The following is a 72,089-nucleotide window of genomic DNA, read 5'->3' as shown; positions in this document are numbered from 1 at the left end:
ACAACCTTGTGAATGTTGCGGCTATCTCGCAGTCTTATATCACTTTCCACGCTGACTCCACTGAAGACCATGGTCTTACCGATGATTACTAACCCAAACCTAAAGTCGAGCATACATACACGATCTAATATCCCAAGCTGAACTCATGTCCTGACTGGAGTTCTCCAACCTGGTTCCCTAAAGCCTGCTAGCAAACATCACGAGAACGAGAATGCGATCGCAATGTTGGCAAGTTTTTCGAACTTCCAACTCACACTATCCCCAATCCATACAGCCGCTTGGATCGTCTTTCTCTTCCGACGAGGATGCAAAACTTATCCTAGTTTTACCTCTATTTCTGCTCCGGAATAAATGGTGAGCACATAGTGTTTCAACCCACAATATCATTATTATATGGTTGTAAATATAAATATTGTTGGATTAGTGTCTAAGTCCATAACTATTTTGGTATGTACTTGACCCGATGGTGCATGGTCCTTTTGGGTTGCCTTCACCAAAGCAACTTGATAGGATGAATTATGGAGAGAAAGGATTAAATATGATTTATTAATATATTATGAGAATGATATAGTAAAGGAGAAATCATATTGTTTAATTAATATTTGTCAAGAATTAATAAGAATTAAGTTTGTGACTAAAAGAGATTAATTAAACTTAAGGGACTGGAATTGTAATTATAAGATAATTGCAATTGGGCCATGGATTGCCTTATATTATAGGGTTGGACGAATTCTATGGGGAAACCCATTAGAAATCGTCCTACGCCTTTAAGGAAAGGAGTCCATGGGTTGCTTACGGCTTAAGCATCCAAATTAGGGTTTCCTTGTTAGATAACCTTAATAGTCTCACAATATATAGAACCCTTATGCTCCAAAAACGTGGTGAACTAATGATCTAGGGTTTCCACACGTTTTTGAGAGCCTCCTTCTCTTCTCTTATTCATCCTCATGCTCTTGGTGTTTGTGAACCATTAGAGGAGTGACATTTGTGACTCTAAGCTTTCTAAAGTCAATACAAGGAGGATTTGTGATTGTTATTGCTACATAACAATCAAGGTATGATCTAAACTCTAATTTATATGTTATATTGATTATCATATACTAGATCTAGGGTTTATAGTCTTGGATAAATTGCATGTACAATAGAGAAACCTAGATCCAAGCATTAGGGTTTGTATGAGCACATAGGATGTTCTTATGACCAACACCCATCAGTGGTATCAGAGACTTGATTGGTTTCTATTGTATTGATGCATTGTATGTTTATTCAAGCTGAAAATCGAATTCTGGCCCTCTGTTCGAACTGACTCGGCGAGTCAGCCCTACTCGGCAAGTTCCAGAGTGTGACTCGGCGATTCGGAGCGTCAGACAGAGGAAATTTCGGATTTTGTTGTTGCTTTGCTTAAGGATAATTACCATATTCGTTTTAAACCTATAAAAGATGATTTTTATTGTTTCTTAAAGAATATCCTTGCCAAAACACAAGATAATTACCAATTGATTAGATAATAACTTCCTTATATGATAAAGATTGGATTCTTTGTATTAATTGGGTAACTTATTTTGCAAGAAATTAAAATTAGGTCAAATATAGATAATGGCAAAATTAATTGTTTAATTTATATTATTTGTTATTTGATCCTTGTGTTATGAAAAGTTTTAATTTTCCCCTTTAGGTTTTATAGTTTAAATTTGAACTCAAAAGTTTAGTTTTGAAATTTAAATAGTTGAAACCCTAATGTTTTGAAAAGGTTTCAAAACTTGCCCTCAAGTTTTGGAATTTAAATTTTGATTAAAAGTTTAATTTTGATGTATATTTAAGTTCTAAACCTAAATGTTTTGAAATGTTTCAAAACTTGCCCTCAAGTTTTGGAATTTAAAAGTTGATTAAAAGTTTAATTTAGGAATGTTAAATTCTAAAACCCTAGTATTGTTTTGAAAAGTTCAAATCACACCCTTATGGTTTTATTAATTACTTAAGGTGTATAATTAAAAGAGGTTTAATAAATCCATAAAAGTTTTGGTTTACAATTTAATTGAATTAAAAGTATAATTGTTAAATTTGACCACCTAGTATTTTAAAATTGTAAAATACACCCTATACTATATATAACACTAAAAGTCTAACATTATATATATGTATGAGTAAAAGCCAGTCTTACCGTTAGTAGGCCTCATTCACGAAGCTGGTCTATAAGGGGTGTTTAAGGAAATTGCCTATAAAATGGCGATTGAATGGGTATCCACTCTTACCCACCGCACTCTTGACTAGTGGAGGGTCGTTAGCCGAACGGGTAGGATAGGAAAAAACCTTCCATTATAAGTATAATGAAGTACAAAAGTAACTAAATGTTTTACAAATTCCCAATCGTAGTTACTTAGGCAAAGTGAATTGATTCAATTCCATGAAATTACACTTTGTGCCCTTGCGAAGACGTTAGTGGAGCGTGTGTGGTTTACTGACACACTAAATGGTTCTAAGCAAAGGTAGCAAAGGGTGACTCAATGTTTGTCATAGTTCGGTGGAGCGTGTGTGGTTTACCAGCACATCGAATAGGTGACTGTAACATGTGAGGGCACCATGTAATTTTGCATGGTTATTCACACCCGCTTTGTGATCCTCGGCATCCCAGTCACAAACTAGAGGGGCATATCGAGATTTAAACATGCCATTGAAATGTTCAATGAATCTCAAAGGATCTAGGAGTTTTCATAGATTTAAAACTTAAATTTCTTTTTCGTTTTTTTTCATGGTGGAAATTAGTGAATCGTCATTCACTTACCTTCAAATATTCTGCAACTAGATTACGACATCCCTTTTCTAGGTTGTAGCATATTGTGTTGGGTCCTAGCCTTAGTATCTCATTTGGGTGATTTACTAAGGACTCAATTAATCAACTAACTTGAATTCGTTTTCTCCCGTTTTGTAGATGTCAAAGTACGACAACTATGGTCTTCCCAAATCCCGTTGAACAAGCATTCCACATGAAGATGATATTCCACGATTCGATCGAGGAACAAGAGATCATGCTTCTCTTCCTCCACCTCCTCCAATTATTCTCCCTAACCCACAAGTTCGAAGGCTTGAAAAGTTCAAGCTCACTCAAGCCCTTTTGGCAAGTAAACATAAAGAAGGAAAGTCGGTGTGTGCACACGTCCTGGGGATGAAGTCACACATTGATAGGTTAAGAATGTTGGGATCCGTTGTCTGTGAGGAGATGGCTGTTGATTGGGTTCTTCAGTCACTTCCTAACTCGTATAGTGAGTTCGTAAGAGAGTACTATATGATGAACCACGATGTGACCCTTATAGATCTCACTTATATGCTTATTGTTGCTGAATCAGCAATGGTTTGGCGCAATGGAAAAGAAAAGTTAATTGGTGAATCTGCCTTCCAGATCTTTATGGATATAGGCAATGGCAATGAAAGACATGCCATGATCGAAGAGTTTGATCATAAGAGAAAGGCAATGTCTGAAGTAGTTTCATGTGCTATTCCAAAAGAGTCAATTTCCTTTTATTGCCAAAAGAAGGGGCATTAGAGACGAAGCTGTCCTATTTACCTAAGAGATCTAAGAGATGAGAGAGTCAAAACGTATGGCTCTACTTTAGGTAAAATCCATTAACTAACTCTTTTAAGCTCCTATTCTAGATTCTTAATACATAATGTGATAAGATTACAATTGATGTTTTGTAGGATCGAAGAAAAGAGAGGAAGCTTAAAGGAAGAAGTGAGCAGAATCTAACCGTGAAGGAATGGATTTCGATCACATTACTTGAAAAAATTAGATTCTTGAGCTGCTACTTAGAATTAGAATTAGATTGCTAAGAAATATGTATTAGAACAGTTTTTCAAAGAATTGCATTGTAAGGACAAATTTTTCCGCAATAAAATAAATTTTCATTTTTATATTATTTATTTATCCTTGCAATGGCGTGTATGAAAAATTGATGTTAGAATGTTTGTATTATTAGCAATAATGGATTTGAATCTTAATTATGTTATTTGTGGAAATGTCGAAAATTTACCGAATAGGGAAAGTTTCTCATCGCCCAAGTTTCAATTGGACAGAAACTTGGAATCATGCAACTTGGTTGCACGATGAATGAGAAATTTCATATTTGGAAATTAGACTAATTCATTGACAAAGTGTCAAGTGAAGGACTAGGAGATCGAGTACACAAAGTTGTGTGCTGATCAAGTCCACCACAAGAATAACAAAGATATTCGTCATGATATACTAAAGGTTTAGTAAATATGATTATACTTATAAGATTAAGTTTAATTCTGAATTGATTGAAAAAGTTTAAATCAATAGCAGAACGAATAAGAAGAATCAAGTAGGCAGAAAGATAAAAGTTTCTCCATTCTAAGAAGAAGGGAGAGTACCTTTTATGCTTTATGATAGGTCTTAAGGATTAAGAACCATATCTCAATTGATCCTCTAAGTGAGTCTTAGTACAATTGTATGTCTAAGAAGAGGAATCAAGAATTGAAGAAATGGTTAAATCAAGAAGTCAATCATACTTCGTTCCAAAACAAGTCTTAGAGTTAAGATTGTGACATTGAGTGAAAAGTATTAAGAAGGTTTATAACATTCATCAGATGTGGAAAGTTGTGATGTCTTGGATAAGACAAAGACCAACTAGGACCAATTTATGAAGTGTTTTGATAAAAGCTACACTAACTCTTGAATATTTGTCAAGATATGTTTATTGACAAAGAGAATCTTATATGTCAACGAGTCAGTGGGAGTCTTAATGGTATTGAAAGGTTTCAAGAACAAATCAAAATAAGCCTTATCGATCATCACTAGCACACGAGTTGAGGTTTACAACCTATCGTGTTGACATTAGCTTGTTTTTGTGCCGTTCCAATTGAGTTAATTATGCATGTGAGCACTATGAGTTCTCATTTGAATGCATAAAAGGCAAGGACCTTGATCAATGAAAAGTACATTGATAGGAAAAGGTGAGCTGCTTAATTACTTAGAAGACATGGTGGGAAGCTGTGTTACCATAAGGCTAGAAATCAAGATTAAGAAAGTTCGGTCCATATGAGTTTGAATTTGTCGTAAACTTTGGTTTTGACAAATTCACTTGGATAGGAACACATACACCATTAAAATCTAAGTGTCATAGGATTCCCTCCTTCATGAAAATGAATGTGAGGAAATGCTTTCACTAATAGAGATTTTAAGTAGATAGTGATTGTGAAATTGTATTCTCGAATTCGATTATGGTTACGGTATCCCTTTCCATGATTTGAATTGTGAGATTTGGAAATTAGTCTAAATTATTTAGACACACATATGAGCTATCTACGGCAAAGGTGTATAAGCTTAGATAAAGGATTATCAAAGCATTAGGTATTAGAAACATGAATTTAAGAAATTCAATAAGTATTGTTTTTCTGAAAGTTAAGTTGTTTCTGAATACATGTCAAAGCTAGTGGGAGCATAAGTGTTATGTTTATAATAATCATCATGATAGTGGGAGCATAAATGTTATGATTGTATGATTATTATGGAAAGTATTGCAAGTTAGCAATATTAATTATAGAAAACAAGAGTTATACTTTGCAAAGTCGCAAGAGTTGTAAAGTTGTTTTGCTATAATTAAGGGAGAGAATATTATGCTTCATTTCAAATCTAAAGGCTTAGGTTGTGGAATGTTAATAATTTAGTCAAGGAAACATAGTGTGTTCTCAAATTTCGATTATGATTACGTCATTCCTCTTCATAGTTCGAATTTTGAGAACGTAGCACATAAAATATTATGGCAGAAGATTGATAAAGTATCAAATCTTTATGTAAGACATTATGCATCGTGTCCCATACGCTTCGGGTATAGGATCAATTGCAAATGCTATAATATTTGACCATTCTAAAATTTTCCAAATGTCTAGCGCATTTAGAGGGAAAAGGGACAAGAATTGGTTTTGACTAAGATAATTAAACAACTATCAAAGGACAATCCAAAGTTCACCGAGGATTGGTCGCTTGTGAGTAGTTGGAAGTATAGTATTAGATGGACCATATCGACATTATTATGAATAGATAAGATTCTATTAAGAATGAGTTGTCATATGGAAAATATGGAAACATGTCCATATTGGGAATTGAATATTGAAAATCTATGTCTACATTAGAAACTTTTATGCAAAAGGATGTTTAAAGGAATGTACTTTGAGTGAGAGACATCATATCTAAGGAATTGTCTTGTAACAATCTTCGATAGAGGACTTTGTAATTTCATTCACAATAGTCATTGTGACTTTAGGGCAGTGACATTACAAAAGGATCGTTGCATAAAATGTTAGAATCTAACATATTCCATAAGTGGCAAGAATTTGAAATTCTTTCACTTATGAAAAAGGATTAGGAGTTGTGAAATGAGTATGATTGGAAATGTGTTCATTTGATCTATTTCACAAAGTAAGAACCATAGGTAAACATTGTGTGCATGCTAGGAGCATGGGACGAGTGTAGTAAGAATTCAAGTAAGAAGTTGATTACCCAAAACAACAAATAATGAGTAATCGATATGGTGATAAATAAAAGGTGTTTTATTTATGCTCAAAGGTTTGAGGCCATATGGGATTAGTATTATTCTTGTGTTTCACTTTGCATGTTTTGACTTCCTGAATAATTTAATTGGTTTAGAACAGTCAAATTATTTGAACGGGCCACAGTCGTTCACATGTTGGAAGTAGGTATGAATGAAGACTGTCGTGAATTGGTGTGTGGATTGTCTAAATAGTATTAGACATAAGCAAATGTTTGCTGCAACGTTCATGAGTGCTTACGAATATGATTTGAGCATTGGATTAAACTCACGCTCACTTGGATCACTCCATGAATTGTATCACGAGTGATTGGTGAGACGATAACATCTTATATTCTTGAAACCGAGATGTGTGAGTTGTATCTTGCAAATCGGTTGCACATTGATAATATGTAAATGCACCAGTAACTTGGTGTTATGAAACATATTGTTGTGTGTGATTCGGTGAGTGAGTGCAAGCGAGCATTGAATCAAAGTTTATCTGTTCCTTTTATTCAAAGTAGGATAAAAGCGATATCTTTGGGCCCCTTGATGATTTAGTGATGACAAACGTAAATGCTCGGCCGGGCTAGGGCTAATTTGATTTGTTCAATTAGTCAGTCGTCATAAATCGGAAGTCGAGAAATAGTATAGAGAGAATGATTAGAAATCATGTCTTACGATATCTAGAATGGAGGAATATATGATCCCTTATCTAAAGTACACGCGTATCTGATAGGATCAGAGTTGACAGCGGCTTTGGAAAGCTACGATTGCAGATCAGGATCAGGAGTCATACGCATAATAGTTATTAGACTTATCCAAGTGGGAGACTGTTGGATTAGTGTCTAAGTCCATAACTATTTTGGTATGTACTTGACCCGATGGTGCATGGTCCTTTTGGGTTGCCTTCACCAAAGCAACTTGATAGGATGAATTATGGAGAGAAAGGATTAAATATGATTTATTAATATATTATGAGAATGATATATTAAAGGAGAAATCATATTGTTTAATTAATATTAGTCAAGAATTAATAAGAATTAAGTTTGTGACTAAAAGAGATTAATTAAACTTAAGGGACTGGAATTGTAATTATAAGATCATTGCAATTGGGCCATGGATTGCCTTATATTATAGGGTTGGACGAATTCTATGGGGAAACCCATTAGAAATCGTCCTAGGCCTTTAAGGAAAGGAGTCCATGGGTTGCTTACGGCTTAAGCATCCAAATTAGGGTTTCCTTGTTAGATAACCCTAATAGCCTCACTATATATAGAACCCTTATGCTCCAAAAACGTGGTGAACTAATGATCTAGGGTTTCCACACATTTTTCAGAACCTCCTTTTCTTCTCTTCTTCATCCTCTTGCTCTTGGTGTTTGTGAACCATTAGAGGAGTGACATTTGTGACTCTAAGCTTCCTAAAGTCAATACAATGAGGATTTGTGATTGTTATTGCTACAGAACAATCAAGGTATGATCTAAACTCTAATTTATATGTTATATTGATTATCATATACTAGATCTAGAGTTTATAGTCTTGGATAAATTGCATGTACAATATAGAAACCTAGATCCAAGCATTAGGGTTTGTATGAGCACATAGGATGTTCTTATGACCAAAACCCATCAAATACTACACCAAACAGATTACTCCCAATTACACATTCCCGTTATTCTCACTCTTCAATCCTTAAATGATAAATTCAAGGAACTTATCCTAAAGGATCTCTGTAACAACAAGTAGATAATGTTGCCTCGGGGATTCGTTGGCAATATATGTTAACAAGGCAACCATGAGGGGGCTAGAGTACTCAAATGAACGCACAATCCATACTCTCGGATTGCATGATTCAATAACACCTACAGATTGCGAGTTTACCAATGTTCCAATGGACTGTCTAGAAGAGATTGTGGTCATCATCCATACTCTGTTAGATGACCGAGCTCAATGGTACAATAGTATTGTGTTGGGTATGGTCTCTCACCCTAATCTCATTTCTCTCTTTTTCTAGTCTCAACGGTGCAGTAGTGCTATATTGGGCATGGTCTCTCACATTATCTCATCTTTATCTTTCTTTCTTTCTTTCTTTGTTTCTCTCTCTCTCTCACTCTCTCTCTCTTTCTCACACACTCTCTCTCTCTCTGTCTCAACCCTTTTTACCCCAATATAATAAGATAAATATATGATTATTTCAAATAAAATCATCTCATTTAGCACAAATATTAGGAACACATATAAATCATTTTATGCTATTTCACAGAACATCTTGGTCACAAATAATATGCACATATAGCATTTAATTATCTATATTCTTGATATTCTCTGTGTAAGATGAAAGTAACTAGAAACTCACTAGTTAAAAGTGGATGACTTGTGATGTGGGCAACGCTTCGCCTTCGCACTTAGATTTTCCCTTGACGTGACCTAAGTATAATTATCAGTAAGTTTGAGTCTGATATTCCTCGTGACTTATGACGTTCTAGATTCCTCAACAATCCTAATTTCTACATCAAGATCTATCAAGTAAGTAATAACTAGATAGGATTATATCATAAGTAGGGTCAGTTATGTATATAAAGTATACTGTTTGGAAATCCCACTTTAAACACCTCACCGGATTTAGCCTAGACATCACTCCCATAAGTAGATCAATCAATATAATAACTTGGAATCACTAATAAATCTTAGTTATAGATTCATAATAACGAATATGAATATAAATATAAGTTACACTCGAAATAAAATAAGTGTAGCTTAACTTATAAAGTTTCTAGCAAAAACTGGGAAATTACGCGGGCAGAACTCTAAAACCGAAAGCTTTATCTCTCAGACACTGCAGGGCCTCGCTAAAGTAACTGGAAACTAGAAAGTAAAGGGACTAGAGATATTAGAGAGTTCCAAAGGATTCTGGGAGAAAGTGGTGAAGAAAATGGCTTCAAAACGAAGTTTATATTTGGTTGCAAAGGAGGCGTCGTGCTTCTTATCTTGGTGCTCCGGTCCTCTTGTCGGGGTGCTCAAGTGGCTTCAATCATAGGGTGACACGTGGCATGCTTGGTGTGGTCCATGTCGGCTGTAAGAAGCGCCATGCCTATTGTCTGTGCGCACGAAAAATGAATGTTTTTTTTTAAATTATATATTCTTCACCCGAGCTCCGTTTTTGACATTATTTATATAAATGCGTAGCTATCGAAGATATCTACAACTTTCATTTAAAGTTATATTTTTAATAGACTTAGACTATTAAAATCCGTATAAAAATCATAACTCTTTCGTACGACCTCCGTTCTCGACTGTCTTGTAACATCCATAAAATTCAAGCCAATTTAAAACTTTTTAAATCATTCAAAAACCGATAATTATTACAAACATGTTTTCAAAATGGTTTAATGTGAAAGTATCCCATAATCAAATCATAAAACATAAAGAGGTGCATGATCATGCTTTCGCCTTCCCGCGATCATCAAAAGTGCCTGAAACAAAATCAACAACTGTAAGCCCAAAGCTTAGTGAGTTTCCCCAAAATACCAACGCCATACAATCATAATCATATCATATAACAAACAACATGCATAATGAGCCATCAACCTGATTAGACCGCCTTGCAGGCCATCGGTCTATCTGGACCGCTCTCCAAGCCTTCGGCACGTCTGGACCGCCTCTCAAGACCTTCAGCCTATCCGGACCACTCGTCGGGCCTTCGGCCTGACTAATATGCCCTCCCGGGTCTGCAGTCTATTCGGTCCGCCCAGGGTATGTTGGCCTTCCTCACAAATCAGGTCCGCCTTAACCCAACCCTAATCAAACAATCATGTTCACATAAATATCACATGCTAGCATGAATAATAGTCAAACCGATCTAACAGATCACTAATCATAGCAACATCCTATAACCAGGATACCGACCTAACCGGTCACTAACATAGCATTATCATATATACCAGGATACCGACCTAACCAGATCACTAAGCATATCACCATCCTAACTACCAGGATGTAAATCAATACGCATATCATGTAATGAACCTGGATACAAATCAGAAAAGGGCCAACATTAGTGCCTTCGACTCTGTTAGTATAATGAGGACAACTCACCTCACAAGTAGCTCGGAATGCTAATGTTAAACTGCTCCAAATACAACTCCAACTTCAGTACCTACACCCACCAATGATCCACTTCCATGAATTCCCAAATTACTAAAATACCCCCCAGAAGTCAAACTGGTCAACCCTTGGTCAAAGTTAAAGTCAACAGTCCATGTTGACCCAACACGTCGAGTGCAGCTCACTGACTCGTCGAGTCCTTCCAGAACTCGAGAAATCTTGAAAACCCTAGTTGACTCGCCGAGTTTCCAAACAACTTATCGAGTCCATGCATGTCCAAAATGTCGGGAAAACCTTAACTGACTCGTCAAGTCGTCTCACTGACTCGCCGAGTCCATGCAGAAACCCACAACGACAAATCTTCATCCGACTCGTTGAGTTAACCATGCAACTTGTGACAACCCGGAAATTTCTACCTTTTAAAGCCAAGCCAATCAACCAAAAGTCAGACTTAAGTTCATTGCCTTCTAGCCTTGTTAAGGGTCATTCTAATGAGTTCTAACCCTAGTACACTTAAGGATTGGGTGTAGGGTTATGGCAGCTTAAGTTCATTGGTTTGCAATCGAGTCGGAAACTTCATCACAAGGAGTTTACTGCCGCAAACTAGGAGTTTACGGCCGTAAACTCCTCCCATATACATGATATTCCCTCATTTTTCATCACTTCTCACATTTCCAAATCTAGAAAATCGATTATCTCTCAAGTATCATCGAATTCTTCATCCTAGATCTTCAAAAACGTAAGTGTTTCTTCCATCTTTGAGTTGTTATCCTTCTTAATCATGTATCATCCTTGATTTCATCCATGCATATCATCTTTTTGGGTAGATCTTCAAGATCTTCATCTTTCACTAAGAACACTAAGAACACACACCTGTTCTTGGTGGCCATGAACCCTCCTTCGAGCCTCCAAATCGTAAGTATCCTTCCCCTATGCTTAGTACACGTTAGGATCTCTTGTTAAAACACCTTAAAAACGACATTTGGATAGAACAAAAGGAGTGTACGACCGTACACCCTTGCATGACCGTACACACCTCAAACACCCCAAAAGGGCCTCCAAAGTGAGAATCTAGTTCCTATTCTTGTTTAGCAATAGTCCCACAAGCTTCCCTATCATTCAATCACCCACTTGTACACATTTTACCATGAGTTTACGACCGTACACTCCATGGTCGTAAACCCATGGCCATATACACCAAGTGGTGGTCGTAAACACCCATTTGATGAATCACATGTGATTCGAACACTTAGTACAAGTCCCTAAGGGTGTTTTCTAGCATGTTAGTTGTTTAAAACACTAAATTCATTCCTATATATGCCAATATATGTCATTTAGGACTCGTTTGTGTCTCGGGATTTCATTCGTGGAAGTTCTCATCCTTACACAAATCTGCAGTTGAATCACCCACATAAGGTGAGTTCATACCCCTATAATCAATCTTTTAAACTGTTTTAAATGCTTTTAAGGGGGGGGGATACAAGTTGGACACAATGATAATTGTGTAAATGTTTTGTTGTAAACATCTTTTAAAGGACTGCTTATGTATTTATAAGTGATCAAAACGTTTCAAAAACTCTTTTAAAGTTATGTTACTTTATAGTTTACAAAACTTTGTTTTTAAAGTACAATCATAACTCAGTAGATAAATGAATCTTTTATTTAAAGTCAGTATCAGTTCAAGTAATCATACTAGTAAACTATAATAGGTATAGTTTAGGGGTTCAATACATACTATAACAAGAAACTGAATGCACATACTATAAAGAGAATTAGGGAGGAACATACTAAAATAAGAACAAGATAACATTTATGTGAGACTACTTCACGGCTTGCCAATATACTTGTTAGGTCGCATTTTGTATCCAAAGTCTCTTGTAGGGAGAGCATAAGTTTGTGTATAGATCTATACGGTATTGACACCCTGCACCTGAACTGCTAGCTACAGTTAGGCAGATATGCCTGGGGTGACAAATATCACATCAGTTTTGGCGCCAGTAGGTCGTCATGTTATCACGTGTCATATCAGTATGGTTACAACCACATCACATATTAACCCTAAATTAACAAACTGGTTTTGAGGTTTTCAGTACTTCAGTAGTCGCTTTAAAATACTATTGTATACTTTCATTATTACAAAAGACAAATAGTACAGTCGAGTCTTAGTACATTCACTTAGAAGGGGGAGGCCTATAATGCTAACTTTATGATTCCTTAGTTTATACATCAGGGATATATATAAATCGAGTCCGACAGATAGTAGGATGTGTGCTTTTCGCTTCATTTCCTGTTCCTTGTTTGGTTGTGGGCTTAGAAGTCTACTAATCTATTCGATCTTACCTATATATATATATATATATATATATATATATATATATATATATATATATTCCGTATAAACTAAGTAATCATAAGGAGTACCAGGCATGGGCCAGGTCATAGTATACAAATTCGATACATCGTTTTCTAGTACAAAAACATACTTTTCAGATAGAACATGTAGTAGACTAAACTAGAAACTTATCAGTAAAAGGGTTTAATCCATTTTTTTAAACCAGTATAACTTAAAGGACCTTTAGTGGTTAATTCTATAATACCTTAGTTTATACATCAGAGTTATATATAATTAATATCCGATAGGCAGTTGGATGTGTGCTTTCCACCTTACTTCCTGTTCCTTGTTTGGTTGTGGGCTTAGGGCAGATTCACACAATTAACTATCCGTTAGACATTAGATTATATATAACTAGTATAAACTAAGTGATTATAGAAGGAACTATTGTGGTTACTATTTTTACTAAAGGAAATAAGGGCTTTTCTTAAAAAATGTTTTCATCAAATATAAAGAAACTATTACAGTTAATTCCGCAAGTACTGAATGAATACACTAGGGTTATATACAGTAAATATCTAACAACCGATGGGATGTGTGACTTCTGCCTCATTCCTTATTCCTTGTTTGGTTGTGGGCTTAGGGTAGATTCCCACAATCGATTGGTTGATTGCTCTAATTGTATATAACTTGTATCCATTTAGTACCTATAGGAAGGATTGTAGAGTCATTTTTACTTATCTTTTATCATATCAGAATATATAGGATCTTCTAGAGGAACATACAAACTTTGCTAAAAAGAACTTTCAAACTTACTTTACATCACTAAAATCTTATGAATTCACCAGCTTAAATGTTGATCTACTCATTTAAAATAACTTGTATTCTTAGGAAACTAGTAGACAGGTACGCGTGCTGGAATTCAGAAGATGAAGTATAGTAGCTTCATGTCTTATTTTGTTATTTACTTTTGGATTCAATCTTTTGTGAATCAATACTTGTAAACACTTTAATATTAATGCAATGGTTGTTTGTTACTATGATTGCTATGATACATGTTTTGTGATACTAAACATGACGTCCTCCGCCCCCAAGCGGTTCCGCCGTTCCGGTTTGGGGGTGTGACACAACTCGTCGAGTTCCTTAAGCCTATTTTTCATTTAGACGTTTTTAAGCTACCCCGAAGCTTCAAAATGTAGATCTAACCTCCTAGAGCATGGTTTCCACGTAAAGTTGCAAACTTTACGTACATAAATGGTCCTAGATGCCAAAACATGTTAAGGGAAAGGTTTAACCCAAATAGAAGGGCCCAAGCTTGCTAAATTTGATAATTTTATGACTATAGGGACTCAAAGGAGTCCAAATCTGAAGTTGCAACTTCAGATCATGACCAATAGCCGAAATGATTCACAAATATGATAAGAATGACCCTAAACCCATGCATGAATGAATCTAGCTAAAGATAAGTCAAGGTAACGACTTGTTACCTTCCAAATGATGCTAGGATGAATTAGAAACCAGATCTACAAGCTTCTCTTGCTCCAAGCTCCTTAGACTTCAAACTCTCTTCCCAATTTCACTTTCAAAGCTTCTTAACACACACACACACAAATGGAGAGTAGATGCAATTAGGGTTTCTGAGCTCAAGGGGGACGGTAAGGGAGGCAGATGGAGGCAAATAACCCTTTAAATAGGGTACAAAAACCCTGGAAATTAGGGTTTCATTGTCCAACACCTACTCATCGAGTTGGGGTCATCCGACTCGTCGAGTAGACCTCATAATTCACGCGGGCTGACTAAACTCTACACGATGAGTTGGGGCCTCCAACTCGTCGAGTAGGATTCTTTAATTGCATGAAATCCCTAAAATCTCATTCTCAGAAATCGGGATGTTACATGTCTTTATATCGACAAACTCCTATTCATGAGATTTTCGATTCTTGTTTAGAGTGTTTTGTGTAATAATCGATAGATTTAAAATTCTGGGTGGGGTTTATTGGGTTGTAAACTCTTATATAAGGTCCTTGGAAGCTTTAAACCCCTTTAGCCTTGTCCCATAACAACTTAGATGCAACCATTAGGACCTATAACACTTATACCAAGTGTTTACATGTTCCTAAGTGTCCCAACTTATTTCATTAAGTTATTATTTGGCTAATTAGTTATATATATGCTCATTAGATGATAACTAGGCTCGTGCGTGTGAACAAGTCTCCGTTTGCCACCTAGCACGGTATCCGACACTACAATCCAAACCACTCACCACAGGTGAGTTTATACCCCTTTAATTAACCTTTGAAATGCTTTAAATGTTTTAAATACTTTATGGGGGGAATACAAGTTAAATGCTTATAGTTATTGTATCAATCACATGTGATTACATTAATCATATGTGATTAATAACTAGAAAACCAATGATTTTATCACTGTTCAAATTGTTTATCAAACTGCTTTACTTCAAAATGTTTTACAAACTCTTTTACTTATCAAATGCTTTTATTAAACTTTGTTTTACTTCTTATAAATTGCATGCCCATATATGTATAGATATATAAGTAATGTTTAAAGGGCTTAGGAAGGCCATCCGCCCTATTTCCTTTTTCTCGATTTGGATGTGGTCTGGTGGGATTTTGGGTGACCGTCCGAAGGTCGTTTCAATATTAGTTATATATCAATTATACATATATAAACATAAAAGTACTTCCATATTCTTGCGTACTATACACATCACTAGTAAGTTACCATCGGGGTAACACAGGATCATACTACTACAACTTCTAGATCAATGAGTCAGTTCATTCATGAGTCTATACATTACATTACTATGAGAACATATACATTACATTACTACAAGAACATATACAACTATACTAGAAAGAGAACATATACAACTATACTAGGAGGAGAACATATACAACTATACTAGAACGAGAAACATTACACTACATATACAAGAATACGTTAACAATTGTGATCCACTGTATCGGAGCATGCCTTAAATGTCATGGCCTGAGTTGTAGCCAGAATTCTCTTGGAGGGAGAGCGTGAGTTTGCGTATAGATCTATACTGGATTGACTATCCTACACCTTGCTGCTAGCTACAGTCGGACCTGCAGGTCTACGGGTGCCAAACGTCATTCCGTTATTACGACCAAGGTTCTAAATGGCGTGAGGCGTGGTGTGGCGGCAAGGTCAAGCCTCAAGCTTAACGAGCCATGGCGAGCCATGGCGTTTTTCAAGGCGTGATGTAAGGCGGCAATTTTGTATTAATTTAAAATTAAATTACCACATAAATATAAATTTATATTAAATATAAGTACTTTTTATAAGTGTTAGATCAATAACTAGTAACAAAAATTTAACGAAAACCACAATACCTGTATCACCGATTAGAAAAGACATAACAAAGAGCAAAAGACCGTGTCTCAAACGAAAAAACACGTGCCATAACACGCCATAACGCGCCATGGCGCGCCATATCATGCCTTGCCACACGCCACGCCTAACAGCAACGTTATGAGGCTTTTCGTAACGGCGGAGCCACGCCTCACGCCATGGCGCGCCTTTTAGAACACTGATTACGACCATTCGTATGTCGTTGTTACCAGTCGATAGTATGGTGCAATTATCACATTATACCTTAATATAAATCCGGTTTAAGGTAGTTAGTACAGCAGTAGTTCCTATAATACAAAACTACAGTACTACAATGATTTACCCATTACATATTTTTAGTGATTATTTCACTTAAACATTAATGTACAAACTATATTTGTTAAATGATAGTTACACTTGGGAAATTACACACTTTTACAACAAACGAGCATACAAACCAGTTAAGCCTTGGTAGAAGGCTACTTTAATAGAAAATATAGGTTTTTCTGAGAGATTCAAACTTTTACAAACACTTACATACATTTTACAAACTTACACTTGAGACATGTTCAAACGTTTTGATAACAAACATCGACACTAAAATAATTATGAACTCACCAGCTTAATGCTGATAAACTCTTTCAAAATAAATTGTATTCTCAGGTCATCAGTAGACAGGTACCGATGGCAGCTTTAGAGAAGATGGAGCGCATTCAAGACTCATCTTATTATTTTGATTTACATTACATTTTTGGTGTCTAAAACTGTACAGAACACGCTTGTATTAAAATTATATATTTAATGCAATGGATGATGTTGTTTGATTATTTACATTTACTGTGTTGTGATACTATACATGACGTCCTCCGCCCCAGAACGTTTCCGCCGTTCTTGGTTTTGGGGTGTGACAGATTGGTATCAGAGCATTGTATATAGTGAATCAAGTACATCAACCCATAAAAGATATACTAAACTATAAACCCATTAGGGATTAAAGCACTCTGACCCAGAGTCTATACTTTAAATATTAAAATATTTAATTAAGTATACTAGTCTGCATTCATACTAAAATCAGTGTCACAATGACAAGAACAAAAGTATTACGATTGTTAAATATCACAAGTGAGCTCGGGGATGTATGGTCAGTCCTGGGAATGGCATAGCCTGATCAACTATGCTGGTCCGAGGAGTGATTAGCATATGCCCTAGAATGGTTCTGATGTGTTAACAAGTCTAAAAACTTACCAACAATACCACAAGAAGATCAGTAGAACTTAAACTTAAAATACTATAGGTGTATTTTGTACTACTAGTTACATGTATACTATATCCTTATACCTCTCTTCTCGCGTAGATTTAAATGGATGGATTCCATCACGGCGACCTGTACTTTCCAAATGAAGGCAATGTCGGGTGGATCGAAGAAGAGCCCGAAAATGAGCATCCAATCCCTTTGGATGATCACCTCGCAGAAGGCTTTTCTGATGGATCCGACTCCGAGCCTGAAGTCAACAACCTACCGCTAGTAGGTCAATCCCCGAACAACAACCCCCGACCAGCTTTTCCAGGTCCTACTCCCTTGTGGGCAACCAACTTGAATCGCTAGAGTGATGAACAGGGTCAACCCTTACCATACTTTGGGGACCGAACCTTTTACCACGTCAGTGAAGGTGGTTCTGCTGACCGAGCTCTGCCCGTCATTATCCGCAGAATAGCTCGTAATGTTGAGCAAGGTCAAGCAACCATCGACCGGGTCATGGAGATTGATGCCAACTCTGGTGTCAACACATTCCGCATCCGCCGTCTTGAAGAAGACATGGAACGGACCCGGAGAACCAATGAAACCCTGCAGCAACAGCTGGCTGCCTCCCGAGCTGAAGTCTTGGAACTTCGAGCCCGTCAGAGGGCTCAGGAGCGACACCTTCAAGAGGTGTTTCGTCAAGTGTCAGACCTCAGGGCTCGCCCGAGGAATTCCCATCGCCGTTAGATGATGTCTAGTACATCTCTGTCTTTTGGTTAAGGAATAGCCTTTAACATCTATGCTCTAAGTAGCACCTGTCTGTAAAATATTCCTAACTTTCAGTACTCTATTTAGGAATCTAAGAACTGTCAAACTTTTCTGTATGGTATGATGTAAGACCTACTGATAGGTCGATTTTCCCTGAACTTATTACATCAGTAATACCAGTATTATTGACATCTATCGAATCTGTGGGAAAAATCTGTACATTTGTGTTTCCTACTAATATTCTTTGTTGTGATCTCAAACACTCATTCAACTGTTGGGCTATGGTTAGTTAATCCATGTGTCACTCTCACGTTGCTTAGAAATTGATTCTTACCATTTTTCTTATCTTTATAAACTTATAGCTGAAAGATGCCTCCTTGAAAATCTCCCAGGAATAACCCTGCACCTCCACCACCTCCTCCGCCTCCGGTCATCGATACTGCAGCCCTGAATGCTACCGTAGCTACAGCAGTGGCAACTGCCATGACTCAGTATCACTCATCTGATGCTAGCAGAGGTGGAACCCCTGTGGAATCAATTCCGGTTGAAACCCCTGTACGCTCGAGAGAGTGCTCCTACAAGGATTTCACCAATTGCAAGTCGAAGCCTTTCCATGGCACCGGCGGGGTCATTGCTCTCTCGCAATGGTTCGAGAAGACTGAATCAGTCTTCGAAATCTGTTCATGCCCTGCTGCGAGCAAAGTCAAGTATGCCGCATGCACCTTTGAAGGAAAGGCCCTGACATGGTGGAACGGCCATGTTAAAGCACTAACCCTCGTCGTAGCCAACGACATGGGTTGGGAAACAATGAAAGACCTCATGATTGAGAAATACTGGCCGAGGGGCGAAGTCCAAAAATTGGAGCAGGAACTTTGGAACCTGACTATGAAGGGCACCAACGTGGTTGCTTATACTGCCCGATTCAGCGAACTGGTGGCCCTCTGCCCCAATATGGCTCCCACTGAGGGGAAAAAGATCAAAAGGTACATATGGGGCTAGTGCCTCCGTATCAGGGGAATGTCCTAGCATCAAACCCCGCTACCTTCGACAGTGCCAAGCGACTAGCACAGCGACTCATTGACCATGGAGTCAAAACCCCTGCAACAACAACCACCCTAACCATCCCGGAACCCTCCAAACCCGCTGACACTAAGCGGAAATTCTGGGAAGAAAAGAAGAGACAGCGGGCTGCTAAAAAGCAGCAAATTGTGGCTGTGCATGCCGCGATAACCCCTGCTACTGCTCCGGTGGGACAGTATGCTGGAAGTTTGCCTAAGTGCAATAAATGCAACTTCCACCACAACGGCCCCTGCCGTGAAATGCAGTGCTCTAACTGCAACAGGAAAGGACACACCGTCCGTTTTTGTAGATTCCCAGCGAAATCGATCACCCAGGTCCCCGGCTCTAGCGCGAGCCCGACCTGCTATGGATGTGGCGAAGCAGGCCACTTTAGGAGGGACTTCTCCAAAGCGAAGAATGCTGGAGGAGCAGGGAGGGTACTAGCTATAGGCCATGGGGAAGCAGTTGCTGACCCGACAGTGGTGACTGGTACGTTCCTCCTCGATAACTCCTATGCATGCATTATGTGCGATAGTGGAGCAGAGCGAAGCTTCGTAAACCATAAATTTGCTCGCATGCTTAAGCAACAACCACACGCACTCAAAGAACAATTCACAGTAGAAATGGCTAATGGAAAAACTGAAAGTACGAATAGCATATACTTAGGTTGTACCCTAACTCTAGATAACCATTGATTCCCAATCGACCTCATGCCGGTCTCAATAAAAAGCTTCGACGTTATCATCGGCATGGATTGGTTAAGTCTTCATCGCGCCGACATCATGTGCTACGAGAAAGCAGTCCGTTTAAACCTTCCGTCAAACGAAACTCTTATAGTCTACGACGACAAACCTGGTGCGAGTCTTCGTATAATATCAAGTATTCAAGCACATAAGTATCTGCGTAAAGAATACCACGCATTCCTTGCTCACGTCTTCGACACGAGCCTCGAAACGAAAGAACTAAAGAACATCCCAGTAGTGAGCGACTTCCCCGACATTTTCCCAGAAGAGCTACCTGGATTACGTCCGCAACGACAGGTCGAGTTCAGAATCGACTTAATCCCAGGAGCTACCCCAGTAGCCAAGTCGCCCTACCGTTTAGCACCAGCTGAGATGCAGGAACTCTCTGGTCAGCTTAACGAACTGCTCAGCAAGGGCTTTATAAGGCCGAGCTTCTCACCTTGGGGAGCATCGGTTTTGTTCGTTAAGAAGAAAGACGGATCATTCCGTATGTGTATCGACTATAGAGAACTCAACAAACTGACGGTCAAGAATCGTTACCCTCTGCCTCGCATAGACGATCTATTTGATCAACTGCAAGGGGCGAACTATTTTTCCAAAATTGATCTGAGATCCGGATATCACTAGTTACGGGTACTAGAGGAGGATGTGCCGAAGACAGCCTTTCGAACTCGTTACAGACACTACGAGTTCGTGGTGATGCCATTCGGATTGACCAATGCGCCTGCAGTCTTCATGGATCTGATGAATAGAGTATGCCGACCTTACTTGGATCAGTTCGTCATCGTTTTCATTGACGACATCCTGATCTACTCCCGAAGTAAGGAAGAGCATGGCGATCACCTGCGACAAGTTCTAGGGACATTACGAAAGGAGAAACTTTATGCGAAGTTCTCGAAATGTGAATTTTGGATCCGAAGAGTCGAATTCTTAGGACACGTGGTAAGCGAAGAGGGAATCCACGTGGACCCATCCAAAATTAAAGCCATTGAGAACTGGTCAGCACCCAAGACGCCTACAGAAATTTGTCAATTTCTAGGTCTTGCTGGCTACTACCGCAAATTCATTCAGAACTTCTCCTGAATAGCGAAACCCCTTACAACCTTGACCCAGAAAGGCGTGGCCTTTGACTGGGAAGAGAAACAAGAGAGAGCGTTCCAAACGCTCAAGCGAGCCTTGTGCACCGCGCCAATACTATCCCTCCCCGAAGGGGTAGAAGACTTTGTAGTCTATTGCGATGCATCGAATCAAGGGCTCGGGTGTGTTCTGATGCAGCAAGGTAAGGTCATCGCCTACGCCTCGAGACAGTTGAAGACATACGAGGTTAACTACACGACTCATGATCTTGAAATGGGAGCAGTGGTGTTTGCTCTGAAGATCTGGAGACATTACTTGTACGGAACGAAAAGCACTATTTTTACCGACCACAAGAGTTTACAACACATTTTCGATCAGAAGGAGCTCAACATGAGACAACGACGGTGGATTGAGCTACTCAGTGACTACGAATGCGATATTTGTTATCATCCGGGTAAAGGCAACGTAGTAGCAGATGCCCTAAGTCAAAAGGAATATTCTGGTTGCAAAGTCAAGTCATTGTCAATAACCATCCATTCACACTTATCTAAGAAAATTCAGGCGGCTCAACTTGAAGCCATGAAACCTGAAAATGGGACGGGTGAATCCCTTAGAGGAATGGAAAAAAATTTAGAAGCCAAGGGTGACGGAACCTTATATTTCATGAACCGGATTTGGACACCGAAACACGGTGGTTTCCGAGACTTGGTCATGACCGAGGCGCACAACACTCGGTATTCCGTCCACCCAGGTTCAGATAAGATGTATCTGGATCTTAAAAAGCTATACTGGTGGCCTAATATGAAAGCAGAGATTGCTACCTTCGTAAGTAAATGCTTTACTTGCGCAAAGGTTAAGGTCGAGTACCAGAAGCCCTCTGGTTTACTGCAACAACCAGAGATTCCAGAATGGAAGTGGGAGCGGATCACTATGGATTTCATAACCAAGTTGCCCAAGACAACGGGTGGACTTGATACCATATGGGTCATCGTCGATAGATTGACCAAGTCTGCACACTTCCTGGCTATCAAAGAAACTGACAAGATGGAGAAACTTACGAGAACATACATTAGGGAAATCGTGCGGCTACATGGGGTGCCTATGTCCATTATCTCCGATAGAGATAGTAGGTTCACCTCAAGATTCTGGCAATCACTACAACATTCCTTAGGAACAAGGCTGGACATGAGCACAACCTACCATCCACAGACCGACGGACAGAGTGAGAGGACCATCCAAACACTGGAAGATATGTTGCGAGCCTATGTGATTGACTTTGGAAAGGCATCTGATACTCATTTACCCCTTGTCGAGTTTTCCTATAATAACAGTTATCACACGAGCATCAAGGCTGCTCCATTTGAAGCTCTCTACGGCCGAAAGTGCAGATCTCCTCTGTGTTGGGCTGAGGTGGGAGATACCCAATTAGCCAGGGGGCAAGCTTCCGACAGTACTCTCACTGGTCTGGAGACCATTCGGGAAACGACAAAGAAAATCGTTCAGATTCGTGAACGATTAAAAGCTTCTAGAGACCGACAGAAGAGCTACGCTGATAAAAGAAGAAAACCTTTGGAATTTCAGGTGGGAGACCGAGTCCTTCTCAAAGTCTCACCCTGGAAGGGCTTGATACGTTTCGGCAAGCGTGGGAAGCATAATCCGAGGTACATAGGGCCTTTCGATATTCTTGCAAGAGTCGGCCCCGTAGCTTACATACTCGACCTACCCGACGCACTTCGTAACGTACATTCTACATTCCACATATCTAACTTGAAAAAGTGTTTGTCCGACGACACTCTTGTAATTCCACTCGACGAGATCGAGATCAACGAGAGCCTCAGCTTCGTGGAAGAACCAATAGAGATCATGGACCGTGAGGTCAAGCAGACGAAGCAAAGCCGTATCCCTATCATGAAGGTTCGCTGGAACGCTAAGCGAGGACCGGAATTCACTTGTGAACGCGAGGATCAGATGAAACTGAAATACCCTCATCTTTTCGCTTAATTGTTTGTAAATTCTTATTTGCTTAAATTCTAATTTCGGGAAGAAATTCCTTCTAACGGGGGGATGATTTGACAACTCGAAATTTCCATTTTGTATGAACAGTATCTATTCAATAGAAGCTAGTCCAGTTTCAATGAATTTCAGACTTTTACGAATAAGTTTGTGTACATTAGGGTTTACGTTTAAGGAGATATCAGGAGAGTGGATGCTCATGGGTTTGTGAAACTTGAGCATTTCAAAACTTCATAATGTTAGAGTCCAATTCCGGAATAAAAATATTTTCTGCCAAAATATTTCAGGACTATAAATAGATTTCTAAACTAAATTCATTCATTATTCACATTTCCAACTAGAGAAAAGCCATTTTCTCTCTCACGGATCTTCGGGTTTTCATCCCAAATCGTGAGTACACTTCTCTAGTTGTGTTATAATGTTTGTTTTATGCTTATTAACATAAATTACATGTCAAATATGTGAGATCCGGGAGTTTACCGCCCAAGAACGTTCTTGGGGAGTAAACTCCAAAATGAAGCTTTAAGGCTATCTAGTCCCATTTCCTTGTTAGGTAGCTAGCTTAGGATAATATGTATGATCATTTGAGACTAGAAAACAATCAAGAACACATAGTTTTAGGATTTTACGGCCCAAGAGTTTCTTGGACCATAAACACCATTTTCAAGGGCTTAATGTGCCCTAATCACCCCCTAAGGCTTTAGACTTTAACCCTCAATTACTTGTAGCTAAAATGGGGACTTTAACACATCAAAATCACCCCTAAAAGGGAGTTTACGGCCAAGAAATGCTCTTGGGCCGTAAACTCCAAGTAAGGGCACCAAAGTGTGCCTAGGGTTCCCCTTAGCCTAAATCAAAAGCCTAGAAATTATCCTACTTGTGCAAGAGACTTGAAAGAATTAAAACATCCATCCCATGAGAGTTTACGGCCGTAAACTCTAAGGGATATGGTCTTTAGGCCGTAAACTCCTCAAAGGAGTATTATCTATGCCCTAAACTACCCAAAGGATTAAACCACCAAGCTAGGCTTATTCTAGAAATCATTTAGCACCTTAAAACACCCAAAACCACCAAGATTGGAGTTCACGGCCGTAAAATCAAAGGTTTACGACCGTAAACTCCTTGGGTGGGGTTTATTGTGTTGTAAACTCTTATATAAGGTCCTTGGAAGCTTTAAACCCCTTTAGCCTTGTCCCATCACAACTTAGATGCAACCATTAGGACCTATAACACTTACACCAAGTGTTTACATGTTCCTAAGTGTCCCAACTTATTTCATTAAGTTATTATTTGGCTAATTAGTTATATATATGCTCATTATATGATAACTAGGCTCGTGCGTGTGAACAAGTCTCCGTTTGCCACCTAGCACGGTATCCGACACTACAATCCAAACCACTCACCACAGGTGAGTTTATACCCCTTTAATTAACCTTTGAAATGCTTTAAATGTTTTAAATACTTTATGGGGGGAATACAAGTTAAATGCTTATAATTATTGTATCAATCACATGTGATTACATTAATCATATGTGATTAATAACTAGAAAACCAATGATTTTATCACTGTTCAAATTGTTTATCAAACTGCTTTACTTCAAAATGTTTTACAAACTCTTTTACTTATCAAATGCTTTTATTAAACTTTGTTTTACTTCTTATAAATTGCATGCCCATATATGTATAGATATATAAGTAATGTTTAAAGGGCTTAGGAAGGCCATCCGCCCTATTTCCTTTTTCTCGATTTGGATGTGGTCTGGTGGGATTTCGGGTGACCGTCCGAAGGTCGTTTCAATATTAGTTATATATCAATTATACATATATAAACATAAAAGTACTTCCATATTCTTGCGTACTATACACATCACTAGTAAGTTACCATCGGGGTAACACAGGATCATACTACTACAACTTCTAGATCAATGAGTCAGTTCATTCATGAGTCTATACATTACATTACTATGAGAACATATACATTACATTACTACGAGAACATATACAACTATACTAGAAAGAGAACATATACAACTATACTAGGAGGAGAACATATACAACTATACTAGAACGAGAAACATTACACTACATATACAAGAATACGTTAACAATTGTGATCCACTGTATCGGAGCATGCCTTAAATGTCATGGACCGAGTTGTAGCCAGAATTCTCTTGGAGGGAGAGCGTGAGTTTGCGTATAGATCTATACTGTATTGACTATCCTACACCTTGCTGCTAGCTACAGCCGGACCTGCAGGTCTGCGGGTGCCAAACGTCATTCCGTTATTACGACCATTCGTATGTCGTTGTTACCAGTCGATAGTATGGTGCAATTATCACATTATACCTTAATATAAATCCGGTTTAAGGTAGTTAGTACAGCAGTAGTTCCTATAATACAAAACTACAGTACTACAATGATTTACCCATTACATATTTTTAGTGATTATTTCACTTAAACATTAATGTACAAACTATATTTGTTAAATGATAGTTACACTTGGGAAATTACACACTTTTACAACAAACGAGCATACAAACCAGTTAAGCCTTGGTAGAAGGCTACTTTAATAGAAAATATAGGTTTTTCTGAGAGATTCAAACTTTTACAAACACTTACATACATTTTACAAACTTACACTTGAGACATGTTCAAACGTTTTGATAACAAACATCGACACTAAAATACTTATGAACTCACCAGCTTAATGCTGATAAACTCTTTCAAAATAACTTGTATTCTCAGGTCATCAGTAGACAGGTACCGATGCCAGCTTTAGAGAAGATGGAGCGCATTCAAGACTTATCTTATTATTTTGATTTACATTACATTTTTGGTGTCTAAAACTGTACAGAACACGCTTGTATTAAAATTATATATTTAATGCAATGGATGATGTTGTTTGATTATTTACATTTACTGTGTTATGATACTATACATGACGTCCTCCGCCCCAGAACGTTTCCGCCGTTCTTGGTTTTGGGGTGTGACAACTTAGGCTAATAAGCAACCTATATCTGATTCACTTTTTATGACACACATAGTCGTGTCGGTTTAATCGCGAAACTTTGAAGAAGCATAAATTCTTCATACGAAGTCAGATTTAAGCACTCCTTATATCTACGAGATAGTCATTATGATTACTACATCTTTAGCTAAGATTATCTATTACATCTTAAATGTCTATCCCGAATCTGTGGGCGTTACACATCAACATAACATAAATAAAGCATACATAATTTAAATGTCAATACATTAATAAACTAAAAATGTCTCCAAAATACTCGAGCCAAAACCTTGCATCCTTGACTTCAAGTGTCCTTAACTTCCCTTACTCGAGACATATATTAAGATAATGCATCAAACTAACACATATCAGTACATATAGTATTTCGAGTAATTTATGCACATAATAGAGTAAAACATTGAAAAATTTTAATGTACAATGTTATAATATGAGACATGAGTTCATATGTCATGAACTTACCTCAGGAATGTGTAGACTAACATCTAACAAGATTCTCAAAGTGTTAGAAGGATTCTTGAACACCTAAAAATATATAATTACGTAAAATAGCATACCCATTTAACCTTAGTTAATCTATTTAGGATCACATAAACTTAAGGTCACTTATTAACCTCTTAAAATATCATACTGACTTTAATGAACCATAAGGAACATCCATATGATATCTAAAATTAATTTACATAAAATTACATAAAATACCTATTGTATGGATAGTTTGTACTAGATAATTACATTTTAGTTAATTGATCTATATTTGTAATTATCAACACCATCTTTATATGAGTTATCTTTGTAAATATGTTATTATTATCTATTATATAAACACATAAACCACAAGATAATAGGGTGTGGTTTAATTTCTATATGGTATAAGCCTAACCATCCCTTTTCTTTCCTCTCGTTTTTTCCCTAACCCTAATCTTATCGCCATTCTTTTCCTGGTACATTCTCAATGTCGACATCACAAGATGGTACCTTCTCCATGGAGACGGTGCTTCACATGATCCCTATTAAGCTTTACTCCACTAGTTATATTCTCTGATGCAATTAAATGCTACATCTCTTATCCGACCATAAGCTAACATATCACATTAATGGTTCTGCAATTGCACCTCCAACCACCATTACAGTTGAAAATAGGGATGAGTTGAATCCTACCTTCACCACTTGGCATGATCTTGATCAGAAAGTCGTAATCCTTCTCAACTCCTCCCTTACTTAAGAGACAGCTGCTGAAGTCCTTGGTTTCACCATAGTTCGTCAAATTTGGATCTCTCTTGAAACAACCTATAATAATTCATCTGTTGAACAAATCCATTCTCTTAAGGATTCTCTTCGCCAACTTAAAAGCGTATGCAATAAACTTGCTACCATATGTCAATTAGTTGATGAAATAGACAAGCTCCATTGGTTTCTTTATGGGTTAGGATCCTCTTTTGAAATGTTTTCCATCGCCATTCAGACAATAGAACCATCTCCTACTTTTTGTGATTTACTATCATAAGCAGAAAGCCATGATCTCTTCTTATTATCTTTGCACGGTTCTTATACACCTCCAGTGACATTTATTTCACAACAATATCATTCATCTTCTTCCCGTAGACGCCAACCTTCTTACAATGGTGGTAATGTTGGAAACAAGTGTCAAATGTCATAACTATTAACTAGTTGGTATAACTTTAGGAATAATAACAAAGCTCTTTTTGGGTTGCCCTCAAAAACTATAATAGCTAGAAAAGAATTAAGAAAGTGATATAATTAGTTAATTGATTTATTATAGGTTAATAAACTAATTAGATACTAATTAGAATTAATTAGAATTAATTTAAAGGTACAATGACTGAATGTTAATTGATCAGTAGTTGAACAAAAAGAACTTTTTTGATTCTCCGTAGAGATGAAAGATTTTAGAGAGCTCTTTGAGCCTTCCAGAATCAATCTATGTAACAGATCCTCTCTAATAAATGAAATTTTTTTTACCACTTGTTACACTCTCATTCAATTTGTCAAATGTCATTTTATGATTATTTTGAATTAATTTTTTTTCACATGTTATTTTATGACTGTTTATATTTTATTAAATTCCACATAATATTTTAATGTAATACTTGCAATAAATGTATATCAATTTTATTAATAAACTTACATTTTAATTTTCAATTTCCTAAATTAAAGCTCATTAGTTTATTTTATTTATTTAAATTATTTGTTTAAAGTTAAAAGATAAAAAATATTTTCATTATAATAATTCATTATTTTTCTTATTTTCTTTATAAATTTTAAGTTCTCAAATATTTTGACTTTATATTTAGTTTTTTTTAATTAACCCATTTAATACATGAGTCTTACAATTAGTAATGTAAAAACGTAAAATTTAATTAAAATTGACTTTTAATCAAATATTAACCAAAAGTCTAAAAATAATCAATTACGGAAAAAAAAGATAAAAATATGAAGCTGTTCATTAAATAGAGGACAAGATTTTTTTGATATTGTGTACGGATTTTTTGAAAACCCTAAGACAACTAAATTTCAAACTCGAAGCTTCATAAAAAATACATCCACATGTTAAAAATTCTTATAAATAAGTGATACTCATATGCTAAAACCCCATTTTAACGTCCATGAGGTTTCATGTTTTTTTAGTTTGAACAGGATGAATTGTACGAAATTACAAAACTGAAAGCTATAATTTCCATATAATCAGAAAATAAATTAATTAAATAAAAAAGCTTATGAAAAAAAACACAAACATCACCATCTTTACACCTATGTTCATGAAATTGTCACCCTCTCATAGGCCCACATAATTTTTTGAAGAATAAAATCAATATGAGATAATCAGTTATAGTAAAATAACAAAGTTTATATAATTTTATGATATCGTAAGTTTTGTTACAAGTAACTTTTTTCGAGTTTTTATTTTTTATTTTTATAAAAAAAGTAATTAAAAAAACGAAACCTAAACATTAAATCAGAATTGTGAAACTCCAAAAACTTGATTATTTTCTTCATATCCAAACGTCCTTTATTTAATTATAAATATAAATAATCATCATAGAATATCTGTCATATAATCATATTGATTACCTACATATTTAATTGTGAAGTAAATATGATTATTAAATATATTAATTTGAGCATAAGATATTATTTATTTTAAATTCTTAAATTATTAGAGAATGAAGAAATTCAAGAACATTGAAAATATAGCTGGCTGTCTAAAGCTACTGCAACTCTCTCTCTCTCTCTCTCTCTCTCTCTCTCTAAGGTGCTTCTCATTTCTCTCTGCACACAAAACACACACAATCACACACTATTTGTTTGAAATGTTCCGAAATCGATGAATGTGCTGCTGATTTTGGTCCTTATATTGTAGTCAGTGTGGAAATATTTTAGGGTTTTGATGTTTGGGGAGAAATTTTGCAGCTTTTTTGTCTTGAAGTCTGAAGGAAAGAGAAGTTAATCAAGAGAGGAGAACAAGAATATTTGTTGAAGTTGGTCGTCGGAGGTCAAAGTCAAACTCCGGTTACCGGAAAAAGTCAAGAATGAGCGCATCTCGGTTTATAAAGTGCGTGACAGTCGGCGATGGAGCTGTTGGGAAGACCTGTATGCTTATTTCTTACACCAGCAACACTTTCCCCACTGTAAAGTCAATTCAACTTCATCTCGATTTAATTTCTTCAATAATTTTAATTGTTCTCATTTCGAAGAAGCTAATTTTGCCCTAAATTGACGATAATAGTTCTATTCCGACCTAATTTTGATTCAATTTGAATGAAACGGTTCAAAACGATGATTTTTTTCGATAGGAAGACATTTTTTCGTTGAATTTTGTTATAATTAAATGAAAATTTCAATGGTGGGGAAGTTTTCGCTGCAAAAACCTTACTGTTCTTGTTTTTAGTTTTTCGTGAATTGTCTTTCTTTGATAGAAGACATGATTATGTGTTTTTTTGCTGTTTTTATCGTGTGAAAGAAAGTTTCCTTTTTCATTCTTGAACTTTTTATGCTATAATTCTGTAGGATATTTTTTGAATTTGGATTTGTACTTATTTTCATGAGAATTGAATTGTTGTGGTATGTTAGATGCAACTACATTTTGGATCTGTAAATGCACAAGTTGTATGAAATAAATAGGGATAAGATTAAGATGAATGGGGGATAGACACCTATTACCCTTTGTCTGTATGAATGGCCACCTGTCCTCCCTACAAAGCTATCTCTTAATGAGCTAATAGGGACAATACTTAATCCATCAAGCCATATACATATACAAGTGTTTCCTTTTAAAAATAATGACTTAATAACAAAGTCACAAAAACTAGGCTTTTGCGATCAAGTCCTAAACTTTTTACTTTTTCCCTTTTTTGCCATGTTTTTGTCAAATACTTTTTAAACATTATTTACTTAATGGGGAAAAAAGAAACATAATAATCTTGCTTAGTTGTATCATCAATCACCCACAAAAATAGTGAATTACAGGAAACAAGAAACCAAATAAACATTATTCATGTAGCTCTCAATAGTCAATATTATGCCTCATCTATGGTCATTGTTAGGATTTTAATATTCACATGTGAATTTCAATAGTACATTCATAAAAGGAAGAGTAGCTAGCTACTATAGTCGTATTATACGTATATAAAAGGGTAAAAACATAGAAGATATAAAGTACTTACAACAATTTATTGATTTAGCCACTTAATTATTGTCTATAGTGATTAAACATCATAGACTTTTTTAGCTTTTAATTTTTCCGGTTTTGAAAAAGGTCAAAATACTGAAAACTGCAACGTATTTTATCTGTTTAGTTTTACCTACTTGAAGTCTCAATAATCAATTTTGGGTGTTTGATGAAAACTAAGTCTAATATTTATTTATTTATTTTTGACTATTTAGGGTCAAAATAATATATTTTGGAGAAGTGGGTAAGGAGTTGCTTAAAGAAAAATGATTATTGAATCAAACAGAAAATTACCTAACTACCCATAATCTTAATGAACTGAGTATCTGATTAAATGATTCTTCAAGTCACAACAATCAGTGTGCATACAGATTCTTGATTTATTATTTACTTATTTAAAGAATCTTTTATTAATTAGTTGGGTAGTGGGTGGAGGATGATGTGTATAGATAAAGTATATAGTTGGTTGGTGGGCCCCCAAATCCATCATCATAAATGAAGTTTCTTTGTGGTGAAGGAAGCAAGGGCAAAATATGGAATTTTATTAAAACTTATTTTCTTTACATTCTCATTTCTACTTGTTTACCTTATTTTCTTTCTTTCACCATCATGTGGATTCTTTCTTGATTTTGTCTTGCATCAAACAAGATCAAGAATCAAAAAATTGTTTTCTTTTCACACCAAAAATGATAGGTAAACATAAAGGGATAAAGTAATAGAACACTCCTTTGTATTTAAGAATCATATATAGTTAATTAATGTGAAAAAAGGGTAAAATGCAAGAAATAGCAACACATTTTCATCGATTTCTGTATTATAAATGAAAGATTTGTTTCTTGCATATAATCAAAAGTTGTAGAAGATGTGTTTTTTCCACAAATTACAACGATTCTTCATGTATGATTTTGACTGGATGTTGACTTTCTTCATTTATTTATGAAAACAGGATTACGTGCCTACAGTTTTTGACAATTTTAGTGCAAATGTTGTGGTAGATGGGAGCACTGTAAATCTTGGATTGTGGGATACTGCAGGTTGATTCCTTAATTGATTATAAGTTGGTGTATATGTCATTTTTTAATAATCTTTTTCTGCTAAAAAAGTTATGTTATTTATTATTATTTTTTTTTTACAAAAAAAAGGTCAAGAAGATTACAACAGATTGAGACCTTTGAGTTATCGAGGTGCTGATGTCTTCATACTTGCATTTTCCCTCATTAGCAAGGCCAGCTATGAGAATGTCTCCAAAAAGGTGATTCTGTCTTTATTGGTATTAAAGTAAATTACAGAAATGGTCCCTGTGCTTTTTGATTTTACCGTGTTTAGTCCAAAGCTGTAACCTTTTTTCAGTTTTGGTCTTCAGTCTAAGGTCTTGTGTCGATATTGGACCTTATTTTAAGGTTTTATATCGATTTTGGTTCTTATTTCAAGGTTCCAGGGACCAAAATCGATATGAAACCTTGAAATAAGGACCAAAGTTGGAAAAAATTACAAGTTTGGACTAAACATAGTAATATGAGAAAGCACGGGAACCATTTTTGTAATTTAATCTTGATATTGCTTTTTAAATTTTAAATGCAAGAATAATTAGTAATATACTTCCATAGATTCCATTTATTACAACATCTCTTTTTTTTTTTTCTTCCTGTTTTTGTATTTTACTTTGAAGAATCTATCAACTTATAGCAATATTTTCTAAATAAAAAGCAACTTTAACCCTTTTATTATCAATAGTATATTTGGTGTATCATTTCGTTAATAAAATATTCTCTTAATTAACTTATTACTATTCTAAGTTTCTAACATTAACATCCAACTTATTCGAAGTATTTGTTTACTAAGTTGTGTGTATTCATGAAATTAATTTTGTAAAATAGGATTAAAATTGTTCATGTAATAATTAATGGATTTGTTGTATATTTGTTGAAATTTTCAGTGGATTCCTGAATTGAGGCACTATGCGCCAGGTGTTCCAATCATCCTTGTTGGAACAAAGCTTGGTTAGATTCTTTTCAACCTTCATTCACTACAAAATGAATATTTGCAATTACTCTCATTTTCTTTCTAAGACTTTGTATTAAACTGTCAATCAAATGACCAAAATACCCTCCAACATTTTTGTTTTTGTGATGAAGAATGGTTGCCAAGATGGGATGCATTCCAATTTAAACATCCTAAAAATCGAATTTCTGCAATTTTTATATATATATAAGAGAGAGAGAGAGAGAGAGAGAGAGAGAGAGAGGACAAGTCAAGACCTCAAATGACCAAAATACCCTCCAACACTGACTAAATGCTTATATCTTTTGTAGATCTTCGAGATGATAAACAGTTTTTGAGTGACCATCCTGGTGCGGTTCCAATAACTACAGCTCAGGTACAATTACAAACTACTCCCATTTAAAATGATGTTTAAAAAAATATTTGAGAGCACTTGTGGAAATATAAAGAAAAAAAAATAAGCGAGGGTAAATTTGTAAAATGGTTAGGACTTAATGTGGAAAGTCTCATTTCTATGACTTTCTGTGTTAAGTCGAAAAGAAACACTCATATATATATATATATATATATATATATATATATATATATATATATATATATATATATATATATATATATATATATAATTATATTATTATATTTATATTTGCATAGGGAGAGGAGCTGAAGAAGCTAATTGGTGCCCCTGCTTACATCGAGTGTAGTTCAAAAACACAGCAGGTGATATGTCATATTTATGCTCAATTTATATGTATATAATATATATGTCCCATGAAATTGCATTGTTTTTGACTTTTGGTCAAATGTCTAAATATCCTTAAAAACAGCAGGGGCAATTTGGTAATTGACATTAAGAGTTTGGACTTTCGAACATAAAAGTTATAATATTCGTGAGGCAAATACCAAAAGTAAAGTTGCCTTTTTTTTTCATGGGACATCTAAAGATGAAAGATGATGCATTTTTTTTATGATACACCAATGAAACTGTTTTCAATGATGTGGATGCAATGCAAGGGTATTTACGTCTTTTTGCACATGTACATGGTTACTGCAGAACGTGAAGGCAGTGTTTGATGCAGCCATTAAAGTGGTTCTCCAGCCACCAAAGCAAAAGAAGAAAAAGAAGAGAAGGGGTCAAAAATCATGTTCCATTCTGTAAGTTTGTGCACAAGATTTTTAGTGATGAATGGAATGGAAAAATGGGAAGAAAGTTTGACTTTTCAATGGTGAATGCTCAAGTGTTGATCACTGTGGCCTTTATATAGTTTTTGATGAATTTGCTCACTTTTATTGTGTTTTGTGTTGTGTAAGTTGATATATGTAATTCTTTAACACCAAATAGTTGAGACTTTAGGGGACTATTTGGGTAATATGTAATATGGTTTTATGTAGATTGTGGAAAGATGATGATTTTAAGAGGGTTGAAAATGAAATTACTTTTGAATGATTACTATATGCTTCGGGTGTATTGGTTAATGCGGAGTGTTCTCTTGTAGCTCAATTTGTGGTTCATATTTGTGTAAGTTGCTTATGAACCTATTAATAAATGTTATGGGTGCTCTTATGGTTAAATAATGTATAGTATATTAAACATTCAAAGAGTCAGTTTTGACTTTATAAGAAATGAATACTAATCGTCATGTTTTGTATGGGTGTATAAACAAAACATAATAACTCGCGTAACCTAGATAAGGCTTGGGTTAATTAGTTGGGGATAATGACTTGAAAGGGTAACGAACTTTTGACTTTTGTTACATTTAGTCACTAAACTTTTTTTCGTTATCTATTTGCCATTGAACTATTGAAACTGTTCACATTTTACCCTTATGACCGGTAAGCCGGTCATAAGGGTAAAATGTGAACAGTTTCAATAGTTTAGTGGCAAATAGATAACGAAAAAAAGTTTAGTGACTAAATGTGAACAAAATCGAAAGTTTGTTTCCCTCTAAAAAGGTCAATGACTAAATGTGAACAAACTTCCTATTGTATTATGTTTTAGCAAAATTATTTATTTTTGTTTAATTGTAACAACATTTGTTGATGAAGAAATCTATGAAACAAAAAAACAAAATGTAACATCCGGATTTCTAGGTATCATAATTTAAGTATTTTTCTTTTGAGTTAAGAAGAGAGACTCAACGAGTTGACGCCTCAACTCGTCGAGTAAGGTCGCGACTGATGACTCGGATTAATGAATGGACTCGACGAGTCGGTGAGGCGACTCAACGAGTCTGCGCTGTTGGCAGAAACCCTATATAGTTAGTTTCATCTTACACATAGATATGAAGTATTTTATATAATTACGTGCTATGTGTGCATATTATTTGAATAATTGCTGTCTATGTTGGATGAACGATTTTATACATGTTTTAAAAGATTTAAACGGTATGTTTATTTTATATCTAAAAATATGTTGCAGATGAAACATGAGTAGGTGAAATAGTTGGTGTGTGATCAAATAAAATGGTGAGAGATAAGTGATGATAGAAAGGTGATGATAATTAGGTAAATAAATAACGATGAATATGTGATGTAGGATGAAAGGAGATACCATAACCTTAACCAGCAATGTGGTGATGTAGTCATCTACCAGAGTATAGATGGCGACCACGGACTATTCTAGACAACCTAGTGGAAATACCAGCAGACCCATAACCTGTAGGTGATGAATTACGAGTTCAAACGATGTTGTAACTACGTATTCATGCGATTATACTCTAACCCCTTACTATGAATTACGAGTTCAGACGATGTTGTAACTACATATTCATGGGATGTCACAAATTTCGCATGCCAAACCAATGGTCATAATTCATATCAGTGAGAATGATTCATTTTTTTGTAAAACCAAAATCAGATTGGAAATTTTGATTTTTTATTTTGGAAAATGTCAAACCATTGGTTTTTTATTTCGGTTTTGGTTTTTTGTTTTTTTTTAAATATATTTTCAGGGTTATTTTTTTTTAATTTCATAGATTTCGTCATCAACAAATGTTGCTACAATTTAACAAAAATAAATAATTTGCTAAAACATAATACAAGAGGAAGTTTGTTCACATTTAATCATTGAACTTTTTAGAGGGAAACGAACTTTCGATTTTGTTCATATTTAGTCACTAAACTTTTTTTCGTTATCTATTTGTCATTGAACTATTGAATCTGTTCACATTTTACCCTTATGACCGGCAACAACCGGTCATAAGGGTAAAATGTGAACAGTTTCAATAGTTCAATGACAAATAGATAACGAAAAAAAGTTTAGTGACTAAATGTGACAAAAGTCGAAAGTTCGTTACCCTTTCAAGTCATTATCCCTAATTAGTTGGGGATATTGGGTTTTTAAGTCCCAAATTAGTTGGGGATATTAGGGTTTTATGTGAAAATATGTTTTTTATTTATTTATTTATTTATTTATTTTTGTATAAATATGAGTTTATAAAGAAAAAACATATTAGAAACAAATTTTCGAGAAAAAAAGCTGTAAACAAACTAAAGTTAGGATGAATTCATAATAAAATTCTAAAACTTGGGCAAAAAGGGTAAATTTTGAATCAAATTTCTAGCAAAATTTAAAATCGAGGCAAAAAGTGTAAATTTTGGATCAAATTTGTAATAAATTTTGAAATCTGTGCCAAAAATATAATTTTTGAAAGTTGGATGACCTGTTGACCGGATCAAAGGGTTAAATTAAATACGATTACCGGTATTTGAGACTTAATTGAATTAAAAAATATATAAAGATTAAATCGATTATGAAGCTAATATATAAAGACTTTATTGTAGTTTTGGTTTTAGTTATTTTGTTTTTTAGTATTTTGCATGCATCCAATAAGCATTTAGATTAATATCTATATTTTTTAATTTTTTATCGAGATGAAACTTTTATTTTTTTTTATTTTTTTTATTTTAGATATAACATATCATAATATGTAAAAACAAGTATGGAATGTACTTTGCAATTTCTCAAATGTTAAACATTCGGTAAGTTGTAAAGGCCGATATCAAATTTCACTTTACAAACTATCTAGAGTGTACGTGTTTTTAATGCTAAACTAAGGTTGCAACTTATGCGTATTTGGTTTATTCCACACCCTATTATCCAATAGTAAGAAAATCTAGAATTGAAATGGTTTCATGCGTTAACCGAATAATCCAAAAACAATTAAACCAACTTATGTGTATTTTGGTTTATATAATGAAACACTAAACGGATCCAAACAACACCTCTGGATAAAAAGACGGTATTTGCATTTGCACAATCGTGACTTTTGGCACCAAGTTGTCTACTTTATGTTTTTAATCATGAACTTGAGTACTTTAAAAAAATGTTAGAATAAGAAATTCCCTTAGACTATAAGGAGTGATAGCATGGTAGCATATGGTAGCATGTGTTAAAGTATTGCCGCATCATATTTTTTATGGACACCTAAATATAGTTTGATGATATGGAGTTATTGATGTGTTTAAAAGACAAAATCTTTTTTCTTAAATCAAATAAATGTTTATTTAAATATTTAATTAATATAAACTTTAACAATGTACAATTGTTAAGCTGAATTTACAACTATTTAAAGCTAAACCAATGAAATTGTCAGAGGGGGACCACCTGCTTCCTTTCCATCTTCTCTTTCATCTCGCCAAAGCACTTGGCGAGGCAATCCTAGCATATGAGTTTAACAACTGGAAATGAGTGATAGCGAGTAAGCCATGTAAGCATAGCGAGGGAGATGGCGAGGCCACTCCTACAGCCTTATGACATCTTGTTTGTGCACATCAAATAGTTACATTCATGATATAGAAAAAAAGAACACTATCTTGCTTTGATACCAAGTTTATTGACACAAGAACAAAAGCCATCCATATGATGGAAAGAAGAATGTCATTAGCAATAAAAAACTCAAGCAAACAAAAACATGTCTTCCAGAAGATGCTTAATTATGGTTGTTAATGTTCATTTCGGCTTTTATGTATCTTCAGAGTTACTTTTGTAAATATTCATAGTTAAAGGTAGTTTAGTATTTTATACTATTTAGCTAGGTTTATCTTCTTGTAATATGGACACTTTTTTGAATAATATAGACTATATCTTCTCCATCAATGTCTCACGAGCGCAGGATCTGCTCTTGCTCATCTCTCAATTGATAGCCTCTTCAACAGAACTCTTTTCAAAATTAACTTCCCAATTGAAGTTGGGTTCAACACTGATATGTTATTGTAAGACTTCTTAGCAGAGTTCGACTATGTGCTTGAGTACAAACCGGGGAAAGCTAATGTCGTTGCCGATGCGCTAAATCGCAAAAGCACCCTCGCCTCAATCACCCAGGCATGATTCTTCTTGCAAGATCAGATCAAACAAGGCCTAGAGCATGATCCTTTAGCCAAGAACCTGCTTGCCATGGCCCGAGATGGGAAGACACGGAGATTTTGGCTTAAGGGAGATCTACTCTTCACAAAAGGAGACATTCGGGAGTCAAGAGGATAGAAGCGTTGGCCGAGAGTACTTACTATTGGCCACATATGAGGAACGATATTGAAGGCTATGTTCGGATGTGCTTGGTCTGCCAACAAGACAAAATCGAACAAAGACAGCGGGGCGGACTATTGGAGTCGTTACCTACACCTAAGGGTTCATGGGAGAGTGTGTCTATGGATTACATTACGTGCCTACCGAAGTCGGAAGGATGTGGGAGTATTATTGTTATCGTGGATAGGTTCTCTAAGTACGGCACCTTCATATCGGCTCTAGCGGGTGCACTGTGGATGAAACAGCCAAACTATTCTTCAAGCATGTGGTAAAGTATTGGGGCGTGCCACAAGTCATCACCAGTGATCGTGACCCTCGATTCACTGGAAGATTCTGGACAGAGTTGTTCAAACAAATGGGCACGGAACTAAACTTCTCTACTAGTTTTCATCCCCAAACTGATGGGCAAACGGAGAGAGTGAATGCCCTACTGGAGTTATATTTGCGACACTATGTTAGTGCTAATCAAAGAGATTGGGCAAGGCTTCTTGATATTGCTCAATTCTCTTATAATATGCAAAGATTTGAAGCCACTGGTCAAAGTCCCTTCGAGATTGTCACAGGTCGACAACCTTTAACCCCAAATGCTTTGGCTGCAACTTATGAGGGAAATAGCGTTGCTGCTTACAAGTTGGCAAAGGAGTGGCACGGACAAGCGGATATGGCTCGCATGACATTAAACAAAGCAACTAACAAAATGAAGAAATGGGCGGATGAGAATAGAAGGCACGTAGAATTCAAAGTCGGAGACCGGGTCATGGTGAAACTTCTCCCACAACAATTCAAGACATTGAGGAAAGTACACAAGGGTTTGGTGCGCAGATATGAAGGACCATTCGAAGTAATTGGGAGAGTAGGAAAAGTTTCGTATCGACTTGAACTCCCACCCAAGTTGAAGATCCATCCGATTTTTCACGCCAACATGTTCAATCCGTATCACGAAGACTCGGAAGATCCCCAACGTGGGATATCAAAGCGCGCGACAACAGCAGTCATTACGTCATTCGATCGCGAGATTGAGGAGATACTTTCGGAGTGGACTATACGGAAGCGGGGAGTGCCGAGCTTCAAAGAATACTAAATCAAGTGGGGGAATTTACCGGATAGCGAGGCAAGTTGGGAGTCCGAAGAATTACTATGGCAATTTCAAGATGAGATCAAGAGATACCGAGATGCGAACGTGATGAGGACGTCACGAAAATAGGTGGGGGAGAATGTAATGACTCGCCTTATTTAGATATTTTCTCTAATTATTTTTGTCTCTAGAATAGTCCTTTCTAGATATGTTCTAGAAGATATCTAGAAACTCCATGGAAGGCTCATGAAGAGACATCTTCTAGAAACATTCTAGAAGATGTCCCTTAGTTCCAAGAAGTTCTTGCCTCTTGTATAAATAGGGCTCTCCCATTTCATTTCTCCTCACCTTGTAATTGAGTTGAGTTCTCTAGAGCAATAAAGAGCTTTCGTGTGTTGAGTTACTTCCTTCTTTCCTTATTCTTGTGTTGAAGTTTTGAGTTAGGCTTACTTAGTTTGAGAACTAGTGCCGCACGATGAGCTTGAAGATTCAAGTCCGTGACAATGTGCTAAAGTATTGCCACATCATATTTTTTATGGACACCTAAATATAGTTTGATGATATGGGGTGATTGATGTGTTTAAAAGATAAAAACTTTTTTCTTAAATCAAATAAATGTTTATTTAAATATTTAATTAATATAAACTTTAACAATGTACAATTGTTAAGCTGAATTTACAACTATTTAAAGCTGAACCAATGAAATTGTCAGAGGGGGACCACCTGCTTCCTTTCCATCTTCTCTTTCATCTCGCCAAAGAACTTGGCGAGGCAATCCTAGCACATGAGTTTAACACCTGGAAAGGAGTGATAGCGAGTAAGCCATGTAAGCATAGCGAGGGAGATGGTGAGGCCACTCCTACAGCCTTATGACATCTTGTTTGTGCACATCAAATAGTTACATTCATGATATAGAAAAAAGAACACTATCTTGCTTTGATACCAAGTTTATTGACACAAGAACAAAAGCCATCCATATGATGGAAAGAAGAATATCGTTAGCAATAAAAAAAACTCAAGCAAACAAAAACAGGTCTTCCAGAAGATTCTTAATTATGGTTGTTAATGTTCATTTCAACTTTTATGTATCTTCAGAGTTACTTTTGTAAATATTCATAGTTAAAGGTAGTTTAGTATTTTATACTATTTAGCTAGGTTTATCTTCTTGTAATATGAACACTTTTTTGGATAATACATACTATATCTTCTCCATTAATGTCTCACGAGCGCAGGATCTTCTCTTGCTCATCTCTCAATCGATAGCCTCTTCAACAGAACCCCTTTCAAAATCGACTTCCCAATTGAAGTTGGCTTCAACATTGATCTGTTCTTGCTCATCTCTCAACCGTATTTCAATACATAAAATTGATTGCAACAATTCAAGAAATCAATTGAAGTTGGCTTCTTAAAAATTTCGAATCGCTACTAAAGCAACTACCGTACCTTTGATTTATCGTTTCTACAATCAACGCATCCATTGTCAATTTGCTCTTCTAGGTATGTTCTTCAAAATCGCTGTCTCAGAAATCGATATGCTTCAAATATCAATCAACTACTTGTCTTGGTACAGTGGTTGCTATTGTAACTTAGGTTCCAAAATTTTCCATTTATCTTATACCGACTAGTTATCAAAACCCAGTCCCATTTATTTGGTTGCACCTCATTCAGTGGTAATCAATTTCAACACTACTTAGTGCATTTCTTTGGAATTACATCATGAGTATTCCATTTGTTCAGCAACAGCCACGATTCATGTCATTTGATGTGAAAAATACGGTTACTCTTATGGAATTACTATGAAGCAATCAAGAATTGATACAACAACTCATGTCAAGTTCTATGAGTACTCGTGAATTTTCATCCTCTTCTGGGAATACATGGGCTATTTGATTCGGATTGCTGTAATCATATGACACCACATGAAGACTTATTCGTTACTAAACAACCACAACAATCTTTTCCCTCTGTTTGCACAACTGATGGCACTCGGTTACCTGTTACAAGTGGTGGACATGTTTCCACATCTCATCTGTCATTACCAAATACTTTTCATGTTCCAAAATTTTCTATTAGCCTTGTTTCGGTTAGCCAATTATGTGATTCCAATGTTCTTTTCACCCTTTCAGGTTGTCTTGTGCAAGATCCAAAGACCGATGAGACTCTTGGAATAGGTCATAGAGTTAGAAGATTACTTTAAGTGACCTACCTTTGTCTTCCTGAGTTACCTTCAAACTTCATGGCCTCTACATTAAGTTTGTCTTCCTTTAATATGTGGCATGCTCGCCTAGGTCATATTTCCATATATAGACTCAAACAACTAGCTTTGTAACATCAAACCTGACACAGTTTCTTGTATGTCATGTCAAATTGGTAAACATCATTCTTTGCCTTTTACTACCAACAATTTTACTTCTTCAACGGCCTTTGATATAGTTCATTCAGATGTTTGGGGACCTGCACCTCATCCCACTATGGGAGGTGCTAGGTACTACGTTATCTTTGTTAATGATTGAACTCGCTTTACATGGATTTATCTTATGCATCATCGTTCTGAATTACCCAAAATATACATCATGTTTGCAAGAATGATTCAATCTCAATTTTCAAAATCCATCAAGGTATTTCAAGCTGATAATGCCATGGAATACAAAGAGTCCTCCCTTATCACTTTCTTGCGTGAACATGGCACATTGCCTCAATACTCATGTCCCGACACATCACAACAAAATGGACATGCTGAACGCAAACATAGACACATCTTAGATACTATTCGCACATTGCTAAATGCTAATATCATCCCAAGTTCCGGACGATTTTGGGGTGAGGAAGCTTTCACAGTTGTCTACACCATAAATCGACATCCTACACTTACCTTTCAAAACAAGTCACCGTACAAACTCCTTCATCGTATTCTCCCTGCATATGATCTTCTTAAAGTTTGGGGTTGTGCATGTTTTGTTTAGTTGCAATCTCATGAACATTCAAAACTTGAGCCTCGTTCTCGTTTGTGTTGTTTTCTTGGTTATGGTATTGAACATAAAGGATATCGATGTTAGGATCCCATCTCCAAACGCCTACGAATCTCCCGTCACATCACCTTTTGGGAACACAAAATTTTCTCCTCTGTCTCGAAATTTCAGGTAAAATCTCCTTTGTCCTCTCTATTCTTCATAGATGCTTTAATTTTATTGGACTTACGCGAACCAGAGCCTCATGATCCTGAATCACCACCCTCTGATCTGTTCTCTCCTAATCAAGAAGATGAAATGGAACATCCAAGTAAAACTTCATCGTCTATTTCAAATACTTCTTCTCAGTCTCAATCTCCAGATCGGGTTGACAACACACCCTCTGATATGTTCTCTCCTAATTAAGAAGATGAAACAGAACATCCAAGTACAACTTCATCGTCTATTCCTGAGACTTCTCAATCTCTAGATCGGGATGACTACACACCATTAAATACGCGACGCTTTGAAAAAGTTAGATATATTCCATCTCATCTCCTTGATTTTCATTGTTACACTACTCTATTGTTGCATTATGAACCTTCTTCTTACAAGGAAGCAATATCTAACCCGTTGTGGCAAAATGCTATGCAAGAAGAACTTCAAGCCTTAAAGAAGGCTCAAACTTGGGATATTGTTCCACTTCCACCTGGGAAGTCTCTTATTGGTTCCAAATGGGTATACAAAGTCAAAACACGATCTGTTGGTAAAATTGATAGATACAAAGCACGCCTTGTAGCTAAAGGTTTTAACCAAGAATACAAGATTGATTATGAGGAGACTTTCGCTCCAGTTGCATGTATTACTTCGGTCCGTAGCCTACTAGGTATTGCTGCAGCTCCTCGTTGGTCTCTATACCAAATGGACGTAAAAAATGCCTTCCTCAATGGTGATCTTGCTGAGGAAGTCTATATGCGTCCCCAAGTGGTGTTGATTACCCTCCAGACCATGTATTTCATCTTCAAAAAGCACTTTATGGCCTTAAACAAGCACCACATGCTTGGTTTGAAAAATTCAGCACTACTGTTCTTTCTTTGGGTTTCTATTCAAGCCCCTACGACTTGGGTCTATTCACTCATACCACCGACACTGGTACGATTCTCCTTATACTATATGTTGATGACATGATCATTACATGCAGTGACAATATATGTATTTTACAACTAAAACAGTCTTTGAATTCATACTTTGAGATGAAGGATCTTGGTAATCTTCATTATTTTTAGGGCTTGAGGTCTTGTTTGATTCTTCTGGAATATACATATGCCAAGCAAAATATATTTGTGAATTATTGTCTCGCTTGGGTCTTACGAATGCAAAAGTGGCTTCCACACCACTTGAGCCAAATACTTACTTGGTTCCCGGGAGTGGCTCCCCTTTTACTGACCCTACTTCTTACAGACAGCTAGTTGGTTCCTTGGTCTATCTCATGGTTACGCGTACCGACCTTGCCTATGCAGTTCATACAGTTAGTCAATTTATGGCTGTTCCCTTCTCAGATCATTATGCAGCTTTACTTCGGATTCTTTGTTACCTTAAGGGTATAATGTTTCGCGGGCTTCATTTTTCGTCTGGATCATCTCTCATTTTGGAAGCCTTCTCAGATGCAGACTGGGATGGTGACTTGACTGACCGACGATCTACTACAAGTTATTGTTTCTTTCTTGGTGATTCCTCATCTCACGGCGAAGTAAGAAACAATCTCTTATAGGCCACTCATGTAGTGAAGCTGAATATCGAGCATTAGCTGATACAACTCAAGAATTAGTTTGGTTACGATGGCTTTTAGATGACATGGGTGCTCCTCAGTCCTGACCTACATCACCATAGTGTGACAACAACAGTGCTATTTAGATTGCCCATAATGTTGTTTTCCATGAATGTACAAAGCACATTTAGATTGATTTCCACTTTGTTCGACAACATGTAGTTCGTAAAACTGTTCATCTTCTAAAGATCTCCATAACTGATCAAACTGCAGACATATTCACCAATGCACATTTTCCTAGTCGTTTTCAGTTTTGAGTTTCCAAACTCAAGTTGGACCATCCTGTCCCTCCTTGAGTTTGAAGAGGGGTATTAATGTTCATTTCAACTTTTATGTATCTTCATGGTTACTTTTGTAAATATTCAGAGTTAAAGGTAGTTCAGTATTTTGTCCTATTTAGCTAGGTTTATCTTCTTGTAATATGAACACTTTTTTAGATAATACTGACTGTATCTTCTCAATTAATGTCTCACAATGGTAAATATTTCTCATACAAGACAATTAATGCCAGGTTGCCTTATCCTTTCACTCCTAACCCAACTAAGAAGACTTTGATTAAAACAAAGATTCAACCAGGTAAGAGTAAAAAATATTGCACCATATCAATTTTTTTGTAAAGAATACCAACAGACCGTGTAGTAGCTAGGTAGCAAATAAACCAACTAACTATGTGTTAGTGTATCCCACATCGGCGTGACACTGTCTTATAAGTGGCTATATATGTTGGAGTCCGCCTTCTCTCCACAAGGACTCTTTTGGAGAGACAATCCTGGGCTCCACACATATTTACATGCTATCAGAGTTGGCATCCTGCACCCACTATTTATCCTCATCAAGCCTTTGACTCTGGGGGAGGGGGGGGGGTGTTAGGGTATCACACATCGGTGTGACATGATCTTATAAGTGTTGGAGTCCCCCTCATCTCCACAAGGGCTCTTTTGGAGAGACAATCCTGGGCTCCACATATATTTACACTAAGTACTAAACATTCATGGTGTAAGTCTTAACTCCACAAGTAAAATGTATTAATCGTCATGCTTGGGCACACAAGAGGGTATATACCTTCCATCAACTATGATCTCCAATTCATAGTTTCCTGCATCATCTTGTTCCTGTCGATTTTGTTGAAGGGATACTAAAAGAGAAGCACCACAATTCTCAACGTAAATAGAATCAAGCGTTGAGATGTCCCCTAATTCAAGGGGTATCTCTTGAAGATCAACGCAATTCACCACGTCTAATTCTTCGAGACATGGAAAGTTGATACTCGAGGCTTCCCATTGTTTGATATTTAACTTTTTAAGTCTCAAGAATTTTAGTCGTTGGAACTCCTCTTCACCTGTTTCCCACAGGGATCCTTCAAAGCCATTGTATTTTACTACAAGAGCCTCAAGATTAGGTAAAGATTGAATGATCGACATGTCACTCAACGGTAGACCACACCTTACAAGTTTAAGTACTTTCAGTGTTGAAGGGAAGCTAATGTGATTCTCTCCCAAGTTTGGTTCACATCTCATAAATTCTCGCTCAACTGATCTCCTTCTTGTGCAGCCTGACCCAGTTAACATCAATTTTTCAAGGTAATGGAGTAATTCAAAGTCATTTTCCTCGTGCAAGTAAAGAGTAGATGCAAGAAACTTGATCCCGGGAAAACATTTCTGAAAATTATCCACCCCATCTCCCAACACCACTTTTGTAATAAATTCCAGTTTCATCGGTTTTTCAATAAATGGAAGATAAAGATCTGCGTCACAGAGTAAATGACTCAGATTTACCAAATTTGATATGTTACTCGGTAATACCATAGAACTAGAACTTGTGCTAATACTGAGGGTTTGAAGGTTCATTAAATTGCATATTGAGGATGGGAATGATGACAACTAAATTTTAAGGTACCTTAAGTGAACCAGTAATGCTAAATAGGGGGAGAAATCAATCGTTTCACGTTTTTCAAGATCTAACACCCTAAGAAGTGCAAAGCAACGGAAAAACTTTGAGATATTAGTTAAGGTTGTTTTCCTGTGATTGCACAAAAGCGATCGGATACTTGGGGTGGATGGAAGTGACAAACTCATGATGTCGATTTCTTGATTTATGACCACACAACATTGCTTATGTGTGGTAATTACCTCATAAAGATGATTAGATGGTTGCGAGTCTATTTCATAGAAGCATCTTTCTTTTCCTTTGTCTACACATACCTGCCTCACAAGATCATGGACTTTACAAACATTGACATCGCCTGAAACAGACCATTTTTCTACAATTAGAAGATTTCTGTCAACTAGATCCATCAGGTAAGCGTTCTCAATTTTCTCCAAGCTTCGACTTCCATCTTGTTGTATAAATCCCTCAGCCATCTATAACCAAAGCAACCTTGGTGAGGAGATCGGGTAGTCTTCTGGAAACCCTCCAAGATAGAGAAAGCACTCTCTCAAGTGAAGAGGCAGATGGTCGTAACTTAATGCTATTGTTTCCAGACATCCTTTCTCATCACTAGTAATGTACGAATTGACACTACAAGAAATTTTTATCCACAGATCTTTACTCTTTGGTTCTTTTGCCAAAATTCCTGCCATCACAACCACTGAGAGAGGCAATCTGTGGTTTCTACGGGTTTAAACCTAGTTATATTAATATCTATATATTTTTTAATTTTTTTTATAGAGATGAAGCTTACTTTTCAATATTCTTTAATAATATAACATATCAAAAGTGTAATTTTAATAATTTCTCATCTGCCCTCCTTTCAAACAATAGAAACGGTTTTATACATAATGCCTATGGACCATCTATACAAGGCCTAAATAAATAATAAAGGGCTATACTAGAATAAATACAAATACACAAAATAAATCCATCAAGTTGTCGAATTGGCCAGTGGTGAGTAACTGCAATGCTGAGAACAGTACAAATGGTGGCAGGTTTGACAACTGGACTGAAAGTCTCATCACAGTCAATACCAGGTCTCTGACTTCGTCCATTAGCAACAAGACGAGCTTTATATCGAGCTAAAGAGCCATCCGCATTAAGCTTCTTTTTAAAAAGCCAAATGCAATTAATAATATTAGCACCCGGAGGTCGTGGCACTAGAACCCATGTTTTGTTAGAGATAAGAGCGGAGTATTCCTCTTGCATTGATTTGAGCCAGTTAGGATCATTAAATGCCTGTAAGTAAGTTCGGGGGAGAGGAAAGGATGAATCGACATGAAGGTTGAGCTTTTCAATAGGCTTTTTAATGCCCCGTTTAGCACGTGTGAGCATGGGATGATGAGATTGAGACAGAAGCGAATTGGCAGAAGCAGAAGTGGAATTTATAGGGGCTGCCGAGGGAGTGCTCTCGGCAGATGAGACATGATCAGTGGGGACTGAGGTAGCCACATCATCTAGAGGAATAGGAGAGGAGGTCTCGGGGGGAGGCTCCTCCTCAGAATCGTGAGCAGAAGGAGGCGATGGAGTAAAAGAGAAATTGGAGTCATGATGGTGGGAGTTTGAATTACGTAGAGATGAGAGATTGGAAGGGAGGATCATGAAAACGCCAGCTGTTACCATAGTAGCTGCATGAATCAAAGCGGATACGCACAACAAATCCACTTTGAAGTTGACTTATTCGCTCGGCCAATCGCTTGCGCGAAGGAAGAAGCGAATCAATCAGAATGGAGACAGGGAGGAGAGGTGTGAAAGAGTGGCGGGGAATGACTGGGCTTAGGAGTAAAGTCAACATAGTGTGGAAAGTGGGGTCGCGGATCTGGAGAAGCTTCCGGTGGGGACTGCTCCGCCGACATTGGAACGAGGCAAACCGCTTTTTTGGGAGGGAGAAGCTTGTGAAGAAGGAAGCTTATCCCCGCCCCGACTGTCAGCTGCTGGCTCTCTCCATCTCTCCTAAACTTCCCCCGGGTTTCGGCCCGAGCTGTATGAGGCAGAAACTCGTCCCACGTACAGAATGTTTTCAAGAAACGAGTAAGACGGGGGATCATCAGGAGTCATGGATCCAAATGGAAACACAGTTTCGTCAAAGACAAAATGTCGAGATATAATAATCTGTTTTGTATGGAGATTGAGACACCGATAGCCCTTGTGATTGGTGGGATATCCAAGAAAGATACACGGAGTGGAGCGTGGTGAAAGTTTATGAGGGATGACGATGTGAGGGAAACAAAGACACCCGAATACTCGAAGATGGTCATATGTGGGGTGAATACGGTAAAGTTTATGAAACGGTGTGTTATTGTCAATGGCGGTAGATGGAAGAATGTTTAAGATATGTTCAGCCATTTGAAGAGCCTCAACCCAATAATCAGGAGGGAGGCGAGCATGAAGGAGAAGAGTACGAACAATATTGTTTATAGTACGAAGCATGCGCTCAGATTTTCCGTTTTGTTGAGATGTATGAGGACATGAGAAACGCATGAGAATTCCATTTTGATCACAAAGTTGATGGAATTGATTATTATTGTATTCACCCCCATTGTCACATTGTAGAGCTTTAATATCAGTTTTGAATTGATTTTGAACAATAGACCGAAAATGAACAAATTTAGAAAAAACATCCGATTTGACACGTAAAGGATAAACCCACAAAAAATGAGAGAAATTGTCAAGAAAGATAACATAATATTTAATGCCACTAATACTCGGGACCGGAGAGGTCCAAAGATCAGAGTGAACAAGTTCAAAAGGTGACTTAGAAACATAATTAGATAAAGTAAATGGCAATTTAACATGTTTGCCCAATTGACAAGATTGACATAAAGTTGAAATTTTATTGGTTGAACAAGAAATAGCTCGACTATCAACTAATTGCTTGAAGACGTGATGACCAGGGTGACCGAGTCGATGATGCCAGACAAGCGGAGCAACAGAAACAAATGCTTGAGGAGAAGGAGTAGTGATTGGATAGAGGTCACCGGTGCTATCACATCGCATGAGAATGTGTTTGGTTTTGAGATCCTTCACAGAAAAACCAAAAGGGTCAAATTCAATGGAACAATTATTTTCACAAGTAAAGCGACGGACAGAAATGAGATTTTTAATAATTTGGGGAGTGACTAAAACATTTTTCAAAACAAGAGTACGATAAGGATTAGGGAGAGGAATTGAGGTGTGTCCAACCTTACTTACAGGGATTGCGGATCCGTCCCCAACTAAAACAGATGAAGAAAATTTGCTCTTATCTAAAACAGTTTCAAGTATACCTGCATTTGCATGAAGATGTGAGGTAGCACCGATATCCATGTACCATCCCGCATTTGCCGGATCATTTAAGGACATAACATTAAACATTTCCGGAATAGCAGTGGGTTGTTCATGAAGTTGTTGGACATGATGAGGGGATACAAATGCTTGCTGGACAGGTACAGAAGGAGGCCCAAAGAAAAAATGAGGTTGTTGGGCTGATTGCTTGGAGCCGCTGAACCAGACCTGTTACCTCCTGATCTTCCGCCCCTGCCACCACGACCATTCCGGCCACCCCTTCCACCACGGAAATTGTTGGGGCCTCGAGAATTGTTTTGATGTTGATAGGAGCCATCAGTAGCAAGAACAGTAGGGGAAGATGAATGATCTGAGTGAGGCATGGCAGCGATTTTTTGATCATCTTGAAGCATTTGATGTTCTTCCATGAGTAGCATAGAGCGGGTGTCCATGAAAGACGGAACCGGCCTTTAATGACGGATGGTGGTGGCAATGTACTGGAACTTCTTTGTTAGACCACTAAGAGTGTATGAAACCAGATTTCTTTCAGGAACAGGAGCATCAAGGTTCTCCAGTAAATCAGCTATGGTTTTTATACGGGTACAGTAGTCCGTAACTGAGGAATCACCCATGGTGATGTTTCTCAACTCAGATTCAAGTTGAACAGCTTTGTTTTCCTTGTTATCTCGAAAAAGTTTTTCGAGATCAACCCATATAGAATGAGCAATGGCTTTCTTTTTCAAAATCATGTGTAACAAAGGTTGAGCAAGGGTGCTGTAAAGCCATGACTTAACAATGGAATCCACTCTAATCCATTCAGTATCATCGATTTCCTTGACTTTTGGGGGCTGAAGGTGATGGGCAACACCAAATCCTAGACAATGAGTTTCAAATAACTCCCGCCATATGTCATAATTCATACGGTCCAGGTCCAATACCAATGGAACAACATGCTTAATATTTATGGTAGAAGAAGGTTTATCAGAAGAAGAAGATGAAGAACCTGTCATTGATTAAGTTGCAGGAAGCAGCAAGAAGTCTTGATCGAAGAAGAGATTGACACAGAAGAGAATAGCGAGAGGGAGAAGGAAAGGATCGGCTAGGGTTGAGCGACCCGCTCTGATAGCATGTAATTTTAATAATTTCTCATCTGCCCGCCTTTCAAACAATAGAAACGGTTTTATACATAATGCCTATGGGCCATCTATACAAGGCCTAAATAAATAATAAAGGGCTATACTAGAATAAATACAAATACACAAAATAGATCCATCAACAAAAAGATGTAAACACAGGTATAGAACGTACTTTGCAAGTTCTCAAATGTTAAAACATTTTGCAAGTTTCCTTTCCAAATTTTCTAGAGTGTATGTTGTTTTTAATACTACGCTAGGGTCTCAACTCATGAGTATTTTGATTTACACCCCCTATTATCCATAGTACAAAAATCTAGAATTGAAATTTTAAATGGTTTAATAGTTTAACTGAACTGAATAATCTAAAACCAATTAAACTGTACCTCAATTATTTTGTTCGATTAAAACTAGTTTAAGTATTTAAAAAAAAATCAAATAAACGCATCCGAACTACACCCCTGCTGGGTAAAAGAGGGTATTTGGCATTGCACAAACCTGACCTTTGGTACATGTGTTGTCTACTTTATGTTTTGAATCATGAATTTTAGTAATTTAAAAAATGTTAAAATGAAGTTCCATTATGTAGCATCTTGTTTCTGCGTATCAAGAGTTACATTCATGATTTAGGAAAAAAAACTATCTTGCTTTGATACCAAGTTTATCAACTCAAGAACAAAAGTCATCTACATGATGGAAGGAAGCATGCAGCCAGCAATAATTTAGCTGAAACATGTGCACCCGAGGGATGCTTAGTTCATTTAATTGGAGTAAAGCTTTTTCCTCATACAAGGCAATTATTGCCGGGTTACCTTATTCTTTCATTACTAACTCAGCTAAGAAGACTTGACTAAAACAGAGATTGAACCAGGTAAGAGAAAAAAAGCAAATTGAATAGTACCAAATTTTGGGTACAGAATACCAACAGACACTGTAGTAGCTAGGTGTAAGTCACAACTCCACAAGTAAAATGTATTAATCATCATGTTGGGGTACATACATTCCATCCACCTTGATGTTTAGTTCATAGTTTCCCACATCATCTTGCTCCTGTCGTATTTTTTGAAGGGATGTGAAAAGAGAAGTGCCACAATTCGAAACATAAATAGACTTAAGCGTTGAGATGTCCCCTAATTCAAGGGGTATCTCTTCAAGATAAACGCAATTCACCACCCATAATTTTTGGAGACATGGAAAGTTGATACTTGAGGCTTCCCATTGTTTGACATTTAACTCTTCAAGACCTAAGACTTTTAGTTGTTGAAACTTCTCCTCACCAGTTTCCCACAGGGTTCCCTTAAAGCCATTGTCTTTTATTGCAAGAGACTCAAGATTAGGTAACGATTGAATGATCGACATGTCGCTCCAGGGTAGACAACAACTTTGAAGTTGAAGTTGTTTCAGTGTTGCAGGGAACCTAATTATAATGTGATTCTTTCCCAAGTTTGGTTCACCTCTGAGAAACTCTCGCTCAACTGATCTCCTTCTGCTGTAGCCTGACCCAATTAACGACAAGATTTGAAGGTGATGGAGTACTTCAAAGTCATTTTCCTCGTCAAAGTAAAGAGTAGATGTAAGTTCCTTGATCCTGGGAAAACATTTCTGAAAATTATCTACTCCATCTCCCAACACCACATCCGTAATACATTCCAGTTTCATCGGTTTTTCAATAGAAGGAAGATAAAGATCTGTGGTACACCATAAATGCCTCAGGTTCACCAAATTTGATATGTTATTAGGTAAAACCATAGAACTAGAACTTGTCGTAACAATGAGAGTTTGAAGGTTCCATAAATTGCATATTGATGGTGGGAATGATGACAGCCAAATTTGTAGGAACCTTAAGTGAACAAGCAATGCTAAACCGTGGGAAAAATCAATCAATTCACATCTGTATAGATTTAACACCCTAAGAAGTGCAAAGCAGGAGAAAAACTTTGACATATTGTCAGTTAAGGTTGTTTTCCTATGAAAGCACACAAGCGATCGAATACTTGGGCTCGGTGAAGGAGACAACCTCATAATGTCGATTTCTTGATTTGTGACCACACGAAGTTGCTTATGTGTTGTAATTGCCTCACAAAGACGATTAGAAGGTGGCGAGTCTATTTTCAGGAAGAATCTTTCTTCTTTTCCTTTTTCCACACATACCTGCCTCACAAGATCATGGACTTTACAAAGACCGACATCACCCAAGAGAGTCCATCTTTCTACAATTAAAAGATTTCTGTCAACTAGATCCATCAGGTAACCCTTTGCAATTTGCTCCAAGCTTTGGCTTCTATCTTCCTGTATAAATCCCTCAGCCATCCATAACCTAATCAACCTTGCTGAATAGATCTGGAAGTCTTCTGAAAATCCTCCCAGAGAGAGAAAGCACTCTCTCAGGTGAAGAGGCAGATGGTGATAACTTAATGCTATTGTTTCCAGACATCCTTTCTCGTCACTAGCAATGTACGAGTGAAAACTGCAAGAAATTTTTAGCCACATATTTTCAGTCCTTGGTTCTTTTGCTAGAACTCCTGCCATCACAACCACAGAAAGTGGTAATCCATGACAGTTTTTTGCAATTTGCTTTCCATGTTCAATCAACCATTCGGGACACTCATCTCCTTGGAACACCTTCTCACACAGCAACTTCCAACTTTCTTCTTCTGTCAAATGTTGTAAATGATGAATGAGACCATGTGATTTTGCATGTGCAGCAACTTCAGTGAGTCGACTAGTAAGTAGAATTCGACTTCCATTGTTATGATCTGGGAAAAACAACTTCAACTTATCCCATGCCTGTGTACTCCAGATATCATCAATGACAATTAAGTATCTCTTACAGTATAGGCTCCTGTGCAACATCTCATGAAGTTGAGAGTCCGTTGCTTTCTTAAGCTCTAATTGATCATCTATGGATGACAGAACTTGAATCAATAGATCCCGTTTGTCATATGTCTGCGAAATAGTGACCCATCCACGGACATAAAAATGATAAACAACAAAAGGATCAGTGAAGACTTTGTTAGCAAGGGTTGACTTACCTATTCCACCCATACCAACAATAGAGACCACATCCAGATGCTTTCCATCTTCAGCAAGTTTGTCACGTATTATCTCTGCATCACGATCAAACCCCACAACGACTTTTTCCAATAATTTCTTCGATCCCAATGAATTTCTGACGCCGGAAGTTCCAGCAGATTGCATTTGCAGTGTGCCACGTCTCTGAGAAGCGTCCATCTTCATGTTATCCATCCTCATAGTCATGAATTCCATCTTGATAGAATCGATTGATCTCATAACAACTTCAAGGTTCAAGGACGGGTGAAAGACAGATGTAGGGAAATAGCCATAGTTTCCAAAGTGGACAGTGGATAGAAAGAGATCGACGATATCTTCTGCCTCTTCTGCTACAGCTTTGAATCTTTTCCTCAGACTTGTGACTTTTTCAAAGTTTTCCAGGTCATGGTTTTGGTGGATGAAAAGGTTTTGGATCATGGAGCCAAGCTCTTCATAAAGCATTTGGAATTGAGGCCCTTCACGTACAATTGAGGGTATTTTGATGATTGGAATATCGTTGGAGTATATCAGCTGCTTCAACTTTTTCACGAACATCTGCACATCTGCGTATGCCATCTTCTTTCTTCCCTTCCTGCAGATCAGTAGTATTCTATTAACGAAGTTGACGTGAGTTTTAGTTGATTTTAATCATTGTCGCGGGGCTGTCAATGTAAAGAGTTGACTATGATTTTTGGTTGATTTTAATGAAGTGGTATAATTGATGAAACTGGTCTGAAGTCTGAATTGAGTATATATGGATCCGCAGCTGTGAGCCCATAACAAGCTAGAAACATCGTATATAATATTAGCTCAATCATAGGCCCAAAACAGAAGTTACCAAGCAAACCAACTAAATCTCTAAACTGAAGTTACGGTCAAACTTACACCGAGCCCTAGAATTACCGCAGTTCATCCGGCCGCCAGCAACACCTTTTTTCCAGAACTGTGAGCCCAATTCAATGCTTTCGTAGTTCAATTTGTTACTCGTTCAATGAAATAACTCACTCTGTTCGATGTTATAAGGGAACAGAATGAAAATGAGCTGTTCAATATTCGTTTTTGGCTTCTTTTAAATCGATTCAATTCCTCTAATTATCAACAGTTAGTTTGTGTAAAATCGTTTTTGCTTATTTGAAATACTATAATTTTCGTTTCTGCTTTCCTATGATTAGGTTGATCTGCAAGCACATGATAGAACTCATGGAATTGGACAGAAGGAGTGGAATTGAAGTTTATTAACAGCTAGTTTGTGTATAATATAGTCTCAAAGGCTCATTATTGCTTTATGAGAAACTATACCTAATGTTAGGGCTAATATGCTAGATTAATCATTTCTCTGTAGCTTCAAGCTTAAGTTCTTATGTGTGAATTTCTGTTCCTTATGTGTATATTTCCATTTCTTGTTTTGGTCTGCCTACTAACAAACACATCATAAAGAGTTTCTTCATACAATTTAAATAAGTTGTATTTGGTTTTGTAGAACCTGTTTTTACTCATGATGTGTTTGATATCTTGTCATCATGCAGTTCAAGGGAGTCTCAAGGGACATGATGATTGGTCTGGCAATTCCTCCTTGTATGGTAAAACCTACTACTCTGACACATGACACATCAAAGGAAGTCTAACCAATAAAAAACACTCGTGAAATTGTGCAATTTGTGCAGAGTACAAGTAAGATACCATGCCCCTCTTTTCTGATAGTAAATTCTAATTCCTAAAAATTTATCTTTAGCATGTCTATGGTATTTGGTTATATTTCACTTAATAATATGATCTATGTCCAAATACAACAAGTTGTCACGTGTACCTTTGCTAATAATACAATAATTAACCACATGGAAAAGGCTATTAACTACAGTTAGTTGACTAATTATTTTGATGCTGTCCTATACTTAATACCCATAAGGCTAACAGTTTTTATTTTTATTACCCTGTAGATGTTTTACTGTGTTGTTTGCAAAGTAAGTTATTAAGTTATGCTTTCTTGATGGGACCACAAATATAGATCCTCATTATTGTTCGTTGCATGTAAATTTGGATATGAATTTAACATCTAATAATCTGTTTAACAAATAGACATCATATATTCATTACATGATCATTTCTAGATTTTGCACAGACCATTTGTGAATCAGGTTTGGTCTGTTATGCCTGAGTAAACCTTCGATTTATTAATGTTCTTTGTGATGTTTTCTGTGCTCTCTGTTATACCTGAGTAAACTTTAGAAACTAAATCTTTTAATAAATAAACCTTTCAATTAAAACGTCCTATTTTGAGTCACACTTGCAGGCATTTTTTAGAGAGTTTGCATTCTACAACACCATGTATAACCTTTTGATTATAAATCTTTAGATCACCTTCTGTACAGATTTTTCCCCACACATGGATTTCCGAATGTAAGTACATTGTTGTGTGTGTATATATATATATATATATATATATATATATATATATATATATATATATATTCATTTTATCTGTTGCACTAAAGCCTCAACTGTGTTAAATAACAATCTTTTTATTTTAATTCGTTTATAGAACATTTGGAAATTGGAAGGAAAAAAAACGTTATCAGGTGGGGAGTTGGAGTAACGCGCTAAGTCATGGATGGCAACTTTTGGATTTTGGCAATAAATATCTGAAGGGAAGCCCTTAATTGGTTCAAGGTGAGTTGTTCTTATCAAAAATAGATGGTTGGTCTATATACTAGGTTAAATTCTAGAAATAAAAATTTGCATTTATTTATATACTAGCTTAAATAAGAAAAATTGGAAATAAAAATGCTATAGTTGTATTAGATTTTCAAAGTACAATGCCTTAAAAAGAAATTTTCCAAGTGCAATACTATAACCAATTGATCTTCAAACTGGGTGGTAAACCTCCCCTGAGGTTGGAAGTTTCCTTACACAAGAAGGTCAAAGATTTAGTGATGACTTGTTTAAGAGTATTTACTGAATATAGAATAAGTGTTAACAGGCCTAAGGGTATTTCTGTCATTTTCTGTCCTTTATCTGTTGCAACAGTATAAATAGGGGTGAGGTTGGTTAAAAATTAGCTTTTGATTGTTTGGGAAACTCATTTCCTTTCGGAGAGCCTTAGTTTGTGCCCTAGTTCTGTTGTTCTAGATGTAGAGTATACCATTATGATGCCTTAGTAAGAAAACATTGAAAGTAGAATGCTATATTGAGTAGATTTTTTTAAACCAATGGCTTGATAAGAAAACATCAAAAGCACAAGGCTATAATTGGGTATAACTTTTAAAGTAAAACGCCTTATTAGCAAAAAGATCAAAGTACAATGCTAGAACTGGGTTGAATTTTCAAAGTAGTCCTTAATAAGAAAAAAAATCAAAGTATAATGCCATAATTGAGTAGTATTTTTGAAAATGCAATGCCTTAATAAGATAACATTAGAAGTACAGTGCTATAGTTGGATAGATTTTTCAAAGAAAAATGCCTTAATAACCTTGCATAATTTTTTTTAGGTAAAAAGACTTGTAAATTTTTTTTAATGTATTGCAAGGTTACATAATCGTTGCATAGAGTACAATGTAGTTCAAAATACATTCTATAAAATAATTAATTTATATATTATAATGTTAAACATATTTAACAATTATAGTGCATTTCAATTTTTATGCTATGGTAATTAGACCATAATTTAAATAAGTAGACAAGAAAAATAGTAGCAATATAGATATCAAGAATAATTGCTAAGGGGGTAAATTGGACATTTAGGTGGTAAGAAAATGAAGGCCCTGATACCACATATTTGGCTAACCATATTTTCTTTTCAGGTAAGTTCTTATTCTAGCTAGACTTAAAAAGGGATATTGGGGCTGCAATTTCTGAAGAGGACTATCCAGTTCTTGAAGCACAAGGTAATAAATCTTAACCTCTTGTAATCATTTATTGGAATAAAGTTAGGGTCTTGAGCTTGTGTTATTATACGACTAATGAGGTGGTGTTTCTTTTTGTCTTAATGGACTTAATGTATATAAAACGTTATATATTCAGATATATGTAGCTGTTTCATTTCTACTTAATAGATAAAACAACTCTTAATCAATAAATTGGAGATGTGGTGGGTTTATACATTCAGATTGTATTTATTCCATTTTTACATCCAGATCTTTCCAAAATTTTCCCACCGTGCTCATTAATTTGTAGGACTTAACGGAAGTGGTTTAAATCACCATATATACGTTAGGAATAAATATTTTTATCTAAACTATTTGGATGCAATTTTGCCTTTTTGCATGCATCTGGTTATTGCAATACGTGAAAGTGGTTTTTGATGCAGCCATTAAAGTGGTTCTTCAGCCACAAAAGCAAAAGAAGAAAAAGAAGCCAAGGGGTCAAAAATCATGCTCCATTCTGTAACTTTGTGCACAAGATTTTTAGTATGAATTGAAGGGAACATGGGAAGAAAGTTTGACTTTTCAATGCTGAATGCTCAAGTGTTGATCACTGTGGCCTTTATATAGTTTTTGATGAATTTGCTCACTTTTATTGTGTCTTGTGTTGTGTAAGTTGATATATGGAATTTTTTAACACCAAATAGTTGAGACTTTGGGGACTATTTGGGTAATGTATAATATGGTTTTATCTTATGTAGATTGTGGAAAGATGTTGATTTTAAGAGGGTTGAAAATGAAGTTACTTTTGAATGGTTACTATATGCTTAGGGTTTGGTTTGGCAGATTCTGATGGAACTATAATTGGAGATTCGTTCCATGGGATTAATGTGGAAAAGCAAATGGAGAGCATCCCATGTAATTTAGTCTCATGGTTCTTCATTATCTGCATATGGCCTTTTTTTTTTTCCTAGGTGTCCCACGTTTCCCCTTGTAGCTGAATTTCTCTCCATAGAAATAATGTCGACAGGTTAAAGGAGACTTGCTTTCTCAAAACCATGATTCCCTTTTTATAGGAAACATGAAACATACAAAAGTTAAAGAAGAAAAAGTTTAGATGTATTGACTTTGAAAATATTAGACTGAACTTAGTAAACCGAAACCCTATTAAACTGATCCAAATAACCCCCTGCCTGGTAAAAAAGAGGGTATTTGCCATTGCACAAATCTGACCTTTGGTGCAAAAATTGTTTTCCTTAAGTTTTGAATCATGAATTTCAGTAATTTAAATAGTGTTGATATCCCCTAATGCAAATGAATGTTCCCTAATTTATGTGACATCTTGTTTAGATTTCTGCATTTCAACAAATGCATTCAGTGATTTAGAAAAAAAAAAAGAAAAAAAAAGAACACTATCTTTGCTTTGATACCAGGTTTATTTACACAGGAATAAAAGTCATCTATATGATAGAAGGACAAATGCATTCAACAATTAAAAAACTCACAGCTAACTGAAACAGGTATTCCAAAGGGATGCTTGATCATGGTAAATATTTTCCCATACAAGACAATTAATGCCAGATTGCCATATTCTTTCGGTCCTAACTCATCTAAGAAGACTTGACTAAAACAAAGATTCAACCAGGTGAGAAAAAAAATAAATTGAACAATACCAAAATTTGGGTAAAGAATACCAACAGACATTGTACTAGGTAGCAAACAGACCAACTAATTATGTACTAAACATTCATGGTGTGAAGTAAAATGTATTAATCATCATTCTCGGGCACACAAGAGGACATTTTCCTTCCATTAACTATGATCTTCAGTTCATAGTTTCCCATGTCATCTTGCTCCTGTCGAAATTGTCGCAGGGATTCAAGAAGAGAAGCACCACAATTTAAAACGTCAATATAACTAAGCGTTGAGATGTCCCCTAATTCAAGGGATATCTCTTCAAGATCAACACAATTCACCACCTCTAATTCTTCGAGACATGGAAAGTTGATACTTGAGGCTTCCCATTGTTTGATATTTAACTCTTCGAGTCTCAAGAACTTTAGTCGCTGAAACTGCTCCTCACCTGTTTCCCACAGGGTTCCCTCAAAGCCATTGTCTTTTATTATAAGAAACTCAAGATTTGGTAATGACTGAATGATCGACATGTCGCTCCACGGTAGACCACACCTTTCAAGTGTAAGTACTTTCAGTGTTGCAGGGAATCTAATGTTATTCTTTCCCAAGTTTGGTTCACCTCTGACAAATTCTTGCTCAACTGATCTCCTTCTGCTGTAGCCCGACCCGATTAACATCAATATTTGAAGGTAATGGAGTACTTCAAAGTCATTTTCCTCATCAGAGTAAAGAGTAGATGCAAGTTCCTTGATCCTGGGAAAACATTTGTGAAAATTATCTACTCCATCTCCCAACTCCACATTCGAAATAACTTCCAATTTCATCGGTTTTTCAATAGAAGGAAGATAAAGATCCGCGTTACTCCCTAAATGCCTCAGATTCACCAAATCTGATATGTTACTAGGTAAAATTATAGAACTAGAACTTGTTCTAATAATGAGGGTTCGAAGATTCCATAAATTGCATATTGATGGTGGGAATGATGACAGCCAAATTTCTAGGAACCTTAAGTGAACAAGTAATGCTAAACTGAGGGGAAAATTAATCAATTCACATTTTTCTAGACTTAACACCCTAAGGAGTGCAAAGGAACGGAAAAACTCTGCAATATGGTAAATGAAGGATGATCTTGTATGATAGCACAAAAGCGATCGAATACTTGGGGTGGACGAACGGGACAAACTCACAATGTCGATTTTTTGATTTGTGATCACACGACGTTGCTTATGTGTGGTAATTACCTCAAAAAGACGATTAGATGGTGGCCAGTCTGTTTTCAGGAAGAATTTTTCTTCTTTTTCTTTTTCCACACATAGCTGCCTCACAAGATCATGGACTTTACAAACTTCGACATCACCTGAAATATACCATTTTTCTACCATGATAAGATTTCTGTCAACTAGATCCATCAGGTAACTGTTCGCAATTTCCTCCAAACTTCGACTTCCATCTTCTTGTATAAATCCCTCAGCCATCCATATCCAAAGCAACCATAGTGAAGAGATCCGGTAGTCTTCTGGAAACCCTCCCAGATAGAGAAAGCACTCTCTCAAGTGGAGAGGTAGATGGTCGTAACTTAATGCTATTGTTTCCAGGCATCCTTTCTCGTCACTAGCAATGTACGAATTGACACTGCAAGAAATTTCTACCCATGAATCTCTACTCCTTGGTTCTTTTGCTAGAACTCCTGCCATCACAACCACAGAAAGCGGCAATCCATGACAGTTTTTTGCAATTTGCATTCCAGGTTCAATCAACCATTCCGGGCACTCGTTTCCTTGGAACACCTTCTGACACAGCAACTTCCAACTTTCTTCTTCTGTCAAATGTTGTAAATGATGAATGAGTCCATGTGATTTTGCATGTGCAGCAACTTCAGTGAGTCGACTAGTAAGCAGAATTCGACTTCTAGTGTTATGGTCAGGGAAAAACAACATCAACTCATCCCATGCCTCTGTACTCCAGATATCATCAATGACAATTAAGTATCTATTACAGTATAGGCTCCTGTGCAACATTTTACGAAGTTGAGAGTCCGTTGCTTCTTCAAGCTCTAATTCTTTATCTATGGATGACAGAACTTGAATCAACAGATCCCGCCTGTTATATGTTTGTGAAACAGTGACCCATCCACGGACATAAAAATGATACACAAGAAAACGATCGGTGAACACTTTGTTAGCAAGGGTAGTCTTACCAATCCCACCCATACCAACAATAGAGACCACATCCAGATGCTTCCCATCTTCAACAAGTTTGTCCCGTATTATCTCAACATCACGATCAAACCCCACAACGACTTTTTCCAATAAGTTCTTTGAACCCCTTGAATTTCTAGTGTGGGAAGTTCCAGAAGATTGTGTTTGCAGTCTGTCTGTTTTCAGAGAGGAGTCCATCTTCATTTTATTGATGCTCAAAGTCATGAACTCTATCTTGATAGACTCGATTGATCTCATAACAACCTCAAGGTGGAGAGAGGTCTGAAAGACATCAGATCTAGGGGAATATCCATTATTTCTACAGTGGACAGCGGATAGAAACATATCAACGATACCTTCTGCCTCTTCCGCTGCAGCTTTGAATCTTTTCTTCAGTTTTCTCACTTCTTCAAAGTTGTGTAGATCTTGGTCTTCGTGGTTGAAAAGGATTTTGATCACGGAGCCAAGCTCTTCATAAAGAAGTTGGAATTGAGGCCTTTCACATAAGATTGATGGGTTGTTGATAACTGGAATATCATTGCAGTACATCAGCTGCTTCAACTTTTCCATGAACATCTGGATATCTGTGTATGCCATCTTGTTTCTTCCTCTCTTTAAGAATTGTAGTGGTCTATATTGAAGTTTTGAATTAAGCCAAACAGGCGAGAGGAGTTTTGCAAGTTTTGTGGATTATTAGGATCCTTTGAATTTTCTTTGTAAAAATTGGTTGGCTCATGTTTGCTGGGAATATGGTCCCACCAATCCAGACACTACATAGTACATACTAATTTTCATTTAAAAACTTTTCATAAACTCATTTTTTGATCTTTATTTTTTTTTTCTTCATTCCATTTCCAATAATAGTTTATACCTTTATTAAGTTATATAAACTTATAAATTTAGAATATAAATAGATTCTACTACTGACTTATAACAATTTTTAATATATCTTCACAGTTGATATTAATATTGGACACTACTATAAACATATGAATAACATAAGTACATAATTTTTATGTTAAAAGAGTATAAACTAAAGGGTAGTTTGGCAACCTCTAAATGATAGGCCCTAATGATTTAGAGGCTCTTAATGAAAATATGTTCTAAATTGTTGGTTAATAATAAAAATGACTATTTTACCCTTCTATCCAACAAGTTGTAAAGTTGTCAGGTTCTAAAATCTAATGATATATAAGCATTTTTCTTCAAAAGGAAGAGAATTCAAAGTTATTGCAATCAAATCAAGTTTAATATCTACTCTTTCTATAACAGATTCACAAACAAGGATCAAAATTCCAAATCAAACCCAAAGGAAACCAAATCAAGCTTCAATAAATCATCGAGATGTGGTTATCATCATAAAAAGCATTCAACTTTTCCAAGACCACAATGGCCTGCAATTGAACATGCTTCATTTGAAATCCCTTCCATTTGACAACCATCTCGAAGAACACAATATCTGAATAAAAAAAGAAACATTTTGTAAAAAAACTGAATTTTTATAATAACTGAAAAGAGATTTGAAATCTTATGTGCAGTGGTCGACGATCTCGGCATGGGGTTTATTGTATCTGGCAGCTAGATGCTTCTTGGCAAGTTGTAGACCAATAAATAGCATTGGCAATAAAGATTGTACATGTGTACTGAGTAGTAATCAGTGGTAACTTCAACACCAGGGGTTTCAAAGTCTTTTTTCTAGTAGAAGACACTCCAGATAATCAATCATCAAGTTGCAAAGATCTAGCAAAATCAAGAACATATCATGAAGCACAAATGAACCTAAGATTGAGGCATAAAATTGCAATCTTCTTCTACTTTTATGGGTTAAATTTACTCTGAAATGGTGTCCTCTTTAAATGTAATTGATTAACGATATTTTTATTGTCATCTCTGTCCAAATTAATTTGATATATAAGTGTATTGATACCGGTATTTTGATTTTATATTTCTTTTTGCATCAAAAGCTATGCTCTTGGGCTTCAACTTCTTTTTTGGTATAAGTACATTGGGTTGCATCTCACCTGGTATATATATAGGTGTTACCCTGATGTGTGAGATATGCAGAAATTTATGAACTTCTACTACTTTCATCAAGGTTGCCCTATGGAATTCCTTATCGAAACCCTAATTCCATTTTTAAGCATAACACTTAATCATAAATCACACTGATAAAAGTAGTTCAATCCTTCAAGAGGATCGCCGACGTTTGCACCCTCCGGAAAACCTAAAGCCGCCGCTGGTAACCCTAGAGCCGATAAATGGTGAAAAAGTATAGTCGTTGGCAAAGTGCATATGCCAATTCTGTATAACAACCGTTCAAGGCAACCACCAATTTTGATTCCCACAAATAAATATTTAAAGAGATTTTTTATCCATTTTATTTTATTTTTTGAAGTTTTTAACTAAGATTAATATTGTAATATTATTTGATCTTGCTCGCATTTTGAATGTATAATTTATTTTATATATTTTTGTTGATCTAGACTTAGGGATATTTTGGTAATTATTTAAGAATTCTGGAAGTTATGGCAGTTAAAATTAGTTGGTTGTTAGAGTTAGTTAGTTGGTAGTTATAGCATAAAGAACAGAGATATTGAATGAAATTGTATATCTTCAATTTCTTGTCTCTGAGATACTAGGGGTACATCAATTTAAATACACATACAGGGAAGTACAACTAAAGTGGAGATATAAGCTCCTACATATCTGCTATGACTATTTGACTGAAAGACTAATTCAAAAAGTAATGTACACGTGTTTGTTTAATGTCCCCCCCCCCCCCCCCCCCCCCCCCCCCCAGCAAGCTCAAGAGCGGGAAGAACTTGAAGCTTGGAACGAAGAAATGAAACACGATCTTTGCCTAAGGGTTTGGTGAATATATCTGCCAATTGATCAACAGAGGACACATGACAGATGTTTAGCTCACCAGCCTTTACTTGCTCTCGAATAAAATGAAAATCTAAAGCAATGTGCTTTGATCTAATACTGATAACAGGGTTCTTGGACATAAAAATGGCTCCTACATTATCGCAAAGTAACAGTGGTGGAGTGTGAATTGGAGCTTGAAGATCAATAATCAACTGTTTTAGCCACATGAGTTCAGCAGTCGTATAGGCTAGAGATCGATACTCAGCTTCTGTACTAGATCTTGCAACAACTTTTTGTTTTCTAGAAGTCCAGCTAATGAGGTTCGAACCATAGAAAACAGCAAAACCATATTGTGATCGGCTGTGTCGGAAATCCACCCAGAATCAGAAAAGGCATGTAATCCTTTGGCTTTAGTAGGTGTGAAGTGTAAACAATGAGTAATCGTTCCCTTGAGATATCGAAGAATACGTTTGACAGCTTGCCAATGTCGATTTGTTGGTGAATGCATAAACTGACACACACGATTTACTGAGTAGGCAATGTCAGGTCGAGTGATTGTTGCATACTGAAGTGACCCTACTACTTGCCTGTATAGCTTTGGATCACTAAACGAATCACCAGCCTTTTGTAGTCAACTGTACGGATCAGCAGGTGTAGACATAGGTGAAGCTAATGACATATTACTCCTGTTGAGAATATCTGTGACATATGCTTGTTGTGACAAGGTTAGTCCAGATTTAGTCCTGTGAATTTGTAACCCAAGGAAAAAATGCAGGTCTCCAAGATCCTTGAGTGAGAATATCCGATTCAATTCATCAATGAAGACTTGAAGTTGAAGATTATTAGTACGTGTGATAATCAAATCGTCCACATAGACTAAAACATAAATTGTAACAGTAGGAGTAATATGAACAAATAGCGAGGTGTCAGCTTGACAAGCACGAAAGCCATGGGAGACTAGATAATTTTTGAGCTTTGTAAACCAAGCTCTTGGTGCCTGTTTAAGGCCATAAAGAGATTTTTTCAATCGACAGACATGATGAGGGTAATTTCGATCTTCAAATCCCCTTGGTTGTTTCATATACACCACTTCTGATAGATCGCCATTAAGAAAGGCGTTATTGATATCCAATTGTCGAATGTACCAGCCTTGAGATAGAGCAATCGAAAGCACCAGTCTAATTGTTGTCGGTTTAATGACCGGAACGTATCAAAATAGTCCACGCCTTCTTCTTGACTGAAACCTTGAGCAACTAGTCGCGCTTTGTATCTGTCAATTGTACCATCCGATCGTTTCTTGACCCTGTAAATCCAATTAGAACCAACAATATTGACATTAGTAGGACAAGGAACAAGTGACCAGGAGTTATTTTTCATGAGAGCCTCATATTCTGATCACATCGCATCTTGCCAACATTTGTGTTTAATTGCGTGAGAAAAAAGGCGAGGTTCAATGGTAGGGTTATGAGAAAGATCGACAGTGAATATTTTGGGTTTGAGAGAGTTTGTGCTTGCACGGGTGACCATCGAGTGTTGACTAATTTCAGCTGGTCGAAAAATGGATGTAGTTGGCGGAGGTTAGGAGGTATTAGAAGAGATGTGTGGTGATAACTGAGGGACAGGGGACGAAGGGTTTGTAGAAGGAAAGACTGATGGGCTAGATGAAGTAATAGGTGGACCAGGGGTGATAGTTGGGCCTGATGGGCTGGTTGGAGGAATGAAAGAAACTGAGTTTGGTGGATTAGGAATTTGGGTTGGATTTTCAATGACAACCGTAGGTGAAGGATTAGAAGATGTGGATGTGTTGGGATCATTACTTGATTGTTGCGGTTTGTTTAAATGTTGATAAGGAAAGAAATCCTCATTAAATATGACATGACGTGAAATATATATACGAGAGGTGTGTGGATGAAGGCATATATAACCTTTATGAGAGGCGCTATAGCCAAGAAAAACGCAAGGTTTGGGACGAAAGTCAATTTTATGAGGATTATATGGTCTCAAATACGGATAACAAAGACAGCCAAAGGTTTAAAAAAAATCATAATCGGGTATCTTGTGGTATAAACGTTGATATGGTGACTCATAAGCTAGACTAGGAGTGATGGATCGGTTATGTAGATAGGTAGCAGTTTTGAAAGCATGCTCCCAAAAAATTTGAGGAAGGGAGGATTGAGCTAGAAGGGTGAGACCTTTTTCAACAATGACTCGATTTCGATGGTCGACAGCTCCATTTTGTTTTGGAGTATGAGGACAAGAGAGACGATGTGAAATACCATGCTAATGAAGAAACTTAGAAACATTTCGATATTCTCCCCCGCAGTCAGTCTGTAAACTTTTGATATCACATTGAAATTGGGTTTTTATCATTGTTCGAAACTGTAAGAAAGTTTCAAAAACTTGAGATTTTTGTGATAAGAAATAAACTCATACAAATTTAGTGCAATCATCAATAAATAAGACAAAATAGCGACTTCCATTCAAAGAAAAAACGGGGGAAGGTCCCCAAACATCAGAATAAACTATTTCGAACGGTTTTGAGGATGTTACATGAGAACTAGGGAGATGAAGTCTATGACTTTTTCCTAGTTGACACGACTCACAAACAGTAGGAAATTTATTTGTAGACACGGGAAGATGGAATGTAGAAACTAAACAGCGAAGAAGCGGTTCATGTGGATGTGCAAGTCGCTTGTGCCATCCATGAAGTGAGGTGCGACTACCGGTAAAAGCTTTGTGAGTATGAGAGAGAGGTAGTCGATAAAGGCCTTCATGTTTATCCCCTTGAAGGATTGTTTGTCCCTGCAATATCTTAACAGAACATGATTTAGGCCAAAATTCCATATAAACATCATTATCTTCTGTCAATTTAGAAACACTAAGAAGATTTTTAGTAAGGTTAGGAACAATTAACACATTTAGCAATTTTAGATGAGATATAGAAGATGAGCCAACATGAGAAATAGACAAGTGATTACCATTTCCTACTTGAAGCTTTTCATCCCCTGTGTATGAATCAACTATGTTCAGCTTGGTAATGTCTGGAGAAACATGATCAGTAGCACTGGTATCAAAATACCAAGCTGGATCAATAGATGATGGGCTGTGCTGATGGGCTAAAAAAGCTTGGTGCTGGTTTGCTTTAGGATTGGGCCTTCTAGATGGAAAATCTGTTTGGTTTCCCCTTTGCCAACAGTCAATAGCTTCGTGACCAGGTTTAGTACATAATTGACAAATTGGGCGTCATCTCCTCTGGTCAGAGCTGCGATTTGCATTAGAATAATTCGCCCTTTGAGCAGCATTTGATGGAGTACTTGATCCGTGACCAGCATAGGAGTGAGATGAGCGATGATTTGATCGATTTACAGTTAGGGCAGCAGCGGGGGCTTGTGGGACAAACGCAAGGCGAACATGATCTTGTTCAAGTCTAGCTTCTTCCTGTAACAAAAGACCTATGAGATCATCAACTGTTAGAGTTTCAGATTTCATCATAAAAGCAGTAATGAAACTGCCATAAGATGAGTCCAGGCCAGGAAGAATGTAGTTGATTAGGTCTTCTTCATGAACTGGGCGTAAGTTCTCTGCTAAAGAATCAGCCAATGACCTTTTCCTTTCAATGTATTCCATCATGGTCATTGATCCTTTTGTAAGAGTCTGAAGTTGATTTCTTATTTGCATACGACAAGCCCTAGTTTGAGCTTGATACAAGGTCTCAATAGTTTGCCACGCTGTGTAAGAAGAGTTTGAGCGGGCAACCAGAGCATGAGCTTGATCCGTCATTGTGGATTTGAGCCATAATAAGACAAACCTATCACGTTTCTTCCAGACAACATATTTGGGGTTTGGTGCTGTGGTGGCAGGAACAGCAGCAACTGCCGGAGTAGAATCAGTGGCTAGAATGGCTGCAACAGTAGGAACAGTTATTGTTTCAGTAGGTGGTTGAGGATTCAGAACATAATCTTCCAGATCGAAGGCTTCAAGGGCTGCGATAATATTTGTGCGCCAAAGTGGGTAGTTGGTGCGATCAAGTTTCACAGTGATTTGTGGTATTTGAAAATTCAAGGTGGGGGCTGTGGTAGTAGCCAGATTGAGAATGCTTGGAGATACAGATGCCACAGCAAAGAAAAATCAAAGTGTTATAAGCTCTGATACCATAAAGAACAGAGATATTGAATGAAATTGTATATCTTCAATTTCTTGTCTATGAGATACAAGGGGTACATCAGTTTAAATACACATACAGGGAAGTACAACTAAAGTGGAGATATAAGCTCCTACATATCTGCTATGACTATTTGACTGAAAGACTAATTCAAAAAGTAATGTACACGTGTTTGTTTAATGTTATTATAGCAGTTAACTCAACCGTCAAATATTGAAGGGGTGAGATGGTTCTTCAAGAGTTGCAATGTTTCATGTTGTGTCTGTATAAATGTGTCGGTGTAAAATTGGTGGAGTTAATCAATAAATATGTGTTAGTTTTTGTGTGAGAAACGTTCCTATACACACTTCATTCTTCTATAATGTTTCTGCTAGTTCTCTTATTGCAAGATTAACTCCAGCATGTTTGCGTTAAGTTTTGAATCATGAATTTCTGTAATCCAAAAAATTGTTGAAAATGAAGATCCATTATGTGGCATCTTGTTTCTGCATATCAAGAGTTGCATTCACGATTTAGGGGAAAAAAAAAGAACACTATCTTGCTTTGATACCAAGTTTATCAAAACAAGAATACAAGTCATCCATATATATGATGGAAGGACGAATGCATTCAACAGGAATAAACTCACAGCCAATTGAAACATGTGCTCTGGAAGGATGTTTAATTCATTCGGTTGGAGCAAATCTTTTCCCTCATACAAGACTAATACTGCCAGGTTGCATTATTCTTTCACGCCTAACCCAGCTAAGACAACTTTGACTAAACAAAAGATTCAACTAGGTAAGAGAAAAAAACAAATTGAAATTTTGGGTAAAGAATACCAACAGACACCGTACTAGGTAGTAAATAGACCAACTAATAATGTACTAAACATTCATGGTATCAATAGCAATTCCACAATTAAGTAAAATGTATTAATCGTCATGCTTGGATACACAAGAGGGCATTTTCCTTCCATCAACTTTGATCTTCAGTTCATAGTTTCCCACATCATCTTGCTCATTTCGTATCCTTTGAAGGGATACGAGAAGAGAAGCATCACAATTCAAAATGTATATAGACTCGAGCGTTGAGATGTCCCCTAATTCAAGGGGTATCTCTTCAAGATGAACACAATTCACCACCCGTAATCGTTCAAGACATGGAAAGTTGATGCTTGAGGCTTTCCATTGTTTGATATTTAACTTCTTAAGTCTCAAGACTTTTAACCGTTGAAACTGATCCTCACCTGTTTCCCACAGGGTTCCCTCAAACCCATTGTCTTCTAGTATGAGAGCCTCAAGATTAGGTAATGATTGAATGATTGACATGTCGCTCCACGGTAGACCACACCTTACAAGTGTAAGTACTTTCAGTGTTTCAGGGAACCCAATTCTAATGTGATTCTTTCCCAAGTTTGGTGCACCTCTGCGAAATTCTCGCTCAACTGATCCCATTAACGTCAAGATTTGAAGGTAATGGAGTACTTCAAAGTCTTTTTCCTTGTCGGAGTAAAGAGTAGATGTAAGTTCCTTGATCCTGGGAAAACATTTCTTAAAATTATCTACCCCATCTCCCAACTCCACCTTTGTAATAAATTCCAAGTTCAATGGTTTTCCAACTGAAGGAAGATAAAGATCTGCATTACATCTTAGATGCCTCAGATTCACCAAATTTGATATGTTGCTAGGTAAAACCATAGGACTAGAACTTGTTTTAACAATGAGGGTTTGAAGGTTCCATAAAGTGCATATTGATGGTGGAAATGATGACAGCCAAATGTAGAGGTACCTTAAGTGAACTAGTAATGCTAAACCAGGGGGGAAATAAAGCAATCTACATTTTTCTAGACTTAACACCCTAAGTAGTGAAAAGGAGGGGAAAAACTTTGAGATAATGTCGGTTAAGGTTGTTTTCCTAGTAAAGCACAATAGTGATTGAACACTTGGGGTGGTCGGAAGAGACGGACTCATAATGTGCATTTCTTGATTTGTAACCACACGGCGTTTCTTATATGTGGTAATTACCTCACAAAGATTATTAGATGGTGGGGAGTCTATTTTCAGGAAGAAATTTTCTTCTTTTCCTTTTTCTACACATACCTGCCTCACAAGATCATGGACTTTACAACGTCTGACATCACCCCAAGCATACCATTTGCTTATGATTAAAAGATTTCTGTCAACTAGATCCATCAGGTAACTGTTTGCAATTTCCTTCAAGCTTTGACTTCCATCTTCTTGTATAAATCCCTCAGCCATCCATAACCAAAGCAACCTTGGTGAGGAGATCGGGTAGTCTTCTGGAAACCCTCCAAGATAGAGAAAGCAGTCTCTCAAGTGAGGAGGTAGATGGTGGTAACTTAATGCTATTGTTTCAAGACATCCTTTCTCGTCACTAGCAATGTATGAATGGAAACTGCAAGAAATTTTTAGCCACACATCTTCACTCCTTGGTTCTTTTGCTAGAACCCCTGCCATCACAACCACAGAAAGCGGCAATCCATGACAGTTTTTTGCAATTTGCTTTCCAGGTTCAATCAACCATTCAGGACATTCATCTTCTTGGAACGCCTTCTCACACAACAACTTCCAACTTTCTTCTTCGGTCAAATGTTGTAATTGATGAATGAGTCCGTGTGATTTTGCGTGTGAAGCAACTTCAGTGAGGCGACTCGTAAGAAGAATTCGACTTCCAGTGTTATCATCAGGGAAAAACAACTGCGATTTGTCCCATGCCTCTATACTCCAGATATCATCAATAACAATCAAATATCTCTTACCCATTAGGTGTTTGTGCAACATTGCACGGAGTTGACAGTCCGTTGCTTTCTCAAGCTCTAATTGATCATCTATGGATGACAGAACTTGAATCAACAGATCCCTCTTGTCATATGTTTGTGAAACAGTGACCCATCCACGGACGTGAAAATGATAAACAACATAAGGATCAGTGAAGACTTTGTTAGCAAGGGTAGTCTTACCTATTCCACCCATACCAACAATAGAGACCACATCCCGATGCTTTCCATCTTCAACTAGTTTGTCCCTTATTATCTCAGCATCACGATCAAACCCCACAACGACATTTTCCAATAATTTCTTCGAACCCCTTGAATTTCTAGTGTGGGAAGTTCCAGAAGATTGCGTTTGCAGTCTGTCAGTTCTCAGAGAAGAGTCCATCTTCATGTTATCGATGCTCAAAGTCATGAACTCTTTCTTGATAGACTCGATTGAACTCATAGCAACCTCAAGGTGGAGAGAGGGCTGAAAGACATCAGATCTAGGGAAAAATCTGTTACTTCTACAGTGGACAGTGGATAGAAAGACATCGACGATATCTTCTGCCTCTTCAGCTGCAGCTTTGAATCTTTTCTTCACTTTTCTCACTTCTTCAAAGTTGTGTAGATCTTGGTCTTCGTGGTTGAAAATGGTTTGGATCGTGGAGTCAAGCTCTTCATAAAGAATTTGGAATTGAGGCCTTTCACATATGATTGATGGGTTGTTGATCACTGGAATATCATTGCAGTACATCAGCTGCTTCAACTTTTCCATGAACATCTGGATATTTGCATATGACATCTTGTTTCTTCCCCTCTTGAAGGACAGTTGTATTCTGTATTGAAGTTTTGAATTAAGACAAACAGTAGAGAGCAGTTTTGCA

The 72,089-nt window shown here is 36.7% G+C and overlaps 6 protein-coding genes and 1 long non-coding RNA gene across 9 annotated transcripts in view; 2 read left to right on the top strand and 5 right to left on the bottom strand.

Annotated features, from left to right (window-relative positions):
• Positions 1-29,414: 29,414 nt before the first annotated feature.
• LOC111915286 (rac-like GTP-binding protein RAC1) lies at positions 29,415-34,430 on the top strand. The gene is made up of 8 exons (XM_023910957.3): positions 29,415-29,558; positions 29,717-29,934; positions 31,921-32,008; positions 32,117-32,226; positions 32,911-32,974; positions 33,287-33,351; positions 33,630-33,695; positions 34,030-34,430. The coding sequence occupies exons 2-8, from the start codon at positions 29,836-29,838 to the stop codon at positions 34,132-34,134; spliced, it is 597 nt and encodes a 198-aa protein (XP_023766725.2). The 5' UTR covers positions 29,415-29,558; positions 29,717-29,835; the 3' UTR covers positions 34,135-34,430.
• A 15,583-nt stretch (positions 34,431-50,013) lies between these two features.
• LOC111915271 (uncharacterized) lies at positions 50,014-50,553 on the bottom strand. The gene has a single exon (XM_023910944.1). The coding sequence runs from the start codon at positions 50,551-50,553 to the stop codon at positions 50,014-50,016; it is 540 nt and encodes a 179-aa protein (XP_023766712.1).
• A 1,092-nt stretch (positions 50,554-51,645) lies between these two features.
• On the bottom strand, positions 51,646-54,419 carry LOC111915287 (putative late blight resistance protein homolog R1A-10). Its single transcript, XM_023910959.3, has one exon. It carries the CDS (start codon positions 54,301-54,303, stop codon positions 51,652-51,654), a length of 2,652 nt encoding a protein of 883 aa, XP_023766727.1. The 5' UTR covers positions 54,304-54,419; the 3' UTR covers positions 51,646-51,651.
• Positions 54,420-54,682: 263 nt separating this feature from the next.
• On the top strand, positions 54,683-58,403 carry LOC111915288 (uncharacterized). Of its 2 annotated transcripts, XR_006185670.2 has the most exons (5): positions 54,683-55,031; positions 55,254-56,124; positions 56,267-56,394; positions 57,525-57,608; positions 58,031-58,403. It is a non-coding gene; the product is annotated as an uncharacterized LOC111915288 (long non-coding RNA). The 2 variants fall into 2 exon arrangements; XR_002858112.3 differs by having other exon boundaries at positions 54,686-56,124.
• Positions 58,404-59,092: 689 nt separating this feature from the next.
• Positions 59,093-62,105, bottom strand: LOC111915289 (putative late blight resistance protein homolog R1A-10). Its single transcript, XM_023910960.3, has one exon. It carries the CDS (start codon positions 62,012-62,014, stop codon positions 59,354-59,356), a length of 2,661 nt encoding a protein of 886 aa, XP_023766728.1. The 5' UTR covers positions 62,015-62,105; the 3' UTR covers positions 59,093-59,353.
• A 5,423-nt stretch (positions 62,106-67,528) lies between these two features.
• On the bottom strand, positions 67,529-68,508 carry LOC122195458 (uncharacterized). Its single transcript, XM_042897368.1, has 2 exons — positions 68,438-68,508; positions 67,529-68,381 (listed from the first exon to the last, which is right to left on the bottom strand). The coding sequence occupies exons 1-2, from the start codon at positions 68,506-68,508 to the stop codon at positions 67,529-67,531; spliced, it is 924 nt and encodes a 307-aa protein (XP_042753302.1).
• A 583-nt stretch (positions 68,509-69,091) lies between these two features.
• LOC111915290 (late blight resistance protein R1-A) overlaps positions 69,092-72,089 on the bottom strand; it is a 3,980-nt gene continuing 982 nt past the window's right edge. For both annotated transcript variants that reach the window (XM_023910961.3, XM_042897095.2), the window contains exon 2: positions 69,092-72,041. In XM_023910961.3, the coding sequence (XP_023766729.1) occupies positions 69,362-72,041 (2,680 nt within the window). In that variant the 3' untranslated portion in view covers positions 69,092-69,361. The remainder of the gene's footprint in view (positions 72,042-72,089) is intronic.

This window comes from Lactuca sativa, chromosome 8, assembly GCF_002870075.4.
Source record: "Lactuca sativa cultivar Salinas chromosome 8, Lsat_Salinas_v11, whole genome shotgun sequence".
Taxonomy (NCBI): domain Eukaryota; kingdom Viridiplantae; phylum Streptophyta; class Magnoliopsida; order Asterales; family Asteraceae; genus Lactuca; species Lactuca sativa.
This window is presented reverse-complemented; position numbering and strand designations above follow the sequence as displayed.

Bases quoted from the DNA above. Each gene is read 5' to 3' on its own strand.
- LOC111915289 (XM_023910960.3), bottom strand. From the start codon at position 62,014: ATGGCATACACAGATATCCAGATGTTCATGGAAAAGTTGAAGCAGCTG.
- LOC111915287 (XM_023910959.3), bottom strand. From the start codon at position 54,303: ATGGCATACGCAGATGTGCAGATGTTCGTGAAAAAGTTGAAGCAGCTG.
- LOC111915286 (XM_023910957.3), top strand. From the start codon at position 29,836: ATGAGCGCATCTCGGTTTATAAAGTGCGTGACAGTCGGCGATGGAGCT. The intron at 32,227-32,910 runs GTGATTCTGTCT...TGAAATTTTCAG, and splicing joins ATGAGAATGTCTCCAAAAAG to TGGATTCCTGAATTGAGGCA. The intron at 33,352-33,629 runs GTACAATTACAA...ATATTTGCATAG, and splicing joins TTCCAATAACTACAGCTCAG to GGAGAGGAGCTGAAGAAGCT.
- LOC111915271 (XM_023910944.1), bottom strand. From the start codon at position 50,553: ATGACAGGTTCTTCATCTTCTTCTTCTGATAAACCTTCTTCTACCATA.
- LOC122195458 (XM_042897368.1), bottom strand. From the start codon at position 68,508: ATGTACCCCTTGTATCTCATAGACAAGAAATTGAAGATATACAATTTC. The intron at 68,382-68,437 runs GTATCAGAGCTT...TGTATCTCCAAG, and splicing joins CAATATCTCTGTTCTTTATG to CATTCTCAATCTGGCTACTA.